This window comes from Vicia villosa, linkage group LG2 (assembly GCF_029867415.1).
Source record: "Vicia villosa cultivar HV-30 ecotype Madison, WI linkage group LG2, Vvil1.0, whole genome shotgun sequence".
NCBI classification, from domain to species: Eukaryota; Viridiplantae; Streptophyta; class Magnoliopsida; order Fabales; family Fabaceae; genus Vicia; species Vicia villosa.
Genome location: NC_081181.1, coordinates 185,711,300 through 185,773,899, shown reverse-complemented (window position 1 = coordinate 185,773,899; position 62,600 = coordinate 185,711,300). Strand labels below are relative to the sequence as shown.

The 62,600-nt window shown below is 32.2% G+C and overlaps 4 protein-coding genes and 1 pseudogene across 6 annotated transcripts in view; 2 read left to right on the top strand and 3 right to left on the bottom strand.

Moving 5' to 3' along the window:
- Positions 1-5,579: 5,579 nt before the first annotated feature.
- On the bottom strand, positions 5,580-13,437 carry LOC131647658 (uncharacterized). The gene is made up of 12 exons (XM_058917528.1): positions 13,332-13,437; positions 11,275-12,350; positions 10,459-10,466; positions 10,094-10,275; positions 9,310-9,370; positions 9,100-9,198; positions 8,390-8,484; positions 7,955-8,068; positions 7,720-7,787; positions 7,379-7,489; positions 6,451-6,682; positions 5,580-5,914 (listed from the first exon to the last, which is right to left on the bottom strand). Exons 2-12 carry the CDS (start codon positions 12,240-12,242, stop codon positions 5,804-5,806), a joined length of 2,049 nt encoding a protein of 682 aa, XP_058773511.1. The 5' UTR covers positions 12,243-12,350; positions 13,332-13,437; the 3' UTR covers positions 5,580-5,803.
- Positions 13,438-20,104: 6,667 nt separating this feature from the next.
- Positions 20,105-22,412, top strand: LOC131647657 (extradiol ring-cleavage dioxygenase-like). Its single transcript, XM_058917527.1, has 3 exons — positions 20,105-20,459; positions 21,515-21,882; positions 22,042-22,412. The coding sequence occupies exons 1-3, from the start codon at positions 20,223-20,225 to the stop codon at positions 22,235-22,237; spliced, it is 801 nt and encodes a 266-aa protein (XP_058773510.1). The 5' UTR covers positions 20,105-20,222; the 3' UTR covers positions 22,238-22,412.
- Positions 22,413-38,196: 15,784 nt separating this feature from the next.
- Positions 38,197-43,906, bottom strand: LOC131653250 (uncharacterized). The gene is made up of 6 exons (XM_058923338.1): positions 43,563-43,906; positions 42,862-42,915; positions 41,678-41,751; positions 39,077-39,194; positions 38,922-38,980; positions 38,197-38,617 (listed from the first exon to the last, which is right to left on the bottom strand). Exons 1-6 carry the CDS (start codon positions 43,713-43,715, stop codon positions 38,539-38,541), a joined length of 537 nt encoding a protein of 178 aa, XP_058779321.1. The 5' UTR covers positions 43,716-43,906; the 3' UTR covers positions 38,197-38,538.
- Positions 43,907-48,912: 5,006 nt separating this feature from the next.
- On the bottom strand, positions 48,913-51,482 carry LOC131647656 (peroxidase 47-like; annotated as a pseudogene).
- A 7,594-nt stretch (positions 51,483-59,076) lies between these two features.
- LOC131653248 (protein COFACTOR ASSEMBLY OF COMPLEX C SUBUNIT B CCB2, chloroplastic-like) overlaps positions 59,077-62,600 on the top strand; it is a 3,687-nt gene continuing 163 nt past the window's right edge. The window contains exons 1-5 of one of the 3 annotated variants that reach the window (XM_058923335.1): positions 59,077-59,572; positions 60,436-60,507; positions 61,101-61,244; positions 61,684-61,891; positions 62,042-62,600. The exon at positions 62,042-62,600 is cut by the window's right edge and continues 163 nt beyond it. In XM_058923335.1, the coding sequence (XP_058779318.1) occupies positions 59,264-59,572; positions 60,436-60,507; positions 61,101-61,244; positions 61,684-61,891; positions 62,042-62,256 (948 nt within the window). In that variant the 5' untranslated portion in view covers positions 59,077-59,263 and the 3' untranslated portion in view covers positions 62,257-62,600. The remainder of the gene's footprint in view (positions 59,573-60,435; positions 60,508-61,100; positions 61,245-61,683; positions 61,892-62,041) is intronic. The other 2 variants (XM_058923337.1, XM_058923336.1) reach the window with 2 other exon arrangements.

The window sequence follows — 62,600 nt, the reverse complement described above, 5'->3', positions numbered from 1 at the left end:
GCTTGTAACCGATTATTCATTTTTTTACTTGAACTTTGCACTTGAATAACATTTCTAATATGACCATATTGATTCAACAAGTCTTGACAAGCTTTCATTGCATTGTTGTGGTGGTGAGAAAGGATCCTTCCCTATGTGTTAAAGATAGGAACAGTGTTTTCCATTCCTACTTTCTTCCAATTTCTAAAACCCATAGAAATAAAGACATGTGATCTGAGACGTCCACTTAGTTTTTTTCTAAAAGGTATCATGATAAGCAATATGCGGCATCTTCAGATGGTGAATACTCTAACCATGATGGAAATATGTTAAAACCAAGTATGTTGAAACCTTCTTGGATGATCCTCGTTACCAGACAAAAGATAGTTTTCTAAATGAATTTGATATGGACCCCATTTTATATAAGCTCTTCGTATTGCATCCACTTGATTTGGGGGATATTGCCAAATTGGAGGATGCTTTCCAAGTTGGCGTTCTAAAGAATTTTCAAAAACATGATGTTGTTCAATTGTTGGATTCTCAAGAAATATTTCAGATTCAGATGTCGGGATTATAATTTCTTCATCTCTTTTCTCTTTCAATTTACATGCTTTCCTTTTGAAAAAATAATCAATTTTCTTATCATTCATTTTTATTTTTCCTATAATATTAGATCAGATCCAAAAATCAATTTAGAGAACATAGAAATTAAAAGAGAGAAAAATTAATAAACTTAATTCATCAACGTTAATCAGTTCAGAAAGATTAAAAAGGCTTCATTATAAACTTAATTCAAAAGCTTTAATAAATCAAATTTAATCCCGTTTTCAAATGCCGGTAATTTCACTATTAAAAATTTAGTAGCAACAATGATTAAATAAACCATATTACAATGTATAACTATATTTATAAATTACAGTGTTATGAATTGACTTAATAAACCTCATATAGATTATTATTTATTAACGTGTTTTTCAATGAAATATCATGACCTTTTATGTAGTCATTGGGTCACCATATCGAAATGCAAACCAATATATAAATCAAGTTGTTGAAATTGTCACAACATGGAGAAATATAACCGGTTTATATCCTCACAGTCACATGAAATAAATAGTGACCGATATATATATATATATATATATATATATATATATATTTGCAAAATAGGAGAACTACTTTTTCATCTAATTTAACACACTAAGAAAGAAGAACTCTAAAAATTTCAAAAAGACAAATCAAACAATCACTTTAGTTTGTTACTTTTTATAAAATAAAAATGAATAAAGCTTTTTACCTGTTAGATATGCCAATCACTTTAATCTGTTCCAATTCCAGTACCGATAACAAATACATATGAGAAGGAAAGGAAAGGTAGAAGCTTTTTACCTTATTTGTATTTTAACCTAACTTTGAATGAGAAAGAAAAGATAAAAACTAATTTTAATTTAAAATAAGGAGATTTTAGTAATTTTAAATATATGAATTAAAAAAAATAAAAACAGTTGAGGGGTGGCCGTGGCCTTCCCACATCCCCCTAGTTACGCCACTAGGTTTGACAACTTTACCATCTTCGCCTTTGACTTGTTTCGTACCAACCATGGGTTTCACTCGACTTCTCAAATTTTTTGTTACGTGATACTTACAAAGTAATGTGGAAGAAGTAAGAAACATCGTTGCAACCAAACTCATCAATATGGTGTCGCGATCGGTGATAATGACATGTGGCATGTTTTCTTGGTCTTTCAACATAGTCTTTCATATTTCCAAATCCTATGTAACATTGTCATCTTTTTCGGATTCCAAAAATGCAAAACCGATTCAATAATTCATCTCCATAGAAGTGACACCAACAATTTCTAAAAGTAGGAGTCTATACTTGTTTGTTTTGTATGTTGGGTCAATTATAAGGACGAAGAGAAAGGTATTGAACAACTTCACGGAATAGGAATGACTCCAAAATATATCTCAAACGGTGACTTTATCATCACAAACTCTGTACCTCAAAACATAGTCGTCATCTTTCAAAAGCTTCAACAACGGTTGCATCTCAAATATTGGTCATCTTACTGGCTTATTGTCTCAAGCACACACGTTGTATATATATATATTTTTTTATATTTGAAACATTTAGAGGTCTTTTCCGTTTCAAAGTCATGTCTCATCCGTCTTACGGTATTCGCACAATTTAAAAAGACACTCGCATTTCCTCGATCTCGTGTCATCGCGTTTCAACTTCCTAATCTTTGGTTGGTAAGTGCCACTTCTTTCACATACTAATGTTACAAATGTTTGTCTTATATCCGAACCATTGTCGGACCTTCTAATTACAACATTCATTTTTCAACACAAAATTAGGATTAATGCAAAGAATGAGGGATGAAATGAATGATCTTTACCTGCAATTTCGGTTTGTTTTGCTCTCTTTGAAGTGATGAAATACAAGAAAGAATGATATTTTGGTGTTAAAAAATGGATTGAGAATGAGAGAAATTTTTTCAAGGGCTTTGTAATGGAGTTTTTTTTAGCACGAAGAAGAAGCTCATGCAAGGTGGTGCTTTGTCATCTTTCCCGCAAGGTATTTCAGAGATGCATCTCTGAAAATATCACCGAGTTGTTGTTTAAATCAGTTGCGTGAATAACAAAACAAATTAAATAAATGCAGGGGGTATTTTTGAGAAGCATCCCCAGATATGCCCAAACAACATACAAAGATGCATCTCTAGATCATATTTTTTAAAAATTAAGGTAAAATTCAAAAAAGAGAACATTGGTTTGATTTTACACGCATCCGACCGAAGATACATCTTCAAACACATAAAAGACATTTTTAAAATTATAAAGATGTGGTATGCACATATAAAAGCGAAAAGACCTTTTTCCTTAATTTTTTCAAGTATATATGTCCTCTAATAAAACAAATCAAAAGTTTAAATAAGCTCAGTAACCTTTTTTTTATTTTTTATATGAGTTTTAATTAACGTTTTATAGAATTTGACTATAAAAATATTTTTTAATTCTAGTTTCTAATAATACTTTTAAATATGTAAATGTAAAATAAAATCCATGTAGGGTAATAATTTTAAATCAATAAAAAATTACAATTTAATTCAAAATAAAAAATATGATACAATAATAATAGTAAATTATTTATCTTTACTTAAATAAATCAGTCCGTTAAAGTTAAAAGTTACTTTAAATATTAAAATGACCTAATAGGTGTCTACTGGCTACCATAAAGTTTAGGGTATGTTTGGATTGATGGAAGAGAGTGGAATGGAATGGAGTGGAATGGTATGGACTTATGTTCCATTGTTTGGATTGATTAAAAACTGATGGAATGGAGCGGAACCGGATGGAATGTATTCCATCTCATTTCATCCCTTTCCATCATTTTTTATACCCTCCGATTTGAGCGGAATGATAAAATATTTATATTCCGTCATGAAATAACCAAACAATAGAACGCCTTATTTATTCCATTCCGTTCCGTTCCGCTCCATTATGCTCCACTTCATTCCGTTCCTTTCATTTTAGTCTATCCAAACATAGCCTAAGGCCTAAGATATTCTCATATGTGTAAACTAGTAATTTTTGAGAGGTTTGTTTCAGAAATTTGATTTTGGTATTAATCGGCAAATGGATGGAAGCATGTATTTTCAATAATTCTATGTCGATTCTCGTCAATGGGAGCCCAACTAAAAACTTTTGGGTTGAGAGGGGCTTGAGACAAGATGACCCACCGCCTCATTTTCTTTTTACGCTGGTTGTAGAAGGGTTGGTGGGTTTGGTCAGAAGGCTGCAGAAATGGGGAAATTTAAGGATTACAAGCTGAGTAGCGACTTGGAGGTAAGAATCTTACAGTTTGCTGATGATACTGTGATTATGGGGAGTAGTTGTCGGGCAAATCTTTGGAGCATTAAGCGATCTTAAGGGGATTTGAATTAGTCTCCGGGTTGAAGGTTAATTTCTGCAAAAGTAAAGATTTATGGAGTAAATTTAGATGAGGACTTCTTGGATAGTGCGTCTCAGTTTCTCTGTTGTTGTAGAGATGTGTTGCCTTTCAGATTCTTGGGTATTCTAGTTGGGTCTAATCCAAGAAGATGTAATTCTTGGAATTCAGTGGTGAGTAATTTGAAGAAAAAATTGTCGACTTAGAAGGCTTGATTGCTTTCTATTGGGGGACGGGTAACTCTTTTCAACTCAGTGTTGTCTAGCATCCCATCTTCACGGTGTCGTTCTTTAGAGCCCCGATCAAGATAATTAAAGAAGTCATATCCATTCAGAGTCGTTTTTTATGGTGTGGTAACAAGGAAAAAAGATGCATAAGTTTGGTGAGTTGGGCAAATGTCTGCAAACCCAAATCTGAAGGCGAATTAGGAGTAAAATACATGAGTTTCTTTAACAAAGTGCGCTTCTGTGCAGATGGAAGTGGCGGATTTTGATCAAAAGCGATGCCTTATGGAGAAATATATTGGAATCCATATATGGTGAAAGGACAAACCCAAAGTGAAATATTTTGTGTGGTGGAAGGATTTATGTGCAGCTAGTTTGCTCAAAACTAATGTATTTGATTGTTTTTGTAGGTAACATCACTTTTGTTTTAGGAAATGGAAACAATATCCCATTTTGGTATGGCAGATGGCTAGGGGTTCTACTGTGAGATCATTGTTTCCCTCTCTGTTCAACTTATCGCGGCGTCATAATAGAATGGCATGTGAGATGAGGTACTGGCAGGAAGAGGTTTGACAATGGGACTTTGACATTCCATGAGAGGTTTTGTTGGAAAATCTAGTAGCAACGATGGAAGCTTGGGAGTTAGTGGAACACTTGGAAAATGTTAACCCAACGGATACGGTGTGTGACTCTCTCAAATGGTGGCCAAATGTTGACGAAGTCCTCTCCGTAAAAAGTTGTCATTCTTCTCTCCGCGACAGACAAGCTGAAGAGGTTGTGGATTCTAATGGCTTACTTGCTCTGAGCAGATTCTGGAGAACGCAAATTCCATCGGAACTTAAGGTATTCGGGTGGAGGGTGGTACTAGATAGATTGTCTTCAAAAGTACAATTAGCAAAGAGAGGTATAATTCATAACAATCAAGACAAATTGTGTGCATTTTGCAATGTAAAGTTGGAAGATCTAAACCATTTGTTATTTCTATGTTCCTTTTCCAAAAATGTCTGGAGCAATATATGTGTGGTTAGATATTCAGGTGCAGTTGGATTGGACAGGAATTCAACATTTAGAACACTTTTTGCAAGCTCTTAAGAGGAAAGTTAAGAAGAATTCTTGTTTAATATTGCTGGCAACGATTTGGATTTTATGGAACACAAGAAACAACCTTTGAAGAGGCTTGTGTTTTAGTGGATGTCGTGTCTAGTATTAAAGTGGTTTCGTAGATTTGGCAAGCTATCAGTTCGAGAAGTCGAATGTGTTCTTCTATTTATAATTGGTTTCAAGCTCCTTTAGATTTCATTAATGTGTAAGATATTGATTGCTATTTTGGTGGTGTAATGGGTTTGAGTACCGCTTTTACTATATTAATATAATTAACATTGCCTATAAAAAAAATTATTAAAACAACAATTGATAACTTCCATATAAATTCTCATACATTTATTATGCTAATATCACCCAAGCAAGTTTCAGAAGCTACAACAAAACCTTGAAAGCTGAGAAACATGTATGGTATCTACTCTTAATTCTTTATTAAATACAGAAAATTCTAGTAACATGAAAAGACTATATTTTATTATGAGTATAAATAATCTTGGAAGTATATAAAAGAACACATTATATCATCCCAACACATGTTTTGAATGAACTAATTCATTGACAAAAAATGCACCCTAGCAAGGGCATATTCCTTCCCTGCAATCCAAACACCACTTTGAGACCATTGTACATCTTCCCAGTCTATATTTTCTGCTAGCACCTACACCAAAAGAAAAACAGAATATCAATTACTGCACAAAATAAGCAAATGTTTGCATTTTGCAACTAATACAAAAAACTTATATTATGTAAGAAATTGACTGATTCTGAACATGTTGAAGCAAGCCAAACAAGGGTTTCATATTAGGGAATTGGGAGTTGGGATCATAAAGACTTTTTGGTTTCATGTTTGAAGTATCTAGAATTGATTTTGGATGCGTAGAATTGATTTTGGCATGGTTGGTTGCTTTATAGTATAATTGATCGTGTTTTTCAGAATTGATTATGCTTGAAATTAGGATTTGAAGCTTTTGAGTTTAGGCGTGATTTTTACACGGAAATTTACTGTTCAACTTACTATTGCAGGAATTTATCAAAACATAAATCTTTACCGTAGAACCAAATACATGTTTAGCAAAGAGTATATACAACTAAACAACATTCGATAGTAACGTAAGTGTAGCTCAGTTGAGGTGAAAAATCTGGGGAAAAATTTACATTTCAGTGGAAAAGAAATGAAAGATTGATTAAAATTACCTCCACATATTCAAGAGGTAAGGGGATGCCAATTTTGCACATCAAACTCTGGGGTAAAACCTTCTTACAACGAGACCAGCGAAATACGTCAACCACGACATTATCAGAATCAGATTTGTCACCATTTGTGGAGTGCAGCTGATGATTTTGGGACTTTTTTATATCTGGATCGTGCAACTGAGTTACCGGTATGGCTTTGACCATTTTCTCTCCTGTGAAACAGAGTTCATATCTACAAAGAAATGAAAATGATGAGAACTTAATGATTTCTACGACACCTCAGATTTCAAGATGACCATGGAAACATCATAGTGAGATTATTTTTCAAGACCATCACCATCATGAATCCTTTTGAGTTTTCCATAAATTAAACTAGCAATCTTTACTGAAAAAACAATACTACACCTGTCCCTAAATATAAGAACTCTTGAGAAATTTTCTTGCCCATTTTTACAAGACCCTTTTTGAATTTTCAACTGCATTAATTATTTCTTTACTAATATACTCCTGTTTACTTTACATCTTTTTCTACAATCGACAATGAATACCATGAGAAGACAAGTAATTCTCTCTATTGAAAACAATATCAATCATCAACAAATTTAAGACAGCCGACTACTTTCTTAATTTCCGTGATTAAGACATGAGGTCCTTATATTTAGAAATTGAAGGTGGTATATTAATAAAACGGAAACGAAACTAATAACAGTGACACTTCGATCAAATGGATAATGAGAAGCAATTACAAGAAGGAAGAAAAGGAAAACTGTGACTGTCCAACACGATTTCAAATTTATAACAACAATGCTGTTGCATATAGCACTTGATAGCTTATGAAGACCATTTTTTAAAAGGGAAATCAAACACAAAGCCTATAACAGTTGACATACATAACACTCATTTTTGTCAAGAATCTTGTTGAACATACCTGCACGAGTGTGTTTCAAGATACAGAACCTCTCCCTTCTTCAAGCGGGCAGACGTATAGAGTGCCTTTTTTAGTCCCTTGTCAGCAACAATGCCGATACTATACTTGATCCTGATGGTTATAAGAATTATTAAATACTAAAAACAAGGCACGAAAATAAAACTGTTGCACCCCACTGTCCAAGAGGGAGAATAAGAAACATTATCACCCAAAACAGCATTGCTCCAAACATTAAGAAATTTCCACAAGCTTGGTGTTTGTTTGTGTTCTAAAACAAAACACAATATTACTATAGATTATTACTATATTAGACTCTACTTTGCCAACTAAAACCAACATACCAGGGCTCATTGCAGAAGTTGTACTGAATTGTGACTTCTCTTATAAATCTTTGCATCCGCGAGGTATTCTGAAGAAGAACGGAGACCATGTTAGGTTCTGTTTGTGCTTGGTTTTAGTGAAAAAGGATTATGAAAGAAGTGTTTAGGAATGATGTTTTCAAAGTATGTGAGAAGAATTGACTTTATTTAGATGATAATGTAAATCACTTTTAAATTGTAAATGTGAAGAATTTACCGAAGTTGCAGCCCTGGTAGTAATTGTCCGCTCAAGAGCCGTTGGTGCAAGGGTGGGCTCAATGGTTGCTGTGTGTGTATGGGATGGTTCAAGATCAATAGTTCCGCCTCCTTTCTGAAGACCAAAGAAATAAAAATTGTCAGAGTCACCATGTGTTTAAAAACTAAGGCGCCCATTTATTTCCCATGTTTCCTCTTTTCATTTTCACTTCAACTAATAAACATAAGAGAATAGATAGATCCAACATTTTTCACACCATTTTTATACAACATGACAGATAAATAAAAGTAAAAAACAATACACTTGGAGTGGAAAATAGAAAAACTAGAGTGCATGACAAGCATTTAAAGTAGAAGAGGTTGCAATGAAGAGATCACATGATTTCAGTAGACAAAAGTTCAAAGGATAAGGGATTTGTAAGGCCTTTATTAATACCTTCACGATGCAACATCGCTCAACTCTATAACTACAACTAGGTGTACCACCCCAAGCTCGGGAGCGCAGATTGTTTCTCTGGGTGGAAATATAGCCTGATATTACACAGAATTAACATCTTTAGATTATCCAAATAGAGCTTAAATTGTAAAGCCATTATCAGGGACTGCAATTATGGAGATCAACAGAACTAGCTGATTACTCACTATGAAGAAGAAAAGTGTATATATATCAACATTATGCAGAAACAATTAAATAAGTTTCAAGAGGGTGCTAGGTGCAATAGATGTCACTTTATACAATACAAGAAGCACCTCTATCTTATTTTGATATGCGGACTAGTTTAAAAGTGTAAGCTCTTTCCTATAAAATCCAAACACCGAGTCTGAACCTCATAAGAGTCTAAAGTTATAGAATATAATTAATAAGATAGTTCCTGTTTTTTTCTATTTTCTACTCCTCTATTCTGCTGGTAGGAACTCCAGACGAAAAAATTCTACTTTTAATCTTCAAAACTTTAAAATTGAATCAAGTCTTTTTACATAATAGTTATATACTGACCAATCAATGCTATGAAAATTTAGCATAAAGTTATTCTCAGTTATTACTTTAAGACCACTTAGAGACCATAAGTGTTACTTAAGACAGCAGTGCCAAGGTTTAGTAGATAATGACGAATGAGTGCATTTTTATGATCAACAAAGACATACAGTCTAGCGGAGGTAGCACTCGAATGTATGCACGCAATTCTTTTATAGCCGAGGGAGGAGGAGAAGCCGTTGGGAAACAGTAACCAGTATGCATGAGAACTGTGCAACAAAATTGCAAGCAACATCAGTACTAAATTCAAGTTTTCAACAAGCCAACACTGGTCATTTGCAATCGAAAGCTGGCTGCACACTTTCTGGAATGAAACTTACCAGCAACAAGATCTGAGTCATATGTGTACACATCAGTACCCCATATCTGGCCACCTCTGACCTATAAATAATAATAATAATCTTAACTGTCAGAAATTGGTATAAGATAAGAAAAACTAAGAAACAAATAAAGGACTTTCATTTCATCACCCAATCATTTTGAGAACAAACAACAAAATACTTATTCTGGCAGGGTAGGGAAGACTCAATAAAACTTGTCCATGATAATCATACACCGCATTGTAAAATGGAATTTAAGAATCGCATTCATGCAAGGCGTGAGATGAAACTGAAGGCGGATCTAGAAAAATGAAGCAAACGAAAAAGACATGCAAAGTGATTTTATATGAAACATGAGAGCATAAATGACTTTAAGAACACTATCATAAGCCAGTGAAACAAAATTCATAAACTTCTCTTATTCATATAACAAATATAATTGTAACTTAGATGTGCTAGATGAGAGGAAAACGACTGTCTATAGGTGGTTATATAGCTAATCTAATCCTACAACCAAGTTCCTTCAACCTATACTCAGTCATAACTAACTTTTGGTTAGTTATGCTGACGTGGTAACAGAAGGGAGGGGAAGCTACTAGAACTACATACCTCGCATAACATGGTACGAGAATACATCAGATGAAATGAAGAAACAAACCAAAAGAAAGCAAAACAAGAACAAAGGCATCACCAATAACAAGAATCAGTAAAAGCAGTCATAAATGTCCCATGTCCCCAAAAACAAAGGCACTCATCCAAATTAAAAAACAAAGTTTGATCTCACTTGGTGGTTTGTAGTAATGACATGCTTGGCAGGTATCCGAATTTCAAGAGTGGGGCCATCATTAAAGCTCTCGGCATTTTTTTCAACTTGAGATTGAGATGATTCATATTCCTTCCACACCTTGATCAGTTCTTGCATGCTTTCACCAATGTTATAAATAACATATGGTACTTCTGATTTACCTGAAATACACCGCCATCCAACACGAGACATTAAAAGGAAGTGGTACAAAGGAAATATCATAAGTTATAAACCAATGGGCTAAATAAAGCAGTGTCTGTTGACATCCCAAATTAATTCATGAACACACAAATCTACAAGAAGCCAAATAACTTTGAGCCACTGAACAAAATATGGCAGAATACCTTGAGACCTGCAAGATGAATGAAACAGTAATTACTAAAAGAAAAAATAAAATAGTGCAAAGGACAATTAATCCAAACACAAAAACTGTAAGATTAAATCAAAGCATCAAAGATGAGGCATCAACTTCTATCAACATGATGCTTCAAGGCACAAAGAGCAATGCAGTATAGAGGAATAAAACTATCAATTTGACATAAGAGTTAAGCAGTGCCCTAACCTATCACTTGTCAGTGTGCAAAGTTACCACATTGGATCAATATTTTATCTTCAAAGTGCAAAAATTCTTCAGAATGAAAACAACTATTACCTCAACAACCATTATTCCAATTTAGCCTATTTGACAGCTAGTTGTAAGTCTGTAACTAGATTTTGTTATAATTATTACTATTAAAGAACTTGCGATACTAAAAGAGTACACACACTACAGATACCCCAATCTAAATATATTCTTTTTAAGGTGTTTACTTACCGACGCTGATTTGTGTGCTGAAAACTTCACTTATTGTGAACACTACAAAATTACTTGTTCTTCCTACATTCTTTAGGTTAGGAAAATACCGATGAAACCCTAGAAAATACCTTAGCTTGAAAAAAATAGACATTGAATCCTCCAAAATGAAAATTGAGAAACAAAATAGAAAAATGACTGCAAAAATATCAAGTCATTCTAAATTTCTAATAGGACTCTGAAGCTTCATCTTTATAAGTAAAAATCACATGGAATGTGTGAAGAGTGTATTTGAAGTAAAAGAAAAGATACTGGATAACTAATTTCTCATAAAATAAGTAAACAAGAAAATAGAGGAAGAAAGTACTCTTCATTGTCTTGGGCGTGGGGTCCAAAACGTGCCTCAAGATTGGTGACGAGGGGGCTAGCTATCGATTTCTGTATCCTCTTACGCTGCTGAACATTACAACTATGGTCTTCGCTCCCTTTCTCTCCACTCCCTTCCCCATCAGCAAATTCATCTTGTGATTGCTTGTCAAGTTTAAAGCGCTTATCAGGTCGATCTTCTTCTAAATCAGCGTCCCGTTCTTTCCTCCTATCAACATCATGTTTATTCTGCTCTGGTAATACAGTTTCGCGATCAGGAATTTTTACTGATCCACCACCAAGTTCCTTTTCATTATATGAAACTCCTTTCTCCATTCCATTCCATGATTCCCTCTTGATATGCTCTTGTTCTCTCTCTTTTAAATTTTCTTTGTTTTTTGGAGTATCTTTCCTCTCCCATTTTTCTGCATTTTTATCTTCTTTGGCAGATTCTTTGTTTTCACCATTGCTGTTGTTAACTTGTGTACTGTTTCTGTGATCACTTCTCTCTTTTTCCTTGTCCCCCCAATCTCGATGTCTTACATCGTTTCTTTTTCTATCTTTTAATCTATCTTCAGTTTTAGAATCAATTTTGTTCCCCACAACAGCCTCATGAGCTTCCAAACACTCCCCTTCTTCTGTTGTGGGATTCTCCTTTCCAACTTCTACTGGTGTGTTTCCACGTGATGTGTGCCTTGATTCAATCCTATTCTCAGTCCCAATCTGATGATCTGCCTGAGAATCATTTGAAGGTAATGGCATCCGATAAACTGAATGAAGAGGAGATCTTCTATCCGCATCACGACCTTCAACACGAAGTGGCTTTGCCACCCGAGAATCCTGACCTATTTCATGAGGAACATGTTGCTCCATCGAAACTGATGTAAGAAACTTTGAGATTACACCTGAATCTTGATGTGGATGCTTTGAAGGCGACTCTTCAAGGGATCTCTTAGGTACATTGCTCATAGTGATATCAGAAAACCCAACACAGTCATAAACCTCAAAACTAAATAATACGACAACCCAAATAATCCGTATTTCCACCGTCTACAGATTTATAATGGAAGTGAGTAACTGCAAATAAAGATTGGAGATTTCGTAAGATCACAGTAATTTCTCAATCCAAAACAATGTTCATGGGCACACAAGTCCATTGCATGAAAAACATAACAAAAATAAGCAATGATAGAGGTCAAGAAAGCATCAATTGACAAGGTAACATCCTCATCACTGTCATCATCAAATTAACATCTTACAAAAACGAACAGAAAATTTGCCACATTTTCTTTAGCTACTTATCATACACTAAAGAAGGTTTTAAAAAACGGTCCATCACTGCGAAAGCATCCGTGATAAACGGTATCTAAACAAGATACCGATACCGTCATTCGCTTTTTTTATGATAAAGACCAAATTGCGATCAATTCACACCGCAACGACCACAACTAGTATTGCGACACCTGTACTGACTGAAATCACGAAAGTCTTTACCCGACCATGGCCGTTATTTAAAACATTGCACTGAACTTAAATTAAGTTTAGAATATCAATTAACCAAAGTAAGAACTTCATCAACAAAAAACCTAACTAGCCACCAATGTAGCATCGCCACATAGAGGCTACATTCGTGCCTCCACGTTCGTGTCGTGTGCGGTGCCTATGCTTCATATCTAGCAACACACATATCATCAAATTCAACATCATAGAACTCAAATTTGAAATACAACCAATTGCAATTTCTCCCTAATAAAAACCAAATCAAGCCCAATTTAACATTATCATAGTTCAGATAAGCACATTAAACAAACAACTACAGTCCATAACATAGAAAAACCTCACAAAAACAGAATCCATAGTCATAAATTCCGAAACCATACCATCAAACTCAAAGTCTCTGAAATGCAAATTAACAGAATAACAGTTTACAATAAGAGTGAAAGAGGCAAAATGCAAATGCAAAACTACGTGCATTGAAAAATTGCCGCAATGAAAGAGTAAAAAATGGAAGAAAAAAGACCTAGAAATTATGCAGAGAGTGAAGGAAGAAGAAGAAACCTTGAAAATCGGCGAAGCTTGTGCGTTCTGTGTTTTGGGATTGAAGGTTGGTGTTGTGTGATACAATTGTTATGTATCTCCCAAGTTTTAAATTTTAGTAGTTATTTTTTTTGCGTCTAAAGAGTAATACTTAAATTAAATTATTATAACTGTAAAAAAAATTGAGTTTTGTTTATATTAGGTTTTATTTACTAAATTAAAGGCTTTTTTTTTTCTCATTTATGATTATTGTTAGAAAAATACTTCGGTACATTCAATTAAACAGTAGTACTCAATTCCACATATTTTTTATTTTATTTTATCTTATTTTTTAAAATATTAAATTTTAAGTCAAATTATTGGTATTTAGAACCGATAATGAATCGAATCAACTTAATATATTTTAAAAATCATTTCTACAACTAAATCGTTAAATAAGAAGAAAAAAAAATATTTTCGTTAACTAAATAGACTGAAATTGAAATTGAATTATAATAGTTTTACGAGTTTATTATATATTAAAAAAAATAATCATACTTTAAATTTATCATTTACAAAAATTAATGTCTATATTTTGACTTTTTAACTTCTTAAATTAAATTTTAAAAAATTTAATTAAAAAGTCATATAAATTTGTTCTCAGCTATTTCATTAAATTTGTAAAGTTTATGCGAATATTTAGATGAAATTGTAATTTTGTGAGACAAAATTAAATTCTAATTTAATAGTTTTGAATTAGACTTTCAATATATTTTTTAAAAGTTATGTAGTTTTTAAAGTTGTAGATTTTAGATACAAAGATAAATTCAAATCTTTTAATTTTTACTTTATTTAAATATTTCAAATATATATAAAAAATAGACTTAGAAAAAATGATTTTGAAGTAAATATGTTAAATCGAATTGTTTGTGAATTTAAAATAAGTCGATCTTGAGTTTTAAATTGAATTAAATCTCATCGAGTTGAGTCGAGTTAAGACGAGTTCGACTTGACTCGACTCATTTTCAGTCCTACCGGCATTATTAAAATTCTTGATCTTTTTAATATTCATTTATTTGGGTTTTTATGTAGTATAAAAAAGACAATTTCTCAATGCACCACATAGATCTCTTACACACCGCGCAAAATTTCATTTTTGTCCCCTACTTCCGTAGATGCACTTCCGGAAGCACCCCATTTATCCAAAAAATTTGATTTCTTCCGTAGATACATCTACAGAAGTATAATAAACTAGTGTGTATATATATATATATATATATATATATATATATATATGGGGAAAAATACAAATAAAATCAGTTCAGGAATTTTCCTGTAGGTGTACCTACGGAATGGCTTAGATGCATCTACGGAACGTGTTGAGGAAGAACACTTTTGTAGGTGCATCTACGGAATAATCCCTGAGTTATTTTTTCCAGCAAATATGTAATTCTGTGTTACTTTGGCAATTGTTTGCAAATAGGTATGGTGCACCCCGATAATACTTCAAGAGAATTAGCTCCTTTAGTCAATGTTTGTACGAGTGTTGATGGGATAGTCGCAAAGATGGTAGATGTCGGAGGTGACTTTAGTAGCAAGCAAGACTTTGATGATCGTGAAAGCATGCTTACATGGATTCGTAGGAATGCAACTAACCTTGGTTTTGGTGTGGTAATAGGAAGATCGAATAATGGTATAGCAAGAAGAAACCCGTTTGTAAAAATGTTGTACGAAAGAAGCGAGAAATTTCATCCTCCTCTAAAGAATTTTAAAAGAGACGACACGGGTACTAGAAAATGCGAGTGTCCATTTAAAATTCGTTGTTACATGTTGGCTAGCAAGAAGTGGAGATTCTCTGTTATTTGTGGTTTGCTTGCATATCCATGATTTGTGCGCAAAATTATAAGGACATCTTAACGTTTGTCGGCTCAATCCAGAAGAGAAGACATCTATTAAAGACATGTCCTTGAATCTTGTCTAACCGAAAAATATACTTGCCACATTGAAAAGGAAGGAACCCGATAACGTATCGAATATAAGGCAAGTGTATAATCAACGGTACCGCAATAATAAGGCGACTAGGGGAGATAGGAGTGAGATGCAACAATTGTTGAAAATGATGAATGCTAACAAATACGTGTCGCGGTACAGAACTTGCGATGACGAGGTTATGGTCTGAGATTTTTTTGGACTCATCCGAATTCGATAAAGTTGTTCAACACTTTTCCGACAGTGCTCCTTCTCGATTCTACCTACAAGACAACAAGTATCGACTCCCATTATTTGAGATGGTCGGTGTTACATCCACCGAGAAAATATTTGTCGTTGGTTTTGTTTTTTTTGGAGTGTGAAAAAGAAGATAATTTTAGGTGGCCATTGGTGGTGTGTCGCTCACTTTTGAAGAAAAAGTCAAGATGATATTGTTTTAATTGTTGTAATTTCTTAGATCTCTTAGTTTTCTTAATTTTCTGTTGAGAATTTCGATGTATCTTTTAATCAATGCCGATTTTAATCAATGAATGGATCTTTTATCGTTGCAAATGTTGTTGATCTGGTTTTCTGAGTATGGGTTTGTTCCGTAGATGCATCTACGGAACAAAGCAACATTAAACAAAAAAAATTCTTTTGGAGATGCATCTACGAAAGCACGAGGACATTTTTGCCAATTCGGTGGTGCGTAAGAGACTCATGGGGTGGGATGAGAAATTGACTAAAAAAATGGAAAAATATGTTTTTTGGTCCTTTAACTTTGTCTTTGGGTCCATTTTGGTCCCTCAATTTTAAAAGAGGTCAATTTGATCCTTTAATTATTCAAACTGCGTCACGTTAGTCTTTTTCGTTTGCTTCGTTATTCAAAGCCAAATTAATGGTACAGGTGGCGTAAACATGTCGCTGAGGTGTATATGAGGTTTCATTAAAATAGAAACTGAAAGGCTTTTGTTCTTAAATCACACTAAAGGCATATGAACTCTAGCAGAGAAACTGATCCACACTCACGAAGGAGGATTCATATGCGATTTACAAAAGAAGGAGAATAGGCAAAATTGAAAGTTTGTTTGCAGGTGAAATCAAAGTCACCATTGTTGATTACAGGTTTGTTTCACATTATCTTTCTGCAATTCTAAACTATTATAGTTTTAGGGTTTAGGTTTAGGTATTTATGGTTCTGAAATCTTTATGTTGTCAGAGTTTAGGTTTTTAATGTTGCCTTCCTTCTGGTTTTAGGGTTTAGTTTGAAATGGACGAATATTTACATCTTAGAATCCATCACGGCGGTGACTTCATTGATGAGGAATTTAGTGTGTATGATGGAGGAAAAGTTGTTGATTTGAAAGTAGAGGTTAATAGGTGGAGTTATTTTTAGTTGTTAGGTTGCTTCGAGGATTTAGGTTATAGTGAAATAGAGACAATATATTACAGGGACCCCACATTTGGGATGAATGTTTTGGTTGATGACAAATGTGCCTTAGAGATTGATGATCTTTATAGAGTGCATTTAAGTGTTGGTATGTATATTCAACATTGTTTATCTTAGCATGAGTATTATGATGGTCCCCTTGATGAAATAGAAGTATATCATGATGACATTATAGATGACGGTGAAGAAGTGCTTAGTGAAACGTATGAAAAAGTAATTAGTGTGGAGTTGCAGGGTGGGGAGTTGAAGGAAGTTGAGTTGAAGAAAGCTGAGTTGAAGGAAGTTAACACAGAGGAAGCTGAGTTGAAGAAAGTTGAGGCAAATTATGATAATGTGCATAGGGTGGTGAGGTGCGCGATGATGTTAGTTCGTGTGATATTGAGGATGAGCAAGTATGATAGTGTTTTGGAGATAACTTTTGATGATGATTCTGATGAGTATGATGAATTTGAGGAAGATGAACTTGATAATCTAATTAACTATGAACATGAAGATGATCAAGAGGGAAAAAGCAAAAAAAAAAGGAAGGAGAATGGGAAGAATACAAGGAAGAATTTAAAGGGAGTGATTATAAGAGTGGAGATCTAGAAAGTGGATGTGAGAGTGATGATACCATCGGAGTTAAAAAAAAGAAGTTCCCCTTTTCAAGTTGCAAAAGGTGTGTTATCATTTCTGATCTGTTGTTATGTTTATGTTTGATGTTATATGTTATATTTATATTTGTGTTGTTATCAATTTTGGTTGCAGGCTTTATTACCTGCAATGGATGAGCTTTTAGAGAAAATCAAGATACATGGAAATCTACAAATATGTAATTAATTAATTTCAATTTCTCAAAGTTGCAATTAATCGTCACTAGTAATTATTTACCTATTTTGTTAGGTGTTTCTTGAAAATGAAACTCTGACATCAATATCCTACGATCCATGAGACACTAATGTGTGTATGATCAATATTTTGATGATAATATCTATTTATTATCTGACTTTATACTGATTCTTGCTACTGGATCCATGGATCAAATGGTAATAGTCAAACCAATTTTGATTTTACAAGTTGCAACTGTTTGGAATTCATCTCATTTGGCTCCTAATATTTGTAACACGTAAAGGTTTAGGATTTTTCTAACAACCAACCAAGTTATGTCACCAAAGAAGGCTCATTTTCACAACTTGAAGACGTGAAAGGAAGCAGCACAAATCTCAGGGGAAAAGATGCATTAGTATAGTCATACATAAAAGGTCCGACCATTGATTTTTTTAATATTAAGCCATGGCTCGCTGCAAATGTGAAATTTGGAGAATGAGGTGTATGTACAACACATTGGAAAGTACTAACCTTTTCCAATCTTTCCTCATAATCAGAACATCTGTAATACCTTCACCATGTTCTTCATCGAGGGCTTTATGTTTACAAACCAATCTTTCCATCCAGACACGTGTGATGAGCAATCTGAGACTAGGTACCATTGGTCCTTGAATATTCAACATCTTCTCTTCTTCTTCATGTTTTGCAAACTTTGCATCACTTTCTTGATTTTTTTTCGTTTTTCTGGACAATCACTAGAATAATGACCATACTTTTGACAATTCAAACACTGAATGTGACTTTTTTCAGGCGTTCGACCACCACCTCTTCCTCTACTCGCAGCACCACCTCTTCGGTTGCCTTGGTATGGGATCTTCTCTGATTCAACATAACTCTTTCCAACTAGTTTTCTCTACCAGATGAGTTATTGTAGCCACCTTTACCCTTGTTGTCGAACCACTTTTCTTTACCTTTATTTTATCTTGATGATTGAGCCTGCAAAGCCACATCACTCTTCGACATGCCTGCACCTCTTTCAGCCATTCTTTGTTCATGAGATTTAAGCGTCCCTTGAAGCTCTTCCTTTTTCAATTTCGACAATTGTTTCAACTCTTCTATTGCAACCACCACGTGGTCGAACTTTGGAGCCAATAACCTCAATATCTTTGCAACAATTGATATTGATATCAACATTTCTCCACATACCTTGATTTGATTCACCAATTTCATAACTTTAGTGAAGAAATCAATTTTACTTTCACTTTCTTCTATCTTAAGCAATTCATACATTCTTTTGTGAGTTTGTAACCTCGTCTTTTTCATCTTTTATGCACCTCCAAAAGACTTTTCAAGAATCTCACAAGCTTCTTTTCCAGATTCTACACCAAAGGCATGGAATGTACTAGCTATGTTCCTCCCCACAATGCTCTTGGACTTTGAAATCCATGTTCAAGTTTGGAACAGATCTGAGGATGACAGAGGCATGGACAGAAGCAACCCTGCACCAGAATGTATAAAAGTCTGCGGGGGATCAAACCTGATGTCCACTGGAGAAAAATCTTCTTTAGAAATGGAGCTCGACCTAGGGCAATTTTTATTCTTTGGCTGGCTTGCAGGAACCGTTTGATGACCAATGATCGTTTGACAAAGATTGGAATTAATACAAATGGCAAATGCACTTATTGTGGAGGTTATGAATGTTGTCAACACCTATTTTTTGAATGCAGGGCCACTAATAACATTTGGCCCTAAATTCTACATTGACTTAAGATAGAGCATATACCACATGGTTGGCATTTGGAGCTGGAATGGTTAAGTCAAAATGTTAGCAGAAAGAACAACCAGAGTAAAGTGATGCAACTTGCTATTGTAGAGATGGTGTACTTAACTTGGACTGTTTGAAACCAGAAGATTTTCAATGTTGGCACCACTATGGATTTGACTAGCCAAATTATTATCCAAAACATCAAGTGAAGGATTGGTGGAAAGTTGAAATACTGCACATCCTTAAAGATTATTTGAGTTGTCAGAGATTATAGTTTTTTTATAGTCTTTTGAAAGCCTGGATCATTTGATCAGCTTATATACTTAAAACACTTTTTTAGAATAAAATTATTTTTATCTACTCAAAAAAATATTCTAAACTTTAAATTTCACTTATAATCAGACTACACACTAAAATTTATGGTATCGGAGTTTTTCAGCACCAACAACACTTGAAGAAATAAAACTCTCAAAATTAAAATTTAAAAATAAAAAATTGCAAGTGATTAACGTGGAAAGCAATGAAATTATTTTGACATTGACTATCAATTGTAAGCAATATGCCTACATGGTAGAACTACAAATTGAAATTATTTATAATATGTGCCTACACACAAATAAAAAATAATAAAAATCGTTTCTTAGTCATAAAATTAAATTAAAATTAAAATTATATCATTGTATTTTTCTTCTTCTTCTAGAAACTGAATAAAATATAGCAATAATAGTTACCAATTGTTTATATTACGTAAATAATGACATAAGCGCAAACGAGTTGAACCTACCCACCTCATTGGAACAATTCTTTCCTACATTTTTTTTTATCCAATTCACGCGTCTTCATCTTATCTTCATCTCTCTATATATATCATACACAAAAAGAGAAAAAGACACAAAAAAATCAAAAGCACATAGACACAGAGAGAAGAAATTAACCAACAAAAATGGCTTTGAAGGATACGTTTTACATCTCACATGGATCACCAACGTTGTCGATAGATGAATCGATTGTGGCGAGGAAGTTTCTACAATCATGGAAGAAGGATGTGTACGGAGAGAAACCTAAATCAATTTTGATTATTTCTGGTCATTGGGATACAACTGTTCCGACCGTTAACGTTATTCAGACCAACAATGATACCATCTATGACTTCTATGGTTTTCCCAAACCTATGTACCAGGTTTCTTTCTTTTGTTCTTTTTTCTTTTCACATGATCATGACACGTGTCTTTATTATTGAATTAGTATAAATTAATTTTTTTTATTTTTTTATTTATCATATTCTTTTAGTTAATTAAGTATCTGAGCAGAAAATAATGTATCTGGTCTGCATTTGTACCCAGTACATTGATTTTTTTTTTTGTTTGATTATGAAAGTTAGAGAAATATCTCTTATATTTTTTACTATGTTTACAAAGTCGTATTTTTATTTTGATAAAAAACATAGTCAAAGATATGTTTTTATTTATTTTTTTAAAATCAGATAATTGATAACAAATTTATTTACGAGGTGGATGAACTAGCTGATATATATTAGAAGGATTACACGAGTGTAATAAACTGATTGGAATTGTTTTAGATTGGATTGATATAATGTGAGATGATATAAACTGATTTTTTCATAGCAAAAGCTTATACTTGTAAAATTCAAATATCTAAATCGTTACTTCCTTCGTCTCAAATGAGTGATCCAGCCCACCATTTCATAGAGGTTAAGAAGAGTGTATAAAAATAAGAGAGAATAATATTTTTACTATAGTACATTTATCATGTATTGGGAATAATGAAATTTTTAATAATTAAAGAATAGAATTAAAAAAAGTATATTGAAAATTGAAATGAATTACTCATTTTAAAACACTATTTTATTTTAATTGAGTCACTCATTATGAGATGGAGGGAATATGTGATAAACTCTAGATCAATTTTTCTTAAGGATATTTAGTTTGGAATATGGAATAGTTATATTTGTTAGTTGGTGAGGAGTAATTATCAACTATAATTTGATAAAGTATAATGATTTGACAATTCAACGGCCTGCAAGGCAATTGTCTCAAGTCTCTAAATGTAAACAAAAAAAATTAATAAAAAACTTTATATTCTAATGTTTTATTTATAATATTTATTGTTTCAATATGCGATATTTCACTTATTCTTAAAATTGATGCTTCTAACTTTCTCAGACTCCTTGATAATCATACCCTCGTTTCCTACATGAAAATTTTCCTTTACTAGCTTAAATATCCAGCACCTGGAGCTCCGCATTTAGCCAAAAGGGTAAAGGAACTACTCAAAAACTCCGGTTTCAACCGCGTCGACGAAGATAAAAAGCGAGGACTTGATCATGGTGCTTGGGTTCCACTCATGTTAATGTATCCAGAAGCAGACATTCCAGTTTGTCAGCTTTCAGTTCAATCTAACATGGATGGAACTTACCATTATAACATGGGAAAAGCATTGGCACCTCTTAAAGATGAAGGTGTATTGATAATAGGTTCTGGAAGTGCAGTTCATAATTTGGGAGCACTTAACTTTCACAGCGGTGTTGCTCCTTGGGCCTTAGAATTCGATAATTGGTTGAAAGACGCTCTTATTGATGGAAGGTACATACATACCTTTTAGCATTTAGCGTGTGTTTGGTTCTGCAGTAACGTCTGAATGCAGTAATGTCTGTATCAGTTATATTTGACTGTGATTCTATACGATATAAAGAATTTATATATGGTTTGGTTTTGAATGTTCGATTTTAATTGATTTTGTAGATATGAAGATGTGAATCATTATGAACAAAAGGCGCCGCATGCGAGGAAGGCTCATCCACATCCAGATCATTTTTATCCATTGCATGTTGCAGTTGGTGCTGCTGGTGAAAATTCAAAGGCTAAACTTATTCATAGTAGTATTGAACTGGGAACTCTCTCTTATGCTTCTTACCAGTTTACTTCAGATTCTAGCTAAACTTGTGTACTTTAATGCATAAATAAATTTATTGTTCAGTCATGAATATGTGTTGCTTGGAAGTTCAGTTATGTTTATGTGTTGTGAAATATTAATGTAAAGAATGAATGCATTGTTATGCATAAAAATGATTTAAGTACTTTTCTTATTGTTGAGATGTTGGATGATTCATTTTTATTTTTCTTTATCATTATTTTTTGGATAACGAAAAAAAAAAGTCATTTTCTTTTGATTTTTTAAAGAAATTGTTCACACAATGTTAGGTTGGAGATGATATTTGTAACTAATATGAGTATGCAATGTGACAACTCTAGGAACAATGTTAAAATTATGAGTTTTTTCCCTTTCAAAAAACTAGCAACAAATGTTTCAAGTCATGTGGTATCAACAACTTTTTTAACATTCACTTTTCTATATTCAATATTCACTTTGATAGAGTGGAATTTATGCAAGTCTCAATATTTTATGAAAAAACATGATAGAATTTACTTAAATATGAATCTGATTTTTCTCATATTTTATTTATTTTTTATTTACTGTCTATTTATGAGAAAGATAAACACAAATGATAGATTAGAGCGTTTGCACTACTATTATATAGTATATAACTACAATTTTGTTAAACTTGACTCTTTTAATTTTGTTGAAATATTATTGGGATTGATATATTATTAATATAATATTGATATAATATCAAATATAATTTAATCTAATAATATTAAATATAATCTAAGTTGTGTAAGTCCAAGTCCAATCAGGATTGTATATAAATAGTTATAGTTTGTTTTATTATTTGTACAATTCAAAAATATAATTTTTATTTCCTTATTCTCTCTATTCTCTCCTCACTAAAAGTGCCTCACACACTAACAAATCGGTATCCAGAGCTTTCGGTTATTGTTCTTGATCGAGTTTTCAAGAACTTCACGTCATAGATTGTGTTTCCACGGAACGTGAATCAATCGCTGCAAAGACAAATGGTATTAATGGCATTCTGAATTCTCTTCCAATGCTTGACGGCAAAAATTGGATCCGATGGCGAAAACAAATGCAATCCTTGTTCAGCTTCCACAACGAAGTCAAGAAGAAGGATTGCAAGACTGCGTATTGCATTCAATTGACGGTAGATTATGCAAATTTCGACAAAATCTCTCATGCTGAATCAGCGAAGGAGGCATGGGATATTCTTGTCAAATATTATGAAGGAGGTGAGAAAGTCAAGGTTGTTAAATTGTAGACCTTGCATCGACAATATGAATTGTTGTTGATGGGAGAAGACGAAAAGATTGCAAAGTATTTGTCGAAGGTGCATAAACTTGTCCATCTCATAAAGGATTGTGGTGAAACCCTAAATGATAAGATGATAGTTGAGAAGGTAATGCGTACGTTGACCTCTAACTTTGATCACGTTATCGTAGCTATTCAAGAATCCAATCAACTCAAAACCCTAAAATTGGAAGACTTGGTTGGTTCGTTGGAAGTGCATGAGATTAGGATTGTCGAAAGAAAATGAGTTCAGGATTTGATACAAGCTTTGTAGGCTCAGTCATGGAAAAAGAATTGTGGTTCCAACAAATTCAAAGGCAAATTCGACAAGACTTAGGGCAAGAAGCCTTGGTCGAACCCTCACAAGCAGCAGGTCAAAGATAGAACTTTAGAATCCTCGAAAAGAGGATGAGGAAACTATCGAAAGGAAAAAGAAGATAAGAAAGGTGTGCAATGCTATAATTGTGAGAAGTGGGGTCACTTGTCTAAACATTATTGGTACAGGAAAGACAACGGATCGATAAAAGGCAAGGTCGAAGGAGCAAACCTTGCACGCCAAGATGCAGATGACTCTAAAGGTACGGTGGTTATGGATGCAATTGCAGATAAAAATGTCGAATCCAAGATCTGGTCCCTCGACTCAGGCTGCTCGAATCACATGACTGCTTAAAAGGTGTGGTTGGCTGATTTCAACGAGTCGAAGAAGAGCAAGGTAAAACTTGCTGATAATAGTTCGTTGTAAGTAGAAGGTACTAGCAAACAAAGTTTTATACATGAGTAATGGAGGGAAAGCTATGATCAAAGATGTGCTTTATGTACTTGGAATGAAGTGCAACATGCTAAGTGTTGGACAAATGATCAAAAAAGGTTTCTCAATTGTCATGAAAGATTGAGCTTTAAAATTGTTTGACACCCAGAACAATTTGGTCTTGAAATCTCCTCTATCGAAGAACATGACGTTTAAGACCATGATGAGTTCGACGAAAGTACAATGTCTCAAAATTGTTGTCGACCACGAGGATATTTGGTTGTGGCATTTGAGGTTTGGACATTTGAATTTTAGATCACTCAATCAATTGATTACTCAAGATATGGTTACTGGTATTCCAAGTCTTGAGATTCTTGACAAATTCTGTGAAGGTTGTTTAGTCATAAAGCAATCCAAAAATTCTTTCGCTTCGACTATGCCAATGACATCATCATGCATACTTGACGTGGTACACTCAGATGTATGTATTCCATTTGAAAAAATTACCTTAAGTGGAAACAAATGCTTTGTTTCGTTTGTCAATGAGTTTAGTTGAAAGCTATGGATCTATGTGATCAAGAGAAAGGACGGAGTATTTGACATCTTTAAGAGATTCAAGACACTTTTTGAAAACCAGAGTGAGAAGAAGATCAAAATTCTGCGAACAGATGGAGGTGGCGAATACACATCCAAGATGTTCAAAGAATTCTGTGTCGAATATGGTGTTGATCACGAGGTAATTGTTCCTTATACTCCTCAACATAATGGAATTTTTGAAAGAAGGAATAGAACCATATTTGGATATGGCGAGATGCATAATGAAACAGAAGAATTTGCCAAATTCCTTATAAGGTGAAGCTATTTCGACTGCAATTTATATCTTGAATAAGTGCTCTACAATGAAGTTGGAGAATAAGGTTCTTAAAGAAGTGTGGAGTGGAAAACGACCATCAGTGAATCATCTGAAGGTGTTTGGCTCTATGTGTTACAAGCATGTTCATGATCCAAGAAGAAGGAAACTTGATGACAAGAGTGAACCTATGATTCTGGTAGGATATCATAAGACCGGTGCATACAGGCTATTCAATCTAGTTAATGCAAAAATTATGTTGAGTAGAGATATTATGGTTGATGAGAATTCTTCTTAGGATTAGTTCAAGAATTTTGTTACCATTAAAACCAATAAAAAAAATGTTTCTATAAGTCGTGCCATGATTAGTTCAAGAATTTTGTTACCATTATAACATGCTCAAATATTTATTATGCAAGAAATGATAAATAACATGCTCAGCCATTAATAGCATCAAAGATACTTCAAATATGCATAATTTAAATCTTAAAATACATATGATGATGAAACACAAATTATTAAAATATGAAGTCACCGTAAGCATATGGATTGAACACTCATAGGTTAACAACAAAAATTTTGGAAGTGAACATTCATGAGATTACATCATACATTAATTATATCACATAAACATACAATCAAATTTCAAGAGACATAGATAAGAAACGCAAGCAGTAAAAACTTACGAATAAAGAGATAAGTGAAACGATATTACCTCATCGGATGAAAAACGAATGATGCACTCAAATGAAATAGAAATTTCGAATGAAGGTTAAAACCATTTTGAAAAGATTGCATGCATAAAAATATTTAGGAAAAGTTTGAGATATCGAGAATGCGCAATTCCCAATGAATATTGAAAAACGGCTCAGTCGCAAGAGGTTTTGTGAAAATATCGGCAAGTTAATTTTTGCTACCAACGTGCTCAAAACTGGCATCCCCCTTTTCAACATGATCACGTAGGAAATGGTGACGTATCTCAATATGTTTCGTACGAGAGCATAGCACAAAATTTTTAGTTAGGTTAATAGCACTAGTATTATCGCACATCATTGGAATATATTGAAGTTTAATTTCAAAATCAAGAAATTGTTGTTTAAGCCATAAAATTTGAGCACAACAACTCCCCGTTGCGATGTATTCCGCCTCTGTAGTTGACTAGGCAACATAGACTTGCTTCTTGCTATGTCAATTAACTAAAGATTTTGAAAATAAGTGGCAAGTTAATAAGTGGCAAGTTTCTCTAGTGCTCCTCCTATCCGATTAGCAACCAACAAAATTGAAATCAGAGTAACCAACTAAATTATAATCGCATCCTTTGGGATATCAAATCCCATACTTATAAGTACCATAAAGGTATCTAAGGATGCGCTTAACAACTTTTAAATTGCATTCCTAAGGAGCAAATTGATATCGAGCGCATATGCACAGACTAAACATAATGTCAGACCTAGACGCAGTAAGATATCTTAAATACCCAATCATACCTCTATACCTTTTGATGTCAACATCCTACCATTTTCATCTTTTTCCAAGTTTCTATTTGTGGGCATTGGAGTGTCAATTGAATTTGCAAATACCATTTCGAAGCGTTTAAGCAACTCTTGTCAGTACTTTGTTTGACACACAAATATCCCTTCCTTGAGTTGTTTGATTTGAAGTCCGAGAAAGTAGTTTATCTCTCCCAATAGGCTCATGTTAAACTCGCCCAACATTATCTTTGAAAATTCCTTGACTAATTGCATGTTATTAGAACCAAATATAATGTCATCGACATAAATTTGAACGTGATAATATGATTTCCTTGATCAAGTAAGAACTTACTAAGTCGCTCATACTAAGCCCTAGGGTCTTGTTTGGGACCATACAAAGCTCGTTTTAGTTTAAAGACGTGACTAGGATACTCATGATTTTAAAAAACGGGAAGTTGTGAAACATACACTTCTTTATTTATGTAACCATTAAGGAAAGCAATTTTCACATCCATTTTAAATAATTTGAAATTTTTAGAGCATGCAATATGCCCTCTTCTTGGTTATATCCTTGAGCCACTAGTCAGGCTTTGTTCCTTTTGTATCACTCCATTTTCGTCCAATTTATTAATAAAAACCCACTTAGTACCTATAACTTGATGATCTCGCGGAGGTGGGACAAGGTCCCATGCATCATTTCTTTTAAATTGATTTAACTCATCTTGCATGGCCATTAGCATTCTCATCAAGTAGGGCTTCTTTTGCATTTTTAGGTTCAATTTGTGACACAAATGCAAAGTGATAACAAAAATTACTTATCTTAGAGTGCGTAGTTACGTCTTTGGTAATGCTTCCAAGAATGTTGTCAATTGGATGGTCCTTTGAAGACCTCTAGGTTATGGGTAGATCATCCAATTTATTTGGATTCTCATCCTCCTCCTTTTCAGAATCATCATCTTCCTCCTCCTCCTCCTCCTCCTCCTCAGGTTTCATCGCTTTAGGTTGATCATTTCCTTTTCGGTGTCTATAAGTATGTCTTCTGAAGATACACATGCATCATGAAAATAGATACCTTTCCCGATATTTCTCAGGTAAAATTCATCAAAAGTGAAATGCACTGACTCTTCAACAGTAAGTAATATCTTATTAAATACTCTATAAGCTTTGCTTGATTAAGAGTATCCAAGGAAGATACATTCATTAGATTTCACATCATTTTTTCCAAGGTTGCCCTTACCATTTTTCAATACGAAACACTTACATCTGAAAACGTGAAGATGTGATAAATTTGGCTTTGTACCTTTAATAAGTTCATATAGAGTTTTGTTTAAAATATGACGTATAAGTATCCTATTTAAAACATGACATGCCGTGCTTATTGCATCGACCCAAAAATATTTTGGTAGACCACCTTCATTGATCATATTTCTTGCCAACTCCTTTAAAACTCTATTTTGGCACTCCACAAAACCATTTTATTGTGGAGTTCTTGTAGCGGAAAAATTATGTTCAATGTCGTGTTTATCACAATAATCATTAAAAAGGTGGTGTAACGAAGAAAATTTGAGATCAAATCCAATGATTGATTTTACTCATATTTAGTGAAAGTCACCACCGCACTTTATTGTTTTCAAAGGAAATGGGAAAAGAGCGAAATAAACCCAAAAGAAGTTTTTAAATAAAAAACAACAAAAAGCAGAGCTTTTAGGTACATGTGTTGATTATACAAGGGGAAGGTGTTAGCACCCCTCATATCTGTGGTACTCCACAGGAACCATTTTGAACCTCTGTGTGTTAAAAGATATTGTGTGAAAAAAGGGTTTGTTTTTAAAACGATGCTCTACAAGACATAGCGTCTTGTGCCTACATACCTCCTCAGTGCAATGGAGAAGTCAGGGCAAATGTAGTTCCACTTAAAAGGGAAACAAAAGATTTTTAAAACTGCATAGACACTTTGTCATCATAGTAGAGAAAACTCAGCAAACCATACTTGAACCTGAGAACAGATGGATCCTTTGCATCACAAATAAAAGAAGGGACCCAACTTGGATAAATCAACAAGTATGCAATTAGTTCTTTCAAGTGGAAAATGATCAATCATATCAATAAATATCAAGGGGTTATGGGATTACAACTCCACCATAATAATTAGTCATGTCTAAACTTTGAAAGAAGAGTCATTAAGGGCAAAATATTTTTAAGAGAAAGCTTATAAAAGAAGTTTGCAAACAAAAGAAGATGGGAGGAGATGAAGGGATTATCCTAAAACATAAAGTAAAAAGCTAAGGACAAGAACATTCTAACCAAATAAGAAGCCAACACTTGACATTAAAGAGTCAATGTAGATTTCTCATCCTTTAGACTTAAACCATAACCAAGCAAGCACAATACCAACTATAGGATCCAGATGAACTTGATATCTTCCTGTATAACTTGCAAAAAGCCTTGGAAATACACCATGAGAACTTGAGGAAAAAATTGAGCAAAGTAACAACTATGTTCAAATGAATTCCTTATCACAATGCCTTGGGATTAACCATCAAGGACTTTTAAAGAATCACCTGTATACACAAAGAGAAATAACCCAATGCCTTGGAGTAAACTCCAAGGACTTCCAAACAAACAATCATAATACAATCAAAGTATCAAGAACTCAAATGAAACTACAAAGTGCTAGGGTCAAGATCCTAATTCTAAGTCTATAGGTCCATTCTCCAAGCTTGGGGTAAGGTAGCCAAAGTCAAAGTTCACATTAAGTCTTTTATAGTTCAAGTTGATTATTAGTGTTTTAAGCAAAAAATAAAGGTATGGGCCAAGTGGACAAAAGTAAAAGTGCATAAACATAAATATGATAATGAATGATAAATGATAATATAAAACATAAAGCATAAAAATAAAGAAGATAATAAAAGAAGAATAAAAATAAAAGTTAGATGTTAATTGTTAGAAATTAGTAGTTAGTATTTAGTAGTTAGTAGTTAGCTTGAATGATCAATAATGAATTACCAACGAACTTAGGTCAAAGTTTATGAAAACTTGTTAGAAGATTGATAGAATTAAAGCATCTACACAACAAGCTTTCAAAGTTTTTGAACCAATTGTCAAATAGTCAACCATCCTTGGGCTTGTAAACATAAGTTTAGGCCACAAATGATCATTCTCCGATACGGGACAAAGAAAAAGAAAGGGGAAGAAGTAGATTATAAATCATAATGTCCAGATGAATTTATTTTGATTTTTATGGGATTTCATCTTGATGATTCATTAGAGGATTGAGAGAATCAAAACCTCTACACAATGAATTCAAACAAGACTTACACCCACTAATCAAAGAAAAAGAGGAGATCGAAGAAAACTCAAACTATCATTAATATCATTCATATAAGATTACAGATTTAGTTCTTTCAAACCTATCAACATCCTAGATCTAATGATATTAATGATGCCAAGTCAAAGTATCACAAAATATTCACAATTTCATAACCAAATATAAGGAAACAATAGGAAAGGGATTTTAAAATGGTCTCAAAATAAGAAATTATTGTTGAAATACTAAACACCAAATAAATTTCTCACAAGACCATAATAAAATCAGAAAAACTATATATGATTTTTATAAAAAGGTTTCATAATATTCAGAAACTCAAAATTATTTAAAAATGACCAAAACTGATTAATTAATTGTAATTTTGTGATGAAATACATAAATAGTATCACATCAAACAAAAATCCCAAAAATTAACCATATGTCAAACATAAGTCAACAAGTGTTGACAATTTTTTTTATATATTTTGAAAGTCAGAAAACAATTTTAAACCAATTAAAACAAAGCTAATAAAGCAATTAAGAAAAATATTAAAACCAAAAATAAAAATATGAAAAAATATAAATCAGAAAGAGAAAAGTAAAATAAGATTTAGCAAAAACAACAATATTTTTTGGAATTAAAATGAAAGAGTTATTAATTTTTGAAGTTAAATCAATTAAAAAACTAAATAAAAGAAAAAGAAAAGAAAATAGAAATGATGTAGGCCATTGGATCAATATCAAAACGCGTTAGTAATCACATCCAAAGGACATGGCGTGCTGTGCATGATATGGACTTTAGTGAATAAAGCACTGAATCAAAACGTTTTAAAAAACAAATTAAAAAAAGTGTGTCAACATATCATTGGTTGAAGATGAGACATATTTTTCTATGATTTTGTTGATATGTAAATCCAATTAAAATCACATATATTTTAATCAACTCAACAAAACAATTTGAAATATTATACAAAAATATTTTTTAGATGTATTTATTGCACAATCAACATTTTCACAATTTGCTTATAAAGGTAAAAAAAAGAGATAAAGAGAGAGACACAATGATTTGTTTTGGCAGTTGCCCAATCGACCTCACTATGACCCAATTTCAAAGGAATTGAGATAATAAAAATTAACCTTTACAAATGAAGTTTACAGGAGAAAAAAAAAAGTAGAAATCAAACCCTCCAAACCCTATGGTTGATGTTGATCTTATCTTCTTCTCTTCCCTTGATCTTGAGCTCAATCAAGTAGGCTGATACTTTCAATTTGATCCTCCAGTTATCGTTACTCCTTCAATTGAACCCTTTTCTTCGAAGCTTTCACTCGGCTGAATCCAAATTGCGAACGTATCGTGACCCAAGATTACCAAAGTGATCCTCCAGTTACCGTTACTCCTTTAATAGAAACGTCTTCTTCAAAGCTTTCACTTGGCTGAATCCAAATTGCGCAATCTTGTGAAAAACTCCTAGATCAATCCTTGATCTTTGAAGAAAACACCAATTAGATTTATCTTGAAACCCCCAAAAATTCTCAATCTAATTTGATTTCACCAATCTTAAATTGAACCTTATCAACCTAAACTTATATGACACCCAACAAAAATGATTATGTGTAATTGTTGTGTGTATGCATAGATAGAGGTTGAAGACTATGAGAAATGCTTTGTATATTTTTGGTTTCAATCAATTTGAAATGATGCATGAATGAGTATATATATGTGTGGTGTCAGAAAGCAATAACAGAAAAAATTGGACTGGTAAAATTACAAAATTGGACAATTTTAAGTAAAGGGAGTGGACCCATTCGAGTTGGGAGTCGACTCCAAGAAGCCAGAAAAGTTTTGGAAAAAATTGCTTCAGTAGGAGTCAACACATTCAACGAGGGAGTCGACTCCAAATGATAGAAACTTTTGAATGAAAATTGTTATAAAGGGAGTCGACTCACAGCTCGAGGAAGTCGACCCATTCGTTCTGTGTGTTGAGTCCAAGGGTCTATGTGTCTACCCTTTTTGGATAGAAAGTTATGTTTTAATTTTTCATCAGCGGGAGTCAACTCCTAACATGGTTGTGTCGACTCTTAACATAGTTTTTCATAAAAATTCATATTTTTTACTTCTCCAAATGCTTTTGATTTGTTCTATAAGTGTTCTAAAATGAAAGTGCATTCTAAACATAAAAGAGATAAGGTTCAATGTATAAATACTACCTATTATCTAATTTCAACATCATTCAAAATATTTAAGAGAGGATATTCCACTCCTACTTATTATTTAAGAATTCATACATTTGTGAGTTTCTACTTAATGCAAATTTATGGATTTAAATAGAGAAAAGTGAAGAAAAGTTATAAACAGAAGTTGATGATTTTTTTTTTGTCGTTCTCTTTATTTTTATATTGAATATCAAATTTCTTTTTTTATAATAAAGTTTTTTGTTTTGGACTTTTACATTTGAATCTTTGAGTTTCGTTCTTTATTTTTCCTATAAGAGAATTTGAAATTCAATTTTGTATAAGTTATATTTTTATGTCTGGTGTTCTTTATGAGTTCTACCTTCAATTTTGTGTATATATTAGATTTTAGTTTCAAATTTAAACCGGAAGTTGGTCTGAAGAGATTTTATTGATATTTTGATGGGTTTATAATAAAAACAAAATATAATAGTAATAATAATTATTAAATATTTATTAAATAATAATGACTACGTGTCGAAAATACAATAGTAATAATATAGAAACTTCAAGAAAATTCAAGAAGGTATAAAATAGTATAAAGATACTTTAAAAAAATCTAATCTCTTCATTTTTCTTTATTCAATCTTATAGAAGTTAACTTCAAGAATATTTAAGAAAGTATAAAATAGTATAAATATATTTTAAACAATTTAATGTCTTAATTTTTCTTTATTCAATCTTAATGAACATGAGGTACTAAATTATCTTGACCGAGTTATTGAGTTTATAAATAAAGTGGTTTTATAATGAGATTAATAGACTAAAGATCAAATAACATTTTAATGGGATTAATTGACTAATACTATAGTCTATTTATCGGTTTTATTTTGAAATTTAAATTTTTGTCTAAAGTAAGTATTTATTTTTCATTCAACCAAAAAATAAAAGTACAAATAAAATGAAATGGGTTATGCATTACTAAAGTATTTTTTGTTTATTTTTTGTACAATATAAAAATGTAGTTTGGAATTGCTAGCTACTGGATGAGTTGTATGCCTCTCCCTAAACTGGTTACTAAAAAGTTGGAGGCCGTGTGCAGATCCTTCCTCTGGACTGGAAAAGGAGATATCACAAGAAAGTCTCCTGTAGCGTGGGACAAAGTGTGTGGCCCTAAGAGTAATGGAGGTCTGGACATTATCAATTTAGGAACATGGAACAAAGCGTGCTTGACCAAGCTGTTATGGAAGCTTGTGAGAAAGGAGGATTCCCTGTGGGTGCAATGGGTCCAATATTATATAAAGAATGAAGAGGTTATGCAGGTTCAAGTCAAGGATACTGGATCCTGGATCCTTAAGAGCATCTTAGATATGCGGCCAAAGGTGATACAGATGGAGCAATGGAATAAGCTGAATGAGAGTGGGAGTTTTAAAATGAAGAATCTGTACCTTGAGTTTCTGGAGAAACAACCGAAGGTTGAATGGAGAGTGTTGATGACGAAAAATTGTGCACGTCCAAGGGCTATTTTCACTATGTGGCTGGCATGTAATAAGAGACTAGCTACTAAAATGAGACTGCAGAAATTTGGAGTGCAAACTGATCTAAAGTGTCTTTTTTGTGACTGTCACGAAACAATTCAGCACTTGTTGTTCGAATGCGGGAAACAAAAGTGATATGGGAACAGGTGCTAAATTGGCTAAACATGAGGCATACGGTGCAGGGATGGGAACATGAACTCAGGTGGGTGACCAAAGTTTGTAAGAGCAGCAATTGGAGAAGTAACATTGTAAAAGTGGCTTTTGCGGAGACAATTTATGAAATCTGGAAAAATAGAAATGATAAAGCTTTTCAGAATCAGTACATGGAGACCAACATTGCTCAAAAGATTATTGAGCTCATTGTAAATAGAATTTGGATGTATCCAAAATATAGGAATAGAATAGCTCAAATGTTAGTTGAATAGAATAGTTTGAACTGGCTATATGTATGTATATAGCTGGACCCTAAGGGTCGCTTGGCGTTGTATTGGTTCTCGATTATACTAATAATCACTTTTCTCAAAAAAAAAAAAATGTAGTATTAATTAGAATAGTAATATGAACCTATGTTTGTTGGTTGGACTAAAGGGTGATTTATCAATTTTTTATATAAAAAAAGAATAATAAAATTATTTATTTAAAATAATAACTATAATAAAGTTGTTTTTTTCTATAGAAATAATGATTAGAATTTTTTGTTTTATAAATGCTTTAGGAAAGTCAAAATAATACTTAATAATAATAATAATAATAATAATAATAATAATAATAATAATAATAATAATAATAATAATAATTAATAACTATAGTAATAATAATATGATAGATATGTTTCATTATTATTTTTAGCTTTTTTTTAAATAATATAATTTTATTATTTATATTAAATTAAAACACATTTAAAATGATTTTAGCCCCGTCTATGAATTTTTTTTAAAAAATATAATTATTTTTATAAGAAAAAAATTATTAAGAATTTTACATAACTGTCCTTTATTAACGGTGTGCAAAAGACAAATTTAAAAAATATAAAGAAAAGAAAACTAATAACTGTTTAAAGATATAATAGAATAATTTATAATTTGATATAATTTTTTTTAAAACTACTTATAATAAAAAATGGAGAAAATAATATTTAAAAAAATAATTATTTCCAATTCACATTTACATTCATAAACATGGAAATGAACAAAAAAAACATATATAAAAAGATAGAGAACAAGGAAAAACAAATATATTTGGTGAGTTTGGGAGTGCAAGAGAAACGGGTGAAAGAAGATTTGTAGTATTGATTTTAGTGGATATAATAGTAGTTTGCAAAGGTGGAAAAAAATATAGTATGTGATGGTTAAATTTCAGCGTGGAACCCATAGGTTTGGATTTGATTAAATATTAAAATTAAATGAGATTTAAATGAAGAGATGGTTAGTTGGTTTCTTGAAATAAATAAAGTGGCTTGTTGTGGGATAGATAGTATCTAAAATAAAACACAAGTAACATAAAAATTGAAAGTAAGGATTGGTAGGAAATGGATTTAATTGATTTTAGTCAAGGCAATTAATCATGCATGTTAGTACATGTTATAATTGTTTTCCATATCAATTTATTTATTTTCAAAGCATGGTAGCATTTATCTTGCAACCCACTAATTTAAGCTAATTTAAAATCAGACAAAAATTCAAAAAATTTAATGGATTGATTTAATACAATACAAAAATTATTAATAATTATTGTAATTCGAAATGAGACTTTCAACCAAGCGTTTGGATTGGAGTGACAAACGAATATGTGTAAAGGACGATATTCAGGATATACCGAGTTCGATTTTTTTACAGAAATAACACTTGGCCAATGCACGTGTCTTTGTAACACAAGTCGGATTAGTCGATCTACTATATAGGTCGAAACCGATGTGAAAGAAGAAAAAAATTGAGACTTTCATAACATTTTTAAGATCAATTTTACTTACTGTTTCTTATTGCTTTTTACATATATTTTTGTGGTTTATGATAAGATGTAGGTTTTTTTTACCTTTTATCAAATTTAATTTTACTATAAAAATAATTAAATAAGTGTTTTCTACGTCAAAATAGATTTTTTTTTACCTTTTATAACTTTGCTATAAAAATAATCAAATAAGTGTTTTCTACATCATTAATGATATCAAAAAGGAAAAAAATTCTAAATAAAATTACGGTTAAAATTCTAGAAAAAAAATAGTATTAATAACTGATTTTTTAAATAAGAAACTCAAAATTTCAATTTTTTGCAAATAAATAATCAAAAGTATATTTAAATTTTGTAAAAAAAAAAGAAAATTTCTTCACCCACCTCCTAACCTTCTTGCCCACCCCTGGTGAATTTACCACACTACCCCTTGTTTCGGAAGTTCATTTCTGAAAAGGTACTTTTTTTGTTAAAAAAGGTTTTTTCGGAAATGTATCTCCGAAAACGTGTTTTTTTTAATATAAAATATTGATTTCGGAAATGCATCTCCGAAATAAAGTTACTTTTCAGAAAAATGTGGTGTTTTCGGAAGTTCATCTCCGAACGCACCCCCTTGAAAAAATTCGGATATACACTTCCGAAATAATTAATAATTATTAAAAAAAAATTAAAATCAAGGTGAATCAATACAATTAATAGGTATAAAATCAAGGTGAATCAATAAAATGAAGGTGAATCAATAAAATCAAGGTGAATCAAAACATCCTAAACTATTTGAAAGTTAAAAATTATTTTACTAACTTATATAAATCAAAAACATTTTAATTCCATAAATAAATTTTGAATTATATAGAATTAAATATAAAATTTATTCATTAAATAAAATTAAGACAAAATCTTTTTTTAATTTTTTTAAACTAAATAAAAAATTATCTCATTTTTAACTATGAATCAGAATAGAAATATATAAATATATAATAATAATTATTAATTTTGTAAGTGAAATATATAAATATATAATATATAAATATATAATAATTAATATATAAATATATAAATATATAATAATTGTTATAAATTAAAACATTCATTTTTTTAATTTTTATAATTATTATATAAAATTTAAATATATTTATAATTAATATATAATAATTATTATATAAATATATAAATATATAATAATTTTTATAAATATATAATAATTATTATAATTATTATATAAATATATAAATTAAAACACTCATTTTTTTAATTTTTTTTGTAAATACATAATGATTATTATAAATATATAAATAAAAAATTATAAATCATTTTGTAAGTGAAATTATTTTAATTTTTTAATTAAAATTATTTTAAATTTTAAAATATGAATCAGAATAGAAATATATAATAATTATTATTCATAACTAATAGATTTTATCAAAATATATAATTATTATTATTTATTACTCATAAATTATATCAAATTTATAATATATAAATTAATTCATATTCTAAAATTAATTTTTAGAATTTTTAGAATTTTTTTGTTTTTTCGGAGATGCATTTCCGAATTAATCAAAATCCTAATTTTTGAGATTTTTTCGGAAATGCACTTCCGAAGTCTGAAAAAATTTAGAAAAAAAAATATTTCGGAAATGCATTTCCGAAGCAGGGGTAAAATGGGATTTTCGCTGGGGTGACCCCATAGGGAGGTGGGTAAAGAAAAAACCAAAAAAAAACACTATTGGCTCCTTTCAGTTTTCATTACCACTTAAAAAATTTTTCTACTTGTATCATCAATCTTTATTTAAATTTTTATTAACTATATCTATATCTATATATAGTAAAAGAGTTATACTTTTTGATAAGAAACGTGTTTGTACGATACACAAAGTGACTATTTAGAAAAAAATATAACAGTGGCTTTTGACTTTCGACAGAAACATAGGTTTGTTTGTTTGTGCTTGATTTTTTTTTTTCTTGTGCTTGATAACAAACAACATTCTTCGTAATAAAAATCAATACACTATAATAATATTTTAGTAAAAATATTTATACGTATTAAATACATCTCCGGAGGTAATTTTTTGCGAATACATAAAAAAATATTTTAATTAAATTTCTAACCTCACCTCATGGCTCATACATCTCTCACTCACTTGCAAATTGACAAAAATGCCCTTACCAAATACATTAAATACAGTTATTAACCATAATACTGGCGTTCGTACCACCCTCCTTTTCCCTTTTAGTTTAGAGAGCTGAGTGCAAATTTGAAAAAAAATTTAGGTTTTAGCTTAATTCCTCCAAAATTTATAATTTCCTTATAAAAAATTTATTAATTAAAGAAAAGGAACATCCCTGCCTTTTTAAAAATAATTGTATTGTTCCTGCATTGCTCAGGTCATACATATATAAATTAAGGCTTGTTTATGTATATTAATGTGCTAACTCTGCCAGTAAGAACATATATAGGAGATGAGGGTTATCAACATACATACTTTCCTTCACTAACTTTAAGCTATGCATAAGCGTATGAATCGTTATATTTTGTGATATGAATAATATTTTTTTAAATAAATTCAAAATTATAATTGAAATAAACCATCTTAAAATAAAATTTGACATGTCATGCTATTATCAACTAAACTGTTAAAACAATCTGAGCCACGTCGGCTTCACAAACCAAACTGGTTTTGTTCCTGAATTTCTTGTTACAGTTCAGTTCTTTCAGGTGTGCTTCGGTGCTTTGGTTTAGTTCGGTTTTTTATTCTTTTTAACAATGTGACAAACAAAACTTTTTACATTAGCTCATCGGCAACATTATACAAATGCACAAGAATTTACTTCAACCAAACAAATGGAACATAGACATGACTCAAGAAAAGAGAGTAGCAGACACGGATGAGTCACAATCTATCCATTTATATTTCTACGACAGTCATTCTTCAGGATTGCAAGTATATTCAAGGTATCATCAATGCAGTTCAACAGAGGATGCCATTGTATTGAGTGTCACCTAAAATTCTGTATCAAAGCATGAAACCATGATCTTTGAAACCATGGACCTTGCAAAAGGGATGTAGCTCAAGCTATACCTGTCAATCAAAATACCAGAATTATCGAGTGTTAAATCATTGTACACATGAGTGGAAACAAGATAGTGTCTCAATTGGATAATCATATTTCAAAGGCTATAAGAATTATATTGTATGTTTAGAGTGAGATAAAAGATAACTAATATGTCATGCTATGCCATGCATTACTGATTTTATTTATTTATTATCCTTTTGTTATTGTCATTATATTATTTCTTAATAAATAATAGTACACACTAAGGAAAATATAAAACAACATTAAAAAAAGGTTATATGGAATGCATTTGGAAAAATTGTAACATACCAAACTAGCGCCCCAAACTCCAAGATAATTGCGAGAAGTGTCAGCAACTTGTTATGAACCTGCTCAATTGAAAACGTTGAAATAGTGAGCTATTAAAATATGCTGTTTTCAGTCAGAAGTAAAAACGAATCTATGGTAGATGCACTTTGACTTACATAAAGTGCACAAAACAAAGCAATTATCATGCTTGCAATGTATATAGCTGTTGCATAAATACGAACAGGATCAAGCATCATCGATACTTGCCTTTTAGGACCAATGAGGAATGCTGTGCTGCCATAAAAAAGACTCCCACTTAGTATTTGAAGAAAACCAAACAGCTAAGAGACCAAGGTTAAAGGATAAATAATATACAGTAAAAGATTCAAAATTTTCCCAAACTCTAGAGTAATCTTGTTTATATAGATAAACTTGTGTAGCACTTAATAATATACTACATTGTTATTAAAGATGTGGGGAGGATGGTGCATGTTCTAATGAGAAGGCACTATTTTCCTGTCTTCGGTTTGAGTGTAATTCTTACAGTACTTCTCAGGTTTGGCTTCAATGCAAGTGTCTTGGACATCCCTGTGTAACTCTTTCTCCTAATTTTTGCATAAGTACTGAACCATTTGCTCTTATTCATTCGAATATTGTGGACTTCCTCCAAATTTCGAATATTTTTTGAGCTTCAACTTTCATTCAATTTTATCGTACAAACTCAATATGGGAAATGCTTTAAAAGATCATGCTCTAACAGTGGAAAGGAACAAGTCAATTGATAGAGCACTGAGTTCCCATATGTGTGATGATCCAATCATTGGGCCCAATCCACATAAGGATCCAATCATTGAGCCCAATCCACATAAGGACCCAATCGTTGGGCCCAATCCACATAAGGACAGCTTGTAGAAGCTGTGAGAATAAAAGTAGTTAGGTCATTCCCTGAATTTGAGGAAACATTTCTATTATAAAAGAGAGGGGAGAGTAAGGGCCGTGAAGGTCCACTTTCATTCAATAAATACACAGTTTAAGCAGTATAAACTCTGGTTTCTATCATTCATGGCATTTAAAACTTTAATAGTAAACAGTGCATCACTCATAGGTATGCATGTGTTGACCGAGGGGATGCATAAAGACCTTATTTTCATGGTTTTGGCATATGGCCAGGGCAGAAGACATACCAACGGCTCATGATTTTCACTGTACATAGAAAAGACTTGTTGTGCCCATATTTGAATAGACACCTCTATTCGTCGTACTATTCACAATGACAAAAAATATCATGTGGAGACCACCCTAACAGAAGGAGATGGCCTGACAGGGCCCAAATTCACAAACATCATGTGTCATGAAATATAGCAATTTAAGTCCAAGGAGAGGACAGTTGTTCAACAGTTGTAGAAGAAGCCTGACTATGAAGAAGTAAGAAGCAAAATGTAGAAGCTCATGTAAGTGTGGCTATTGGATAATACTAATAGACGAGTTATTTTGGATGAATACCGTGTTAGATCATTTGAAAATGAAGTATGAAGGCCATATTGTGCATATTGTGCTTATCGTGACATGACAAAACACATTGAGATACACTTCATCAAGGAGAATCTAGACAATAGATTGGTAGCAGCGGTTTGCATTATTCCTTCTCCGCATCAACTAGTTTTTTGTGTTAACAAAGGGCTTGCCAACATAACGATTTAGTCAACTTACTTACAAGTTGGGAATAATAGATATTCATTTACTAGATTGGAAGTGAGTGTAGTAAATGATTTTTGTAATTAGTAGGAATCAGTTTGTACTTTATTGTTGTAAGCCCATTAGCCCAATTGTTCGCCTATTTGGTTAGTACCTAGCCTATAAATATAAATTAGCGATTGTGCTCTTGACACAATTTGAAATTATATTCAGAAATATTTTTCCTTAGATGTACCATAGTACTATAGTAAATAATTGTCGTCTGTAATATCCTCATAGGATTGGAACTGTGATTGGGGTCATAACAAGTAATGGAACATAATTCCTCCTGCAATGCAACATGTTAAACCTTGATAGGAATGTAGAGGGTGAATTGAGCCAATCATTAGGTGACCAAGGGCCTAGGCCCAATGTATGTAGAGTCTATATCAGGAAACAGTATAAAGGGAAAAGTGTCGCTGAGCTGACAGCAGGAATCATGGAAACAGAGTGAGAATTTAGTAATATAATTATGGGCTAGGGAGTGAAAGGGAGGCATCCAAAAGTTCTGTTATAGAATAAGAATGAGATCATCAGGTTCATCCTGGTGAAGGGAGCCATCTTGGCTAGTGGGCTGTTAGATCATTATCTATCAGATTCTTAGTTCCTAGTTCTGTAATTGTTTCACAAGTCTTAATACAATTTACAGGATTATTCCAGTTTGCTGTGTCTCTGTTCTATTAAACTTCATTATAGAGTTAATGAGAAAGTAATTATTGGGAACTTATTGAGTGGTTATGAGAGGGAGAGACCAAGCTCTCTAATTCTCTGTTGTATACTTAAATGACCGAATCTCTGACTTCAGGACCTTTCTCTAGAGATCATTAAATAAAAATCAGTTATTACCTTTAAATATCTATGCTTGGTACCTGTTTCTCTCACAATCCCCTCCCAAAAAACCCACATTTTCCATTTCTGGCCATAGCAACATAATAATATTCTTTCTCAAAATATTTGAAACCTTGTGAATTGAAATAAAAATAACTAGAGACATCTCCAAATAACATCAAAGTATAACTATAAATCTGAAAGACACAGCATACCTTCCAAGTGAAAGCAAATTGCCAAGAGTGAATGTTATCCCAAACTTGATTGGTTTGAGGAAAACAAGCATAGACTGCAAGATAAGGAATTGCCATTAATTAGTCAATATTCATGTCTGCCAATATAAACTTGAGTTAAGAAACTAATATACTAAATAAAGGTATAAAGGCCAACACTTATTAAGTTTTCAAAATGGAAGTAAAATAATGCATGTTCCCATCACATTGACAAGACAAGGGTGAGACAATCAATATGAAACATGTTCACTATCCTCATATAGTACATATGTAATTTCCATTTCATCCATTTTAACCCAACACTAAATTTGAGTAACAAAATCTGATAGTATAGTAGTTTATTACCCATGCTCAACAATAGTTGCAAGTATCATTAACTTTTTTAATGAAATTAGAATAAATCACAATGTACAATCTAGTGGCGAACAACATCAAAGGTAGCATAATTAGAGAAACCATTTAAACCTCCATATTATAATTACATTATCCAATATCAATATGAACATAATATATTCATTGCACTAAGAGTTAGTCAGAAGTGGAAGTTGCACTTGACACAGTGGTAAAAGTCATTGCCTTATGTAAAGATATTGGTGATTATAGGTTGCAGTTGTAGAAACATACTCGCAGTAATAAGGCTTAATTAAGCTGATCTAGCTTAGAGCCTACACTGGCAACAGGCAATGTAGGACTTCAGGTTTAGGGTCCATTTTGGTATTGGTTAGAAGCCGCATATAAATTTAGGATAGTGAACTTAATAACATTAACTAGATGACAATCTGGATCTAACTTCGGCAAAATGACAAGCTTTGTAAAGTGTGTGTGTGTGTGTGTGACAATAATGAAAACATGAGAGGAAAAGTAACATGATACCCACCTTAATTTGCATGACCATAGACGAAAAAAGAACACATTAGCTTACAAGTTTTTTTTCTAAAAAGAAAAGAGAGACCATCGTTCTTCGCGTGACACTAACTATCTTATGAAGCGCTCAAGAAACTTCGAGCAAAAATTGCAAACAAATATAGTCAAAATCTCGCAGCTACTCAACTATTCGTGTGAGATCATAGCTTTAAATGAATATTCGATATTGAATTGGAGAGAGTACATAATCTTCATTTATCTAAATTCTAAACTAAACGGAAAAACAATACAGTCAAACTTACCAACAGGGTACAAGTTACTCCAGTAGCAAAGCATATGGCAAATCCATAAAGTCTCTGGTCACAAAGAGAAAGTTTATCAATAAAATTGTGCAAGATATACATATAGAAACATGTTGAATGACCCAATTATCAAACAAATGATGACATAAATTTGGGTAAGGAATAACACTTGAAGAGGTTGATGCATAATTTAGTTTAAAAAGTTAAATATTGGAACTATAGCAACAAGAGAAGTCTAAAAAACAGCCTAATGGCCAGGTTTTAAAAAACAGTCTATTACAGCGAAAACGACCATGACAAAACGGTATCATAAGGTGTCTATACGGATACTGCTATTTACTGTTTATGATAAAGAACAAATTGTGATTAATTCACACCGTGACGATAGCAATCTCTGTTACAACATTTGTATAGACCAAAATCGTAAAAAATCTTTCCGCGACCATGACCATTAGTTAAAACCTTGTCAAAGAGTTAATCAACTGCATTAGCAGGTATCATTTGAACTTCAAAACTGTCATGAATGGAAAATCAAGTGCCACGAGATCACAGTTTTCAAAATCCAAGCTCAAATCAAAACCTAAATATACAATTCTCTAGTGAATTATCCAATTTCAATCCATTTTCACCTAATCGCTATGTTTTTTCTCTTTCTGAAACAAATGAAGTAACTACGATTGAATTTGAAGAAAAAAACGGACCTGTTTGGTAGTCAAAGTGCAGTTGCGGTTGAAATCGTCCATGAAAGCGAAGGAGCTTTCGTTGTCCAATGCGGAAGCTTGTTGCTCTTCGTCTTCGACTTCCATTCCTACCATCATTTTCACTTTCTCGAAGGCTTTGTTCATTTTGTCCATTGTTTTTGAAGACTTTCTCGGGAAAATGGAAAACGGAAATTTAGAGAAAGTGAAAGAAAAGGAAGAAAGAGTGGATCTGGAGTTTGGGGGAAGAAAGAAAGAGGAAGTAAGTGATGAAGTTGGTTAGAATTTCGGAAATTGTTTGGGGAATTCGATTGAGATGTAACAACGACTTCACTGAACTCAAAACAAACGAGGAGATCCCTCTCTTAGTTTTTTTTTTTTTTTGACTACGGGAGTGTGAATTGGGCTTGGAAACCAGGCCCACGTGTGGATTTCTCAGTCAGTCCACTTTATGTATTTTATCATGCGGATTGCTTTTCCCACTGTAAACATTACTCCTCACCCTAGTGAAAAACTAAATCTACTCTTAGAATTTCATTCATTATTGAGTCGGGTCTCAAATCTATGACATAATATAGTTTGAAAATGCATCTCTGGATATCTTACGATAGAGTATTTCTGGAATTCAATGAACCAAGAATAAATGCAAACGGAATAGATGCAAAAATAGAGATAAGTTGACATCGATCATTTTAAGACATCCATGAAAAATGAAACATTACATAAATAATCATTAACGTAAATCAAATAATACATTTCATCATCAAGTAGGATGTTTCAACATCTTCATAATAACTGCAATCGATCTCACAATCTTCACATCCAACTCGATCGTCGTACCTTTTGTTTCATAATAGTGAAATCTCCATCTGTCTTCAGCTCAAACTTGTTGAACTGAATCTTTCCTTCATTTTAAGTCGAAGATGAACAATATCCTAGTTTCACAATTTTTTCGATTGTTTGACTATAATAGGATATTCTCTAGTATGGATTGACTGCATTATGCAAAACAGCATGGTTTGTTCAAGTTGGATTGACTGCATTATGCAAAACAACATGGTTTGTTCAAGTTATTTCTGTTAAGAAGGACACATGTGGGAACTGATGTTCCAGCATGTGTGTAACATGTGGCCCTTGTCACCAGGCCAATGTTGAAGGTGTTATGCGCATTATTTTATAATTGTTTCAATCAGATTTATTCCAGACTGTTTAGCAATGTATGTGTGATTTGTTTGATAGTTGTTCGAAGATCAAATTAATTTTAATGGAGATTTAAATTTAAATTTAAATTTGAATTAAAAACAAATCATATATTTTGTTAGAGACTTATATGGAACAAATTAAATCAAATTGTTTAGCTATAATTCTGGAAAATATTAAATCAAATATCCAAAAGAGAAAAAACCTATAATTACATTGCTATTTAAGGAGACTCTCACCTCTTCAAAGAGTGTGTGCTAGGATTGAATATCTTTGTGCTAGATTTATTTGAGTCATTTGTTTGTGTTTCTTGTACATGAAGGTTGCGCTTTCATTCATATGTTAAATCATAGAAGTTGTTTTTTTTAGTAGAGTTGTAATTCAACATTGATAACTTTGATTATTGTTGTTGATCACTAGGATTAATGATTGAGAGAAAGTGAGAGGGGGTTTTCATATTTAGGGGAAGTCCTAAATGAAAATACACTAAGGTAGAATTAAGAAGAGGGACATTGAACAAAGGGCTTGTTTATTTAAGATACTTTGTACTAATTTTATGGAATAGTAGATTTCTTTTCTTGGGTTGGATGCCCTTCAGATGTAAGTGTGATTTTCACTGTACTGGGTTACCAATTCTCTTGTGTTCTTTATTGCTTTTCTGCTCATCATCTTGTATAAGCCAAACTGTCATATCTTGGTTAAATAAGTTATCTCAAATATTAGGTCCAACATCTATCTCCTGAAGAATAATTTCATGTTAAAAAGATGAAATGAGAGACACATGTATATAAAAGTTTTAGATTAACATAGACCTTAGAAACTCAATCATATCTCAAGAGATATTTCAGAGATGTACTTCCGAATACACCATGTTCCGTTTAATGGAATTTGTGAATTAGGGTGAGTCCGAAAATGCATTTCAAAATGCACTCGTGTTTGAATTTTTTTAAACATTTGGTTGGATCCGAAAATACATTTCTAGATTTACTTTAAACATAACTTATTTTAGAAATTGAACTTGTTATATGAAACAAAAATTGAGAACATTTTGGAAAACTGAAACATATATTGAAATCTATGAAAATGTATATATTTAGCATCATTAATATTAGTCCAAGATTACATTCAACATGTATAACCACGTAAATTTATTGACGAATAAAAATTAAAATGAATCAAAACATGTGCCACTGTATAAATCTATATTTATGGATGGTTACGTCTTTGACTTTTTTTTATTTGATTCTCTTTCATTCTCGCTTAACTTGGTGAATTCTTCCATCCTATCAAAAAATTAATTCATCCAAGTTTCATCTTCCGTTGATGAATGTGTTGTCCACTTCATAGATGTTACTAGTATATGGCATCCCAGTTTCAAATAAACTTGAACAAAATGTCGTGATTAATACACACCTTGTTATATGAATTTGCTATGAGATGATCCATTTCTGGAAAGCACATGAATTTTTCCTCAGGTGTCAGACCGCTAATATAAGGAATAAGAGATTCATGAATTGCATCAAAATTTTATTTTCATGTATAGTCATATGTACGATCCTTTTATGCGCTTTTAACTCTTTGATAAGTTGTTGGTGGACAAATGTATGATCCTTCTCTCATTTAACTAGCAAAGCAAAAATAACTCGATTACCCTAGTTACGTTCCCCCTCAACATTGACAATTTATTCAATATATTTGTGCATAAAAACCGGAATCTCTTTGATGTATAGAATTTTGGGTAAACGTGGTGAAAGAGATGGCTTGCAAATGCAAACTCCTTTGAAAACACTTTGACCATTTTTCTGTCTTCACCCTTTATGTGTTTGGTCCCTACTGTGGGTTTAAGTCGAATTCTCACATTGTTTGTGATTTGATACCTCTAAAGTAATGTGTATGACGTAGGAAACATTTTGCAACCATATTCATTAATGTGGTATCACAATCGGTAACAATGACCTTCAGTGTCTTTTCTTTGTCCTTCAACATTGTCCAACACACTTAGGGGTGTTCATTGGTTCGGGTAAATCCGAACCAAACCAGAATCCGAACCAAACCATAGTGTTTGGGTTGGATATTTTTTCAGTTTGGGCAAGAACCGAACCAAACCAATGAAATCCAATGACAATCGGTTCGGGCATCGGATTTTCAATTTTCTACCCGCAAGCCCAACCCAAACCAACCATAGTTAATTATCATGAAAATTACTATGAAGCATTTAACTTCAATAAGAAAAAAATAAAATGTTGTGTGTGGACAAGTTATGCTATTTTAATTTGTTATTAGAAAATTGATAGTGTAATATGATAAATGAACATAAATTTATGAAACACATTCATTATTATATTAATTCAAGTGACTAGTTATAGATTCAAAAGTCTTAATCTTAGATATTATTCTTGTTAGATATTTTTGAATCTATTAGAGAAAAATTTCTAGTATAATATTTAAATATGAACACTATTAATATTATATTTTTTATAATATTATGAAAAATTAATTTTTGTAAATAAGTTATTTTTTAAAAATATTTTTGCATTTTTTATCTACCCGATCAATCCAACCCAAACCAATCCGTTGTTTCTCGGATCGGTTCGGTTTGGGCTTTATCGCAAAAATTTGTAAATTCAATCCAAACCAATCCATTTAATTTTAATCGGTTTGGGTATCGGATTCTCTCAAAACCGAACCAAACCGGCCCGCGAACACCCCTAAACACACTTCTAAAGCCCATTTAACGTTGTCCTCTTTTTTGATTTTCAAAAAATGCAAACCCAATGAATCCAAAAAATCCAAAATTTAATTGGGAATGGAAGGATATGTTTTAAGGTTTTTGAGAGAAAATGGTGTTTGATCATGAAGAAGAAGAACATGTAGGGTGTCATTTTATTAAAAATCCCGCTTGTCAAATGCAGAAATGCACGCAAAGGTGTCCTGTTTTCAAATTTGCATTTCACAAATTTGAAAGTATACTTTCGAATGTCATTGAGTTGTTAAATTAGAAAAAATTTGATGGGTGGATCCGAAGATACATTTTTCGGTTTAAATTTTGAGAAAAAAAGGATATGAGTCTCACTTAAAACGTGTTTTGTTGTGAAAGTAATGCGTCTAAAAATGTATTTCTGAATTTTCAAAAGTATTTTTAAAAAAAAATTAGAATTTAAGATTTAGAATGAGAGAAGAAATTTCCATTAGAGGTGTTCAAAACCAAACCAATCAAATAGAAAACCACAAACCAAATCAAACCAATCAAATAGAAAACCACAAACCAAACCAAACCAAACCGAAATCAATCTACATTATGTTACAGCCTAACTTTTACTTAACTCACATCCAACCCAAACTTAAACCTATTATACCTTAGGCTTATGATTACCAAATTTTTTCTCATCCTTACACATGATTTCACCCGATCTTCTCAAATCTCTAATATCATTATCTCGCCTTCTTTGCCACATACATCTTCTCTCTTCTTCTCTAATATCTACTCTCTTATATTCTTTCTTTTTCACCTTTTTATGCAAATGTTCCCTATTTCAGTTTCGTTTTTATCGCACATCTACTTCTCTACTCTCTTATCTCTTTTATTTTTTATTTTTCATCTTCACTAATCTCTCGTCTCTTCTATTTTTTATTTCATTATAATAATTTTTATATTGTTTTATGCTATTATTTTATGTATATTATTCCATTTTTGTCTAATTTAATTTTTACATATTAAATGGAAAGTTGATGTCAAAATATGACGAGTTTTGTTGTTATTTGATAGTGTATGAATGTATAAATACAAAGTCATGTTCCTATTTATATGTGTATGTATGGCTCAATAAAATATTTGTAAAAAACCAAACCAACCGAACCGAACCAAAACACGTTGGTTTGGTTCGATGTTTTTTTAAAAGTCAACTGATCAAACCAAACCGCGATTTTTTTCTCTTGCAGTTCGAATGGTTTTTTTGTCAAAACCGCTCAAACCGCACCGCAAACACCCATGATAAAAAGTTAATTTTTTCTAAATTTTCATAGCATGATATTTTCATAATATGAAGTTTCTTTTATTTCATGCGTTTATAACAAACAATTTCTTTTACTTTAAAACAAAGTCTTCGGACTATAAATACATACTTTGGAAGGAAGATTTCTAACACCTCATTCATTTTATCATTTACATACAATATAAATAGTAATAGTTATAGATCATAGAACAAACCATACATATTTTATTTCATATATAGATCATGTACTTCTCATCTCCTCGTACAAACTACAATCCGATACATTCAATTTATTTTACGGCAAATTTTTCTTACTTCTCCTTTAGAACCATCTTTAACATCAAGCAAGCTCATCTTCACCATAGCTTGTTGAAAATCCAAGAAGAACAATGCCTCATTCATTGCATACATGTTCACAATGTTCCTAGTTTGTGGGCTATTGTACAATGTTTGGTCCGAAGTAAGAACACCATTGTTTGAGACCAAAGAATTGAAGTATGAATTATCAAAATCGTTTCTTGTTGCATCAAAAGGTTGTTCAGCATTGTCACCAATGTTGCATGTTTTGGAGAGTGTTTTTGCAAATTCTGAATCCAATGTTTGATCCAATTGGGTTAGTCTTTCCTTGAAAGAAACACACCTTGCTGCTCCTAGTGTGTGAGCTCCTGAATAATTAAAATAGCTGATGATGATGCTTTTAATAAATTTAATAAAAATATTGCATAATCAAGTTGTTATTAGTTGAGTAATCAATACATATTTAAATAAACACTTTCAGAGAAGTTAAAAATTTGATGATCCGAATTCGAACTCAAAATTTTTAATACAGAAAGATATTTTAATAAGTATTCAAGGCCGTTCACAAGGCCAAGAGCGCCATCAAGCAGTAAAGAACTGGAGGAGGTGATCTCTCATTCATCCAAAAACAGACAATTCCACCCTCCAAACACATTAATCACCATCTGATTAGATCCAATGGTTATCCACACAACGCACCTCACCTCACCCAATCAGTTTTAATTGCTTTCATTATTTAAAGAGAGAAACACGGGATTTTTAAATATTCAAATTTATTTTGACTCACACATTCAGGCCCGGCCTAAGGTCAAGGCAAGGAAGGCCTTTGCCTTGGGCCTCATTTCTTAGTTCTATATACGAGGCTTCCAAATAAATATCTTAACAATTATATACCAAAAAATGAATACAAAACCCAATATATGTGTGGTAGCCAAGCGGTAACGTAGAATCAATTTTTTCTCTCTAGGCAGGGTTCGATTCATGCTATAGTAATTTTGGAGACTCATTCTTTTCTTTTATTATTATTTATTACAAATCATCTATCATTCAATACATTGATCATTAATCTAACAACACATTTATAATATGATTAATCATTTATTTTAAAACTTGTAAATATAGTTATGTTTTATTTGTGATTTGAGAAAATTATATATAATTTTGATTTTGATACATTATCTAGTTTTATTTGGACATACAAACTTGAGTAAGATTTATTATTATCTCCACACTAATAAAAACAAATATTTTTGATGAATTATTTTAAATTAAATTTCTAAAATAATATTCTCTTTTAAATATGATTCTTAAATTATATAAAAAGTAACATATATTTTATTATGTAATTCAAAAGTACATAAAATTAGTAAGTTTAATTCATATTATTTAGATGATAAAAAATAACATGATTTTTTATATTAATTAAAGATTGAATTAATAAAACTAATATATTAAATTTATATTATTTAGAAATTTAATTATAGAAAATAATAATTTAAAAAATTTGTTGATGGTTTTCTTATTTTAAAATAAAAAAATTTATAAAAAAATTGTTAATATATTTTTTGTTTAAAAAAATTCTAAATTTTGCCTTAGGCCTCCAAATTCGTTGGGCCGGCCCTGCATACATTTGACCCTTATTGTAATGCTAAACTTACATGTTAGTCATCCCTCTCTACTACATTGAAATCACAACTCCACCACAGTAAGGTATTACCTCATAATTTCTTTGATCATTTCTAGTTCTAAACCGAACAATAACATCCACAAATATATTAATTAAAGCACAAATATTACCGGAAAGAGCCACCATATCTTTTGGAGAAAAACCATGTTGACCAAACATCCTAACGAGTTGAGATGCATTGAAAAATGGAGGTGGCAGATTGAAAGTATCCTCAATTTTAGACCTTGTTCCATCTTTCCTTCCTTTTGGTATGTTATACACTGGACCACCAGCCTGCACATATCATGTTCTCAATAATATTACCACAAAAAAAAAAAAAAACTTCATTTCATAATAACAAAAAGTGTAGAAAAGACTGATCTTACAAAGAAAACTGCATCTCTAGCAGCCATGGCAAGAATATCAGCACATGAAACCACTCCAGCAGCCATCTATTAGAACCGACCCATCACATCCCTATCATACAAGAAAAATATTAACCAACCACTTTTTAGTATCATATATGCATGTGAAGAAAGAGTGGGGAGAGCATAAGAGAGAGAACCTCTATGAAACAATCATGGAAGTGCATTCTGACTAAACCTGCTGCTAGGGTGGGATCATCCTGCAGAGCTGCGTTGACATTGTTTTTAACAACAGAATCAACAAAAGGGCAGCTAAACAAAAGTAGTAGTTCATGCTCAATCCATATGCTCCTAATTTGAAACCACTCATTATCACAAAAAATAGTGTAAGCAAATTAGCCATTGTTAGATAATATTAAAATAATGCAAAAGATGGATTTGTGAAGAATCTTGACAAAACTACATTTATATACATGTCCGAGTGGAGTGAGAGGGTTTAGGTTAGTTTGTAGTGAGGCCTACAAATAGAGAACTTTACAAAGTTGGGAAAAGCTGGCCATTATAATCTGTCATATATTTTGCCTTTGGAATAGTTAATATTCATCATATATATGAATCTTATAACCATACATTATCACCTTTCACCAATTTATGTATGGTAAGGGTACATATTACATAACATTAACTTGTGATGGAATATTGTAAAAAACAAAAAACTTATTTTATAGTGATGGAATTTAAAAAAAAAAAAAGGAAAAAAACATATTGTGGTGAGAGTATATAAAACTTGCATCAGAGATTTATATGAGAAAAATGATGAGTAATTAAATATGGAGAGAGAAAACTATTATTCATTGATATTAACCATTAGATTGATAAGAATTAATGGTCAAGATGTGAAGTAAGTCTTGATAACTTACTCTTGGAGTAAGAATATCCCTCCTCATATATATGTGTGTGTGTGCGCGCGCGCGATTTCCATCTACACTCTATTCTCGTCTTTGTCAATAAACACGTTTGACGCCACGGTGATTAAAATGCTCCTTGAACTTTGCATATTGAACTTCTTGAGAAGCTCAAAGCAATACCTTATTTGACTTATGAAAGTTCTTTCTCCGGCTTGCTTGATTTACAATCCTAAGAAATATGCGAGTTCTCCCATTTAAACTTGCAAATTCTTAGCAAAGAGATTCATTATTGTTAGTCCGTGAGACACTTTTAGTGAGGAGAGAATAATAGAGAGAATAAGGAAAATAAGGATTGATATTATTGAATTTTATAAACTGAATTATAAATTATGTCTATTTATATATAACTAACTTGTACACTAAGTAGGATAACAAATCCTAATTGGGTTTGGGCTTAGATTAATCAACTTGGATTATATCTAATATCTTAATGGCTTATTAATTGCATCATTAGGATTCCAATCCCATGCAGAATTTTCATCAATATCTCAACTCACCACGATCTTCTCATTAATTAGATTGAACAACATGTATGCACCAGTTTTATGATATCCTACCAGAATCATAGGTTCACTCTTATCATCAAGCTTCCTTCTTCTCGCATCAGTAACATGCTTGTAACAAATAGAGCCAAACACCTCCAGATGACTCACTGATGGTCTTTTCCACTCCACACTTCTTCAGAAACCTTGTTCTTCAATTTCTTGGTAGGGCATCTATTCATAATATAAACAGTAGTGGTAATAGCTTCACCCTATAATGATTATGGTGAATTCTTCTACTTCAGCATGCATCTCGCCATATCCAATATGCTCATGTTTCTTCTTTATGCAATTCCATTATGTTGAGGCGTATAAGGAGGAATTACCTCGTGATTGACACCATGTTCTGCACAAAACTCTTCAAATATCTTGGATGTGTATTTGCCAACTCCATTTGTTCAAAGAACTTTGATCTTCTTCTAACTCTGATTTTCGACAAGCTTTTTGAATCTCTTAAAGATTTCAAATACTTCGTCCTTTCGCTTGATCGCATAGATCCAAAGCTTTCGATTGTACTCATTGATAAATGAGACGAAATCCTTGTTTCCACCAATGGTATGCTCCTTAAAAGGGCCACATACATCTTCACATACAACTTCGAGTATGCAGAAGGATCTCATTGGCATAGTCTAAACGAAGGAATTTTGATTTCCTTCCGACTAAACAACCTTCATAGAGTTTATCGGGCATCAAAAGACTTGGTATGTCGTTTACCATCCCTTGAGTAATCTGTTGATTAAGTGGCCTGAAGTTCAAACGGCCAAACCTCAAATGCCACAACCAACTATCCTTGTAGTCGACAACTGTTTTCAAGCATTATACCTCTATCAAATTGATCATATTCTTAAATGTCTGATTCTTCGATAGTGGAGATTTCAAGACCAAATTGTTTTTATGTCGAACAATTCTAAAGCTCCATATTTCATGTCGGCTGAAAAACCTTTTTCGACCCGTCGTCCAACACTTAGTAGATTGCACTTCATGTCAGGTACATAAATTACATCTTTGATCAAGACTTTTGCACCATTGCTCCTTTGAAAAACAATATTGCCAGTACCTTCTGCTTGCAACGAGCTATTATTTGCAAGTTTGACTTTGCTCTTGCTTGACTCGTCGAATTCTGTCAACCAGTCCTTTCGACCAGTCATGTGATTCGAGCATCCTGAGTCGGGGAACCAGATCTTGGATTTGATATGGTTATCTGCAACTGCAGCCATAACCACCATATCATCAGAATCATCTGAGTCTTGACGTGCGAGGTTTGCTCCTTCATTTTTGCCTTTTGTCGATCTCTTGTCTTTCCTGTACCAACAGTTCTTATCCAAGTGACCCCACTTTTCAAAGTTATAGCACTACATACCTTTTTTATCTTCTCTGTCTTTATGATAGTTTCCAACTCCTCTTTTCGAGGATTTAAAAACCCTATCACCGACCTTACTCTTGTGAGGATTCGACCAAGATTTCTTTCCATGAGTCTTGTCGTTTTTGCCTTTGAATTTGTTGGAACCACCATTCTTCTTCCATGTCTGAGCTTCTAGTGCTTGTATCGAATCTTGAACCCTTTTCCTTTCGACAATTCTAATCTCATGTGCCTCTAACAAACCAATCAAATCTTCCAATTTTAGGTTTTCAAGATTGTTGGATTCTTAAATAGCTATGGATTAAAGTAAGAGGTCAACGTATAAATTACCTTCTCAACTATCATCTTATCAGTTAAGGTTTCACCACAACCCTTCATGAGATGGACGAGATTTTGAACCTTCACACATATCCTACAATCTTTTCATCTTCTCCCATCTACAGCAATTCATAATGCCTTCGCAAAGTTTTCAATTTGACAATTTTAACTTTCTCACCTCCTTCATCGTACTTGACAAGAATATCACATGCCTTCTTCTCCAATTCAACATGAGATCTTGTTGAAATTCGCCAAATCTACTGTCGATTGAATGTAATATGTAACCTTGCAATCTTTCTTCTTTGTCTCCTTGTGTGCAGTTTTCTGCACGTCGGCTGCATTCCAAGCAAGCTTAGAAACGTTGTTTTTTACCACTTCTAGGGGTTCATAAAAACCAAACAAGGACTTCATCTGCTTTCTCCATTAGTTCCAATTTTTGCTGTCAAGAATTGGAAGAGAATTCAGAATTCTATTAATACCATTCATCTTTGTAGTGATTGATTCATGTTCCTTGGAAACACGACCATTAACATGAAATTCTTCAAAACACGATCAAGAACACGAACCGGAAGCTCTAGATATCAATTTGTTAGTGCGCGAGGTACTTTTAGTGAGGAGAAAATAATAGAGAGAATAAGGTAAATAAGGATTGATATTATTGAGTTGTATAAACTGAATTACAAACTATGTCTATTTATATACAACTAACTTGTACACTAAGTAGGCTAACAAACGGTTTGGGCTTGGATTACTCAACTTGGATTATATATGACATCTCAACAATTAGTAGAACCGAATTTAATATCATCGACATATATTTAAACTAAAAGAATATGCTTTGCTTTGCGCCTAATAAACAAAGTGGTGTTTACTTTACCACTGTTTAATTATTTTTTGATTAAAAATTCACTTAAACGCTCATACCAAGCTCTTGGAGCCTGTCTGAGACCATAAAGAACAATTTTGAGTTGAAAAACATAGTTAGGATTTTCGTGATCCTCAAAACCATGAGTTTGTGAGACCTAGAATTCTCTGTTTACGTAACCATTAAGAAAAACATATTTAATATCCATTTGATAAAGCTTAAAATATAGGAAGCAAACGAAAACCAAAAGGAGACGAATAGCTTATGCACGAACTACAGGAGCATAAGTCTCCTCGTAGTTTATTTCTTCAGCTTGACTTTACCCTTTTGCCACTAGCCTGACTTTATTTCTAGTAATTACGCAATTTTCATCCATCTTGTTCCTAAATACACATCTTATGTCAATGACGGTTTGATCAACTGGACGGGGAACAAGATCCCAAACATAATTGCGTGTAAAGTTCTTCTTGCATAGCAAGTAACCATCTCTCATCAAGTAAAACATCATATATCATTTTAGGTTCAATCAAAGAGATGAAAGCAGGATACTTATAAACATTGTTAACATGAGATCTAGTACTTACACCTCTTTGGACTTCTCCTAGTATTTGATCCAACGAGTGATCTTTTGCAACCACCCAATCTTGAGACAGTGAGTTGAGGTCTCTTGTTTGTCTTCCTTGTGTGAGCTTTCCTCTTTATCTTCATTAATGTCTTCATCCTTTGGTGAAGAAGAAGGATCCTCTTTGGAACTTACGTCGTTGATCAAGTTCTCCGTTATCACACATGAAATATCAGAACTAATACCTTTTCCCGTCTTTTGGGGTGAGGACTCATCAAACACAACATGATCAAGTTCAACCGATGATGTTTAATGATTGTAATAAACTCTATAATTTTTACTCAAAGATGGGTACCCTAAGAATATTCCTTCATCGAACTTAGCGTCAAATTTATCAAGATTGTCTTTTCCTTATTTAAAATGAAACATTTGCAACCGAAAATACGAAAGTAAGAAATATTTGATTTCCTACCTTTAAGTAACTCATAGGGTGTCTTTTCTAGGATTGGTCGAATGACCACCCTGTTTAAGAAATGGCATGGGTTATTAATCGCATCTGTCCAAAAATACTTAGGCAAGCTCATTCCGCTTAATATGATCAAAGGGAGTTCTTCTAAAACACAATTTTTACGCTCAACAACACCATTTTATTGTGGAGTTATTGGACATAAAATAAATTTGAACAATCCAATTTTTGTTTCAAAAGTTTTGAAGTTGATAGTTTTCAAATTTACCACAATAATCATTATGGAATAAGAAAATTTTCAAATAATTTTTTTTGACAAACTTAGCGGAATAAACAAAAATCTTTCTAGATTAAAAATAACCTCCAAATAAATTTAGAATACTCATCCACAATCTTGAAAAGTTTCATCCTTATTTTTGTAATTATATTCTTGTAATATAATTTTGTTTTGTTTTGTTTTATCTTTGTTGGTATTTGACTGTATACAAAAACTCAAACTAAAAACATTAGTATCATCCCCTACCATTTCAGCGAGCTTTACTTTTGCCGTATACAATTTATAGTGAATTCTACTTTTACCTTCTGTCGCATCTAATTTGTCTAGTCAAGGTGTAACTAATATTAAATGTGTGAAGTTGTAACTAAAAATAATCGAGAAAGAAAAGAAGAAAAAAAAATCAAAACTCCGTAAAATGGAAGGGTGCAAAAACACACATAACGACGTCCTATTTTGTCTAGGTAAATATTTGAATTTATAAGAGTATCTACTTAAAAATATATTGGTTAAAATTTGATTACGATTTATTCCAACAAATATATTTGTAAATATTTCATTTATTCTAACAAATATATTGGTTAAAAATTGATTATAATTTTTTTTTAGTTTTCACTATCGATATTCAGTCTATTGAACTGTCTAATAGGAGTATAATTTAGGATTAATTCTAACATCAAGTGATTTCATCCTTCTTACTATCAGAGATCAAACCGTGGTCTTTCTTTTAACATTCAGTTGCGTTAAAAATAAACAGAAAATCGAACTAAGTGGGGTGGTTGCACAGCTAGCTGGTGTCCAATATAAGGGCAAATGTGGTACCGAATTGGAAGGTTATCTTTATATGAAGTGAGACTGAACACAATATATAGTGCTAGAAAAAAAAAAAAAAAGTGGCAGTAGCGTGCATGAACAATGAAGAATGAAATTTCATCATTCATCCGTGTTTTAATTTGTTTGTGCTATCAACGCGTAACGTGTGGGCTTCACTTTTTTTGAGTATTTGGTATTGGAAAATCATGCTCTTCCACTTAATGAAAAGTGTGACATACGAGAAGTCAGCGACGTGATGCTTGAAGTGAAAAACTTGATCATGAAAAAACAAACGAGGTTTATAAATGATGTGATAAACTTTGGCCTGATGGTGAGTTTAGTACGTAATTGATATCTTATAGGATTTTTCATGGAACACTTCCTGATAAAATTGAATCAAATCAAATTACATTATGGTAAAAATTTAGTTGAATTGAAAAAAATTATTTCAATTTATTAAGAATTGAATCGAATCAAAATCATTAGTTTGACATACCGTTTCGAAATTCCGAACCGTTACAAGACTATTTTTTCAAACTGAACCATTTATTAAAAAAATGAACCGTTATGCTATTCTTTAGTTTTTTTATATATAAAAAAATTGAACTTATTTTAAATATTTTTTATTTTTCAGTTTTTAGTTTCAGTTCAGTTCTAGAAATGTTTATGCATTATGGTTTGATTTACTAACCAAACATAACGATCGGTTATTTTAACTTTAACTCAGTTTGATTCGGCGATTCAGTTTAATTTTAAATTTTTTTAAACAATCCTAATTTATGTGATCTAGCGGTAAGATACCTACAAATACTCACTCTCAGACACTCAAGTCAACCACGGTTAAAAGTGAAAGGTTTTACGGTTAAAATAATATGTAGTTAGCATTCATAATAGGGTTTTAGAATTTCATAACCCTAGAACCTTCTACAAAACACCTGCCCCCAAAAGACAATTGCTTAAAGATCCTTAGCTGCTTTGATTAGTCGGTTCCAATTTGCTTTCGAGAGTTTAACTGAATCATATGTCTTGTTAGATTTTGGAATTGAGTACATCGACTCAAACCGAAATAGCAGTCTCTTAAATCTGGCCTGGCATAGTTGGAGTAAGGTTGGACAATTGGGCGACTTAGATTGATTTCGGGTTCAAAACTTAAATTTAGTGTAAATTGCGGTTTCATTTTAGTATTTGGAGGATTCGGTAAATTCGGTTTGTCGGATAAATCGGATTGACTTAATCGGTTTAACATTTATTAAATAAATCTTTAAAGATGACTCATCATTTATAAAAATCACAAACATTTAACTTTAAATATTTTTTTAAAAAAACTATCAAAATTTGAGAGTAAACTAATAAAAAAGTATTCTTTATTATTGAAAAAAATTATTATTATGAGATAATATTTTAAATATCATTTGAGTCATTGTTATATTTTAAACCACAAGCTAAATAATATTCAAAATTTCATGTTACATATATATAAGAATTAAATTTTTAAAATGATAATAATCTTATAACATTACGAATCTCATTTTTATACTGAGTGATAATAAAAATAAATTAAATAAAATATTAATTAGGTTTGGTCGATTTCGGTTTTTATAGAATTCAAAATAATCATCCGAGTCCGACAGAATAATCATATACCATCCAAATTAACTAACCCAATAAACCCGTCGCACAACCGACCCGATCCATAATCAATTTGAATCGAACGGTTCAAAATTGTCCAACCCTAAGCTTCCAATAGTTTTCTGATGGGCACGTCGGGCGCATTGGATTTTCGATGAGCACTATTTTTTCAAATTTGTTTCTAAATTTCTTCCTTTTTGTATTCTTCTTTTTGTTCTGTAAAGATGGATGGGATTTTATTGGCTTTGCGACCTTCCCTTCTTGTAATTGTGTTTAAAAGTGTAAATTAAATTTACCAAAATTACCACTGCTAAACGAAACTACTACAAACAAGTGTGTGAGAGTAGTAATAACTTGAGAAACATTAGCCAGAAAAAAAAAGAAAAGATGAACAGCATAACAATTTTATCATTGAAACCCTGTATTCATCACACCAAACTTCTATTTCCCAAAAGCCTCTCCACAAAATCAACAACAATACTTCGTGCAAATCTTCAGCCACCCAATTCCACCAACACAACCCAGCAGCAGCAGCAACAACAACAGCTCAATCTCTCTGTTCTCCGCTTCACGTTAGGGATACCTGGGTTTGATGAATCTTACTTGCCTAGATGGATTGGTTACGCTTTTGGTTCTCTTCTCATCTTAAATCACTTCCTTGGTTCTGATTCTACCACTATTACACCACCTCAGCTTGTAAGATTTTATCTTTTATAGATATAGATATATAAATAAACATATTTTCCTTTTTATTATTTTTGTTTAGGTTTAATATCTTTTTGGTTTCTTATATGTACTCGTGATTTTTTTTGGTCCTTTAATTTTTGAGTTTTTCTATTGTTTCTTAAACTAAAATGACTAAACATGATAAATTTTGAAGTATTGAAATATGAACTTTTTTAAGTTAAGAGAAATCTCTAGATTAACCTATGAACAAAAACGGATATTAAGCATTTTATTTACTTAATGTGTTAAATATGCTTTGGTTATGCAAAGGTAAATACAAAAACATTTGTCTTATAAATTAGTTTCTGCAATTGCGCGTAGAGGATACCTGAAACAATTACAAGGCAGAGTTGCTATAGCATAACCTAATTTGAATAAATCACTATTGTTCTATATTGCGGTATTTGTATTTAGTATTAAATGTTGTTAAATTGCGGCCTTGCGGGTATAGTGGCGCCATTATGTTGTAGCACAACAAAATTTTATAAAATTGATATTTTTCGGCGGTTGGCAATATAGTGGGTGGCTCATCTGGTATTTGCTAGGTGGATAATATGGGTGTGATCCGTTGGTCCAGTGTTACACCTCTGGCAGCAGCATTTGTGTGTATTTTTGCTTATTTGGCCTTAATTGTGCCTGTGTTGCAGTTGCAGATACATGAAATGAGACCTTGATATTTTTGTTTCTTACAAGATCTCATCTAAGTAGTTTTTGTGGGAGAGTAATTTGGATATTACGTTAAAGTTTAATTTGAGATGAAAATAAAACTGTTTTTAAACTTCATTTGTTTTTGTGAGGTGATTTTGAATTGGTGTGTTTTCTTTAATATGTAGAGAACAGAGGTTTTGGGTCTGTCTTTGGCTTCCTTCTCAATTCTGCTGCCTTACCTTGGTAAATTTCTCAAGGTAACTTTATCCATCTATATCATTTTTTTTACCATGAATAATTTGAATTAATTCCATAACAATTAGTAGATATATGTCAAGCTTCCATAAATTCATTAAAGCAAAATTAAATGTAAGTGTAAAATTTCTTTGGACATGTTTGGACGATGTCAGAGTAGAACGTATTTCTCCTTTAGAATTTGAAGCTTTTGCATCTACAAATGATTTTTAGCTTCATTTTTTTGTTCAAAACCAAAAACACACCTAGAGAGCTTGTGAAAATAAGTCGAATACAACTTATAAACATGTCATAAGTTGTTTTCATAAGCTCTCACAATTATTCTCACAAGTGCTTACTGCTTATGCGGATAGATAAGCTTAAATAAGGGATACAAGCAGGCTCAAGCCTAAAACAATTTATAGACATGTTATTAACTTTTTCATAACATGTCTCAAATGCTAACACAGGTGTTTACGCAAGTAGATAAGTTCAAACTATTTTTTCTATAAGTCAATCTAAACATTACCTAATCTCTTGCTTTTAGTGTAAGGAACTCAAATTTGAAGTTTTTCACATATGAAATTGATCCTAGACATGTCTGAAAAATTGTTAGGGTGCTCAACCAGTGGATCAAACAACTCTACCAGATGGAACACAACAAATATTTGTCATGTCAACCGATATAGCGGATGGTCTGAAGGAAGACCTAGCTTGGACATCATATATTTTGCTGCGTAATACAAATGCCATAGCTGCGGTACGGCACATAGATTATCATTATTTATTTATGGTTGTTGTTCTTGATTTTAACAAACTAATGTTTGTTTTGCTATAGAAAACAAGAAAAGAATGAAAAATGGTATGGACAGTTATGGCTATAAAGTAGTATTTGCTGAATTAACATGAAATATACTTGATTAGGATCAAAACTTTAAATTAAGAATCGGTTTGGCAAGACCATACCACTACTTTATAGCGTATTAGCTCGCATGATCAAAATAGAGTTGTTTGGTAACAATTTTCTATCATGAACTTGTAATTTTTTTCATGAGATTATAGTGTTTTTTGTAGTGCTATTTTGTGTAGTATTTGAGCCTACAGTGTATCATATTGTCTCATTTTTACCCTCATTATCTTAATTGAAAGTTTTAAATATTTATCAAATTTATTATTTGTTATCATTTTATATTTTTCAGTTAGTTCAACCGTTATCCATTTACCTTATTCTCAAACAATTCCAATGTGTTCAGCTCATTTTTATTCAAGGAGAAATATGTGCAAGGGGCTACTGGAACGTAATCGATGATTCCTCAAAAGAAACTCTTCTTGAACAGTTTAGAAACAAAATTGAAATTTCTGGCCTCAATGATTTGAAGGAGGCCGTATATTTTCCACAAGACGCAGGTATGTTGCATTTTTTATCGTATCAAACGAATCCACTCCTTATCAACATGAATTGCGCTTCACTTCGAACATTGACTTCTTGTACCTTTTTTTTATTCGCATTGTCTTGTACCTTAGTTCAAATAATTTGAGTTTTGATGAATGTTTCAGATTCTGAATTTCAGGATCTTGTACCTAAAGGGGCTCGCTCTCTTTTGGTGCAGCCAATATTACAAGTTTCTATGGAGAGTGCTACCGATTCGAAAAAACCGGCAGGATTTATTCTGCTGGTCTCGACCTCGAGATATGCATTTAGCATTAAAGACAGAGGCTGGATTGCAGCTGTGGCCAACAAGCTTAGAGGTAATAGTATTATCAAGCTGTAGACGAATGCACACTGTATTACAAACCTCTGCGATGCATGTTTACATGCTGATGTGGACTTCCCTCAAGTTTAAACCAAAATTCAATTCAACTTCATTCAGCTAAGTTGAAGAGGTAGAAAACTTGCTGCAATGACGGTAACACTGGTAACAAAAGGAATGTGTTGGTTATAGTTGAAGCATAATGGTAAAATACTGTGATATCATATTTGGAAGTGTAATTATGCAGCTACTTGACCTGATGATCAAAAAGCTGCACTTGCAAAATTATGTAGAATGAAATTGTCCATATTTAGTATCGGACCTTTGATCAAATAGAATTACCTCCCATGGAAAAACCAGAAAAA

Excerpts from the sequence above, each read along its gene's own strand:
- LOC131647657 (XM_058917527.1), top strand. The coding sequence starts at position 20,223 with ATGGCTTTGAAGGATACGTTTTACATCTCACATGGATCACCAACGTTG. Across the intron at positions 20,460-21,514 it reads TTCCCAAACCTATGTACCAG|CTTAAATATCCAGCACCTGG; the intron begins GTTTCTTTCTTT and ends TTCCTTTACTAG. Across the intron at positions 21,883-22,041 it reads GACGCTCTTATTGATGGAAG|ATATGAAGATGTGAATCATT; the intron begins GTACATACATAC and ends TTGATTTTGTAG.
- LOC131653250 (XM_058923338.1), bottom strand. The coding sequence starts at position 43,715 with ATGGACAAAATGAACAAAGCCTTCGAGAAAGTGAAAATGATGGTAGGA. Across the intron at positions 38,981-39,076 it reads CTTTGTTTTGTGCACTTTAT|GTTCATAACAAGTTGCTGAC; the intron begins GTAAGTCAAAGT and ends TCAATTGAGCAG. Across the intron at positions 38,618-38,921 it reads GAGTTTGGGGCGCTAGTTTG|GTATAGCTTGAGCTACATCC; the intron begins GTATGTTACAAT and ends TTTGATTGACAG.
- LOC131647658 (XM_058917528.1), bottom strand. The coding sequence starts at position 12,242 with ATGAGCAATGTACCTAAGAGATCCCTTGAAGAGTCGCCTTCAAAGCAT. Across the intron at positions 9,199-9,309 it reads TGACTCAGATCTTGTTGCTG|TTCTCATGCATACTGGTTAC; the intron begins GTAAGTTTCATT and ends TTTGTTGCACAG. Across the intron at positions 7,490-7,719 it reads AACTTCTGCAATGAGCCCTG|GATCAAGTATAGTATCGGCA; the intron begins GTATGTTGGTTT and ends TATAACCATCAG.